This window comes from Bombina bombina, chromosome 12 (genome assembly GCF_027579735.1).
Source record: "Bombina bombina isolate aBomBom1 chromosome 12, aBomBom1.pri, whole genome shotgun sequence".
In the NCBI taxonomy this organism is placed as follows: Eukaryota; Metazoa; Chordata; class Amphibia; order Anura; family Bombinatoridae; genus Bombina; species Bombina bombina.
The window spans coordinates 38,004,533-38,076,621 of NC_069510.1; the positions used below are offsets into that span (position 1 = coordinate 38,004,533).

At 39.2% G+C, this 72,089-nt stretch overlaps 2 protein-coding genes across 2 annotated transcripts; both read right to left on the reverse strand.

Annotated features, from left to right (window-relative positions):
- Nucleotides 1-14,440: 14,440 nt before the first annotated feature.
- Nucleotides 14,441-31,636, reverse strand: PHPT1 (phosphohistidine phosphatase 1). The gene is made up of 3 exons (XM_053696022.1): nt 31,476-31,636; nt 17,986-18,110; nt 14,441-15,000 (listed from the first exon to the last, which is right to left on the reverse strand). The coding sequence occupies exons 1-3, from the start codon at nt 31,621-31,623 to the stop codon at nt 14,908-14,910; spliced, it is 366 nt and encodes a 121-aa protein (XP_053551997.1). The 5' UTR covers nt 31,624-31,636; the 3' UTR covers nt 14,441-14,907.
- Nucleotides 31,637-63,809: 32,173 nt separating this feature from the next.
- AJM1 (apical junction component 1 homolog) lies at nt 63,810-67,088 on the reverse strand. Its single transcript, XM_053695742.1, has one exon. It carries the CDS (start codon nt 67,086-67,088, stop codon nt 63,810-63,812), a length of 3,279 nt encoding a protein of 1,092 aa, XP_053551717.1.
- Nucleotides 67,089-72,089: the final 5,001 nt, after the last annotated feature.

Consider the following 72,089-nt stretch of genomic DNA (forward strand, 5'->3'; position numbering starts at 1 on the left):
TGGGGAAAGCCCTTTCCTGTCCCGGTATGACTGTGCCCCTGAACATAAAGCAAGATGCATGAAGACATGGCTTGGAGAGTTTGGTGTGGAAGATCTCAAGTTCCCTGCACAGAGCCCTGACCTCTACTCCACTGAACACCTTTGGGTACTGCTGATCAACTGCTATTGATATTGAGAGGCTGTCATCACTACTACTAATCAGCTGCTATTGATAGTGAGATGACATCACTACTACTAATCAGCTGCTATTGATAGTGAGATGACATCACTACTACTACTAATCAGCTGCTATTGATAGATTACATCACTATTACTAATCAGCTGCTATTGATAGCGAGAGGGCTGTCACTACTCCTAACCAGCTGCTATTGATAGTGAGAGGGCTGTCACTGCTCCTAACCAGCTGTTATTGATAGTGAGAGGGCTGTCACTACTCCTAACAAGCTGCTATTGATAGTAAGATGATGTCACTACTACTGATCAGTTGCTAAAGATAGTAAGATGATGTCACTACTACTGATCAGCTGCTAACGATAGTAAGATGATGTCACTACTACTGATCAGCTGCTAACGATAGTAAGATGATGTAACTACTACTGATCAGCACCTAACCATAGTAAGATGTCACTACTACTTATCAGCTGATAGTAAGATGATGTCACTACTACTGATCAGCTGCTAACAATAGTAAGATGTCACTACTACTGATCAGCTGCTAATGATAGTAAGATGATGTCACTACTACTGACCAGCTCAAACACTAAAATTAATAAGCGCTAACACTGATATCCAATTTACCCAAATACAAATATAAAAGCGCCCCAGGAAAGAATATACATATATAAGCTAAATGTGACTAGAACATATAAATCTAAAAATAATTCCTGGTACACCATAAAATTGTTCTTTCAGAGAAATGCAAATAAACAAATAATTTGAAAAATGCAAAAACAGAATTTATGCTTACCTGATAAATTTCTTTCTCTTGTGATGTATCGAATCCACGGATTCATCCATACTTGTGGGATATTCTCCTTCCTAACAGGAAGTGGCAAAGAGAGCACCCACAGTAGAGCTGTCTATATAGCTCCTCCCTTCCTCCAGTCATTCGACCGAAGGCTAGGAAGAAAAAGGAGAAACTATAGGGTGCAGTGGTGACTGAAGTTTTTTAAAATAAAAATATACTACCTGTCGGGGGGCGGAGCCTGGCTACAGCTAAGATGGCTGTGTAACTCCGGTGCTCTGCATGACGGGACTCTATTAATGCTAACTTGGAGTAGCTAAACCTACCTAACTACTGATCATATGTGACCTGGGGCAACCCTAAAGTCTGCAGAGGCTACAGATTGAAGTTCACCTCTCTGCCGTGCACACAAGCAACAGTGTTGCCCTCTAAGAGACGGGAGGCCTCATAATCAAACACTTGCCAGCCTGCGAAACATCGGACCGACTGCAGTACAGCTGTATACCGGCTAATCAGTGCGGCACTTTCTCACAGCCATTCCGGTCCCCTCCCTGCAAGATCTGTGGCAGCCCGACTGAGGCGGACAGGTGATCGAGCATAACAAGGAGCTGCAGTGACTTAAGACAAGCGGGCTCTCAGGCATCACCGCTCAGACTACACTACAAAAGGTACTCACTTACCCCAAACCTGACCTAACGAGCGCTCACACTTGCATCTCCAGGGGCCGATATAGTGACAGCCGCTCCTCTTGCAAATACCGCATAGGGCTAACAGGGAAAAAAAAAAAAAAAGGGCGCCAAGATAGACGCCATAACTGCGGCCTGCTCTGCTCTGAACTGCAGAAGTCCCGTAACCCGCCCACAGCCATCGTTAGGATAGCCCACGGGCCCAGATAGTAACGCTACAATTCAGGAGTTCAGTGAAGCATATAAGTTACAACCTAACTGTAACAAACTTCACTCCCTAAGTACCTTAAGAGACAGTCATTAACAGATGAAGGGAGAGGGGGAAAGGAATTAAATAAAAGGGTGGCAATAATATCCATCATCCACCTCACACCTTCTTATCCCTCTTGACACACAGGGACAGTAACATAGCATAACGTCAATATAACACAAGGAGTGTAAACCAGATCTAGTCTTAAAGAGGTATAACCTGTGAGATACTTGGGGAGGCTTAACACTAACTACACACCTAACAAGCTGTTGATAAATATAAGCTTAGAACATAGACTGATCTTCATTTGTTTCAAAAGAAATTTCAGGTTATTTATATACAGCTACACCAAAACTACCCTTATAATGATGGCGGCTAGAAGAAACACAAAGTCAGAGAAAGACTTAAAACAGGGCACAACCAAATCCCATACCATGCCGTCTTTTTTTGCCACGGAGCATTCATCGCCTCCTATGACCTCTCACAATAAACATACCTCCTCGCCAATGCCAGATGGTCACACAGACGAACCCTCACCCTCACCCAACATCCCAGATAATATTCCCTCCTCGCTACTATCCCAATTTGCGACAAAACAAGAAATATCCACTATATTCAGAACCTGCCTCCGTGAAGAATTAATGGAGATGAAACAAGAATTACATAATTTAGGCTCCAGAGTGGATATGGTAGAAGCAGAAACAGAGGAAAAAACGATAAACAGAAGAAGCCGCGCTACATTACCATACAGCGTGTCTTCCTGAGGTATTGTAGAAACAAAAACAGTAATGGGAGTGGAACTCCAACTGTGTCAATGGTGGTAGTGAAGTATGAAGAAGATGATTTCACAGGAGTGCTGCTGTACAACAATGACGATGGATTCCCAGACCACCGGTAGGATCACAAGGAGCTGAAACAGAAGAAGGAAGACAGCGCACCTCCGACTCAAGGTAAACAGTTTTATTTCCACAAATGGCACACACTAGTAATGCAACTTACTAGAATAAAAGTAAAACAAGCCTTCAGTAAAAACAATTGAATTCAACGTAGGTAAAGTCCGCAGTGGTGGAATAGAGCATACAGGAAGCGCCCGACTGTTCTTCTCAGCGTGTAGTGAGACAGCGTGCAATAGCATACGTCACTAGGCGTCCTTCCAACTCCAACTACGGATCCACAGGATGACCAAAATTGCTCAACGCGTTTCGCCGGTGACAGCCCGGCTTTCTCAAGAGTACTATGTCATCCTGACTCATGCCTTAAATACTAAGAGTCTCTAATTACAATTGGTGAATAGCAATTCAGTTAAAGAAACAAACACACCTAAATGGATATGCTTGTGAGTAACGCATCGCTACAAACAAACAGATTTTAAATACATACAGGGACAATTCATGTTCATTATTCATATTGGCAAATTGATATCATATAAACTATTAGATAAAGAAAACCAAACAGTAAGCAATATCTAAAAATCACATGAACCAAAATATAATTGACAATTATAAATATATTATTATTATAACTGTTAAAAATGTTAAAAAGTATATTAAGAAGACAAAATCCATTTCTTACACGCTACAAGTATATATAAAGAAATTATAAAATTGTTAAAACATAGAAAGTGTCTAATGCATTCATAGAAAACCTATTAAATAAACATATAGTTGTAATTCATAAATCATCCAAAGTAAATTGACATTGAATATTCTAAAACCTTAATTCAAAAACCAATTACAAAACATTATCAACTGATGGGGAGCAAACTATAAAAAGGCTTGTACATCCAAGTCTATGTTTAATCCAAGGGGAGCTAGGCTTTTTAACCTGTAAATCCACTCAGTTTCTTTTCTCCTTAGAGCCAACAGTCTATTGTATGTTCCCGGGGGTACCCAATCTATGATTTGTATCTTCAGGTCCTTACTACTGCTCCCATGAACTGATGTGAAATGGACAGGTACACTGTGTTTATCAAAATTAGTTTTGATATTGTAAAGATGTTCACTGAACCTTTTAGAAGTTTTTCTCTTAGTGCATCCAATGTAAATTTGTTCACACTTGCAGGACAGGAGATAAACCGTGTATGTGGTTTTACAATTGCTCCTATGTTTTATATTAAAGGTCTCAGAGCCATTATAGTTAAAAAAAGGTATCACCCCTTCTAACAAATCGACACATGGGGCAATTTGATTTGTTACATTTGAATGTCCCTCTAGGGGCTGATAACCAATTTTGTAAACTGCCATTACAGGGGGGTTTATTAGCATTAAAAAGTTTACTTGGTGCTAAATAATTTTTTAGGTTTTTGTTCTTCTTAAATGTAATTAGCGGCCTATCCCCTATAAGATCTCCTAAAATCGGATCAGACCTAAGTATGTTCCAGTGTTTATTGAAAACCTTTCTGATAGCTGGTGCCCCTTCATTAAAACTTGTAATGAACCGTACAGTGTTAGTGTTAGTAATAATATTACTTTCTTGGGATTAGGGCCCCTAGTGGTGATAGCACCCCTATTGTGAGATTTAGTGTCATTCTTACCAAGCAATTTATTTCTATCCAAACTTAATGCCTTATTTTTAGCTTGACTAAGGATTTCTAGGTTGTAACCTTTCCTAATGAATTTCTCATCAAGAAAGGAGGAGGTGAGGGAAGATATTCAAAGATTAGAAGAAAAAACGTCAACGCACCAAGACACCATCACCGCTTTAATGGATAAGATTGACGATCTAGAGAACAGGAGCAGGAGGAAAAATCTAAGGCTCCATGGTATTCCTGAGTCCGTTCTAACGAAAGACTTTCATGAATATCTGCAATCTCTTTTTACCTCCATAAAGGAATCTGCTTACCCAGACGATATATTATGGGTAAGAGCTCACAGAGCCCTCAGACCCAAACCTCCAGAAAATGCTCCCCCCAGGGACGTTATTATCAGATTTAAAAACTTCCTTGAAAAAGAGATGTTGTTAAATCAATCTCGCAAACGCCAACCTGTTAGATTTAGAGGCAACGTAGTGCAGTTCTATCAAGACCTCTCCACAAGAACTCTACAGACAAGAAAAGAATTCTTCCCTCTCACAACCACACTCCGCAACAAAAAGATCCCATACAGATGGGGCTTCCCAGTCCATTTAATGGTAATACAGAATGACCGTCGCTACACCTGCCACTCACCTGAAGACATCCCATCTTTCTGCAAAGAATTGGGTATAGATCAACCCTCAATAGAATCTTCTGCTCTCCCCTCTGCTCAAGCATTACCTAAGAGAACAAAATCTAATTCTATGAGATGGCAGACTAAGATGCCAAGAAAAATCCCTGCACACAAGCAAGTCGGAGGCCGCAGCGAAGAAACTTCGCAGAAGTCACCCGGTCATATCGGCTCTGAGGATGACTGACATTTTGAATTGTATTGGTTGCTTCTGTGGACATACCTAAGAATCATCTGTCCCTAGGAGGACAAGAATCTAAGCCAGGTACCACTGTTTAGATATATAATAATACTTTGATCCCCCCCCTCCCCCTCACATACACCCAACACTACCATAATTCAGGACCTACCAAAAAATGTGGGGTCAGTATCCTGCTCAAGAAAACATTGCCTTTTACACTCCTGAACAAAATAGCTGACAAAGATGGTAGATTTTTAGGCTTGATAGGCCTCCTGTATGGTAGACCTATAACCCTTGTTAATATATATGCACCCAATACCACTCCAAAACCATTTTTTAACAAATTATTCAGTAGACTGCTAGACACCTCTAAGGGCCCGATTTATTTGGGAGGAGATTTTAATTTTCCAATCCAACCACAGTTGGACAGCACTAATCCCTTTACAAAACCCAATACGAAATTCCTTACATACTTTTGGAAACATCTCAAACTACACAATTTATATGATACATGGCGATACTTACACTCGGAAGTCAGAGACTATACGTTTTATTCCTACCCCAATAAGTCATACAGTCGAATTGACTATATTTTTACTAATCAACTAGGTCTGTCCCATATCACTAAATGTGAGATCACACCTACCCCATGGTCCGACCACTCTGCAGTTCAATTACACATTAATTGGCCAGAACGTACCACAAACAATGGTCACTGGATGCTGGATGACACTCTTCTAAGTAATATAGACAATATCACGAAGATAGATAAAATCATAGAGGAATATTTTCTCATCAACTCCCCTTCTACACCTAATCAGTTTGCGGTCTGGGAGGCACATAAGTGTTTCCTCAGAGGCGAACTCATCAAATTAAAATCCCAGATCAACAAGATACAAAGGCAAAAATATTTAGACCTTACCTCTAAACTTTCCCATTTGTCCCTTCAACATAAACTATTCCCAACAAACTCCTCTATTCTAGAAGAGATAGAGGTGGTACGGAAAGCCCTAGATGACTTCTTACAGATAGAGTACCTCACACTAAAAAGGAAAACAAACAGCTTGTTCCATTTTGAAGGAAACAGAGCAGGCAAATATCTGGCCAGAACCCTTAGAAAAAAGAAACTTAAGTCATATATATATGAAATTCAAACTCCAGGTAAACCTCCTCAAAAAACCACCCCAAATATTCTCAAAGAATTTCACACCTATTATTCAAATTTATATAACATACACTCCGAGACTCCCTTAGACCAACTCTCACAAGATATTTCAAAATTTCTCCAAGGATGCCAACTTCCGTCCATTGATAAAACACAATTGCAGGATCTTAACTCACCTATCACCCCACAAGAAGTCACATTTGCCATACAGGAGTTAAAATTGGGGAAAAGTCTAGGCCCCGACGGATTCTCTGCGAGGTACTATCAGACGTTCCAAAACAATATAATACCACACTTAACAAAGATATTTAATTCTATCATAGATGGAGAACAATTTCCCCCTTCGATGCTAGAGGCACATGTGGTTGTACTGCCAAAACCGGGTAGACCGGCTACAACACCTAACTTTCGGCCCATCTCATTGTTGAATTTGGATATTAAACTTTACGCGAAAATCCTGGCCACTCGCTTGAACAAAATTATCCCTGACATTATACATACGAACCAAGCAGGCTTTACCCCTCGCAGAGAAGCCCGAGACAACACCATTAAAATACTAAATATTATAGAATATGCTACAACTAAACATATCCCCTCTATAATTTTGTCACTGGATGCTGAAAAGGCGTTTGATCGTCTCAGCTGGCCTTTTCTAATACAGACCTTGAAAAAATTTGGCTTTGATGACCATTTTACCCATATGATCTTTGCACTATACAATAATCCCACGGCCAAAATAAAATTAAACGACTCCCTATCCCTCCCTTTTCATATAAATAACGGTACTAGACAAGGATGCCCGCTTTCCCCAACACTGTTTATCCTAGCAATGGAAATCCTCGCAGTATATATTAGAACCACACCCTCAATCACTGGCATCTCCATAGGACAGCAGGAATATAAGGCATCCTTATACGCGGATGACATTATCCTCACGCTCACGAACATTCCCACTTCTATCCCTCCATTGATACTTCTATTTCGAGAGTATGGGATGCTGTCCAACTTTCGTATTAACCATACAAAATCAGAATTCGTTAACTTAGGGACACCCCAAGAGGACCTATGCATATTACACTTACACAAATTCAAGCATCAACCAATAGCAATCAAATATCTAGGGATCCTGATCTCCCCCCGCTTACAAGAGTTAGTCCCTCTAAATTTTAACTCCCTGAAATCCCACGTCAGCGCCACATTACACTCCTGGGCCAACAAACCAATCTCTTGGCTGGGAAGGATAAACGCCATTAAAATGGTGATACTCCCTAAAATTTTGTATGTTCTACAGGCATTACCCATCCCTGTCCCTGACTCCACTATCTATTCCTTACAGAAACTTATCAATGCATATATCTGGAGCCATAAGCGTCCCCGGATTGCTACACAAACTTTATATCGCCCCAAGCTAGAAGGAGGGCTTGGAGTACCTAACGTGCTACTATATCGCTATGCTACCTTTCTTACCAGGATAGTGGACTGGTGTAGACATGCACAACACAAAGAGTGGGTGGGCTTAGAGCACAAACTCGCAAAGGAGGGCCAATTAGGAGGGAGATGTTGGCTCTCAACAACAAAACGCGAAAAGAATACGGAACTCCCGTCCCTAGTTAGAGAAACGCTTAATGTATGGGGAAAAATCTTAAGAGGATACAAATCTCTCTCTACACCCCACTCGCCCTTAACACCTTTTATAGGCAACCCCGAAACTCCATACCAACCCCCACCCCGCCACAGTAACAACCCAACCCTTACTCAGGTATTACCTCATTACTCACTTATACAAAACGGTAAATTAAAGCCCAAGGAAGAAATGATCGACTTAATGGGTCCTGCGATAAATAATTGGCTCACACCAATTAGCACATTACTTTGCAACACACACAGAGAGACACAATCTAATCCAACCCCTAACTCCATTTGAATCCTTATGCTATCTACCTTTTCCGACAATGGGCATTTTATCCACATCATATAAACTACTAATCACACACCGCTCACTTCATCCCCCATCTTATACCGTGAGCTGAGAGAGGGAGTTAAGCGAACAACAAGCACCCAAGACATGGAAAACAATTTATAAACATATGAGTTCATCCGTTTCCTCTATGAATATAACAGAAATGAATATGAAACTTCTCTGTAGATGGCACTACACCCCAGACAAGCTGGGAAGATTGTTCCCAGGCTCCAACACCAGCTGTTGGAGAGGATGTACAGAAAGAGGCACCTTCCTCCATATTTGGTGGTCATGCCCGATCGCACAATCATACTGGTCAGACATTAGAGAGGAAATAAAATTAGTGTTAGGAACGCCTCTTCCATTCACTCCATGGACCTTTATTTTTAACTACTTTCCACAGATATCATGCTCATTGCGCCTTAAACTCCTTACTGTAATGATTAATACGGCTAAAAAATACATTCCATACTATTGGAAACAATCTAATTTACCATCTATACAATACTGGCGCGATAGAGTTTCCACTGCCATAGACCTGGAACAATACCATTACACAAAACAACATAAAATGGAAGAATTTTTATCCATTCGTTTACTGTGGGAGGAATACCTTTATTCTCTGAAACCCATTGCAGCATCAAATACATGTAGCTAAGACCTAATGCATGTACACATACATAACATACTAAACCTTTTTATTGACATTCATAGTCACTACAAGATAGACATATTCTGGACTTGTGTTCTTTTCTTTTTCTTTCTTTTCTTTTCAGGTTTTTGTTGTTTGAATTGTTATAACTTATATTAAGAGAGGTCAAGTTGTTTGTTCAATTCTAGCTGAAAGAGTTATGACATGCTTACCGAGGAAAGCTCTTCACCTTTTAACACCGTAAAAAGAGTCATTACTTCTGGTTATATCCTGTTCTATAGTGGCGCTACTGTTTGTTTTTATGTACCATGACCGAATTGTGTTGCTACTGTGTAATGTACATTTCAACTTGACACAATAAAGGAAATTTAAAAAAAAAAAATATATATATATACTACCTGTCTTCAACAGACAGGGCGGGCCGTGGACTCGATACATCACAAGAGAAAGAAATTTATCAGGTAAGCATAAATTCTGTTTTCTCTTGTAAGATGTATCGAGTCCACGGATTCATCCATACTTGTGGGATACCAATACCAAAGCTTTAGGACACGGATGAAGGGAGGGACAAGACAGGTACCCTAAATGGAAGGCACCACTGCTTGTAAAACCTTTCTCCCAAAAATAGCCTCCGAAGAAGCAAAAGTATCGAATTTTTAAAATTTGGAAAAAGTATGAAGCGAAGACCAAGTCGCCGCCTTACAAATCTGTTCAACAGAAGCCTAATTTTTAAAAGCCCATGTGGAAGCCACTGCTCTAGTAGAATGAGCAGTAATTCTTTCAGGAGGCTGCTGGCCAGCAGTCTCATAAGCCAAACGGATGATGCTTTTCAGCCAAAAGGAAAGAGGTAGCCGTAGCCTTTTGACCTCTCCGTTTACCAGAATACACAACAAACAATGAAGATGTTTGACGGAAATCTTTAGTTGCTTGTAAGTAGAACTTTAAAACACGAACCACATCAAGATTGTGCAACAGACGTTCCTTCTTTGATGAAGGATTAGGACACAGAGAAGGAACAACAATCTCCTGATTGATATTCCTATTAGAAACAACCTTAGGAAGAAACCCATGTTTGGTATGCAAAACCACATTATCTGCATGGAAAACAAGGTAAGGTGAGTCACACTGTAAAGCAGATAACTCAGAAACTCTTCGAGCCGAAGAGATAGCTACTAAAAACAAAACTTTTGTCAGCACATTCACTTTACCCTTCCTAGCAGTTAAACCGGCAAAGAGAATAACGGGGGGGCGGGGCTAAGGGAGGAGCTATATAGACAGCTCTGCTGTGGGTGCTCTCTTTGCCACTTTCTTTTAGGAAGGAGAATATCCCACAAGTATGGATGAATCTGTGGACTCGATACATCTTACAAGAGAAAAATATTTAACATATACTTAGTCCATAATACTGGACTCTTTGACTGAGTTACTACCTCCTATTTTCATTTGGCACATTAAAATGACATTGCACACTATTGCTTGCCCTAAACGTAAGTGTTCATACTGATATCTTATCTGAGCAACTCCTGCTTATAACACTGAGTTATAGCATGTCACTTTCATTATAAATATATTGGCATTATCTCTGCTTGCACTCTTTTTAGATAGGCATTAAACAGTTAGCTATATCCTATCTACTGTATTATGTTCTAGGGTTTAATACTATCACTGTGTATTTTTACTCCAAGCAGGCATTCTAAGTTGGTTGTGACAAAAGAGTGGTGTATACTGTTATGTAACTGATTTGATTCTATTGAAAAGTTGTTTATTCAATGTGTACTCATACTATAACTGCTGCTGACTAATTGTACATAATTGTTGCTAAGGAATCAGTTTTGTGTATATGGATAAAATCCTTGCTAATGCTAAAATGACAAGTAAATCTAAAGCCACTGGAAAAACTAAGGGAGCTGCTGAGCACTCACAGGAGTCTTCTCCTCAAACACAAGACAATACTGGGATGTCTAAGGACACGCATGTTGTGGTACAGCAGCTCTCCTCCATTTTGCTCCCTAGAATGAAAAGCCTACAGAAAGGTTTAGATCATTTAACAGGGAAATGAAACAATTCTCAGTTAGATTCACTGAAATAGAAGAGTGTCAGGTCTTGGGGACACCTATACCTCACATGACACACAAATAGACACTCTAATTAAGCAAAATATAATTCTACACCAGAGATTGGAAGACCTTGAGAACAGGTCTCAACGCAATAATTTGCGCCTACTAGGGGTACTAGAAAACATTAAACCCAAAGACCTCATACATTTTGTTAAACATACTCTGCCTGCCCTGCTTAATGTAACCTCAGGGAAGTGTAGAAAGATGATGATTAATTATTATGATTAAGTTCTTACATTTTCAATTGAAAGTTGAAATACTGCGTGCTTACAGAAGAAAATGCCCAAAACTGTATGAGGGTTCTAAACTTCTCATATTTCAGGATTACTCCTCTGAATTGATGAGGAAGCGTAAGGAGATTTCCCCAATATGCTCAGAACTAAATAAAGAGGGGAAGAAGGTATATTTATTATATCCAGCTAAGTTTAAACTTCTGACACCTTCTGCCCCTAGATTTTTTCATTCACCTCAAGAAGTATCTGAATATCTGGAGAAGGCCACAAACAAATCTAACCCAGGTTCCCCTAGATCATCCCAATCTGATCCAGGTTGATATGTTAAGAGAAGAAATAAGGGAAACAAAATGTGATGATAAATTACATAATTTATCTTCTTAAAATTACAAATGTGTCATATTTAAGTGCAGTTATATTTATAGGTTGTTATGTTTTTGTTTGATGGTTTATGGTTATTTGACTATAACTAAAGACTCAAATGTATGGCTCATTATTCAATACCTTGTTGGGGCATTGGTGTTATCTACTGATACACCATATCTCGCCTACTTTAGTCTAAATATTCATTACAAAAATGCTGAGCAAAGGACTCCCCCAACCTTCCTATTGGAGTTGATATTTATTTATTTTGGTTATTATATTCTCATCTGTTTATTCATGGTTGCAAATCTAAGTCCAGGTTTATTATAAGACCTCTTTCCAGATTGTTAGGACTTGACAGATACCACCTTGAGATAAAATTTTGTCCAATACTTGCTTTTTAGTTTAAATATACTTCACAAAAACGATGTAAAAAGAACTACACCCAATATATACTTTTTCACAAGAATAAGTGGTTGTTCAGACCTGGTTTTATTTGTTTCTCTCTATCCCCTTCTCTCCTCCACAGCTAATGTGACAAGTCATGATTACTCGTATCATGTTTTTTTTAAATGACAGTGAGATTTATTTCTTGAAGACGTTTGGGGACTGACCTAGCCTTCTTACAGGAGACTTAGCTCTTCGAGATAGAACATGAAAAGTTATGCAGAGACTGGGTAGGATCAGTGGAATACATATCATATACTAATTCTAGCAAGGGCATTGCAGTGCTCTTTGGGAAAAAAGATTGAAAGTTGAGGTCTTGTCTACTCAAAGATAAAGAAGGCAGGTTCATGGTATTACAGGTCAGAATAAACCAAAAAATATACATACTTTAATATATATGCTCCAAATAAAAAATCTACAAGTTTTTGGACCAAATTTATACAGGCTCTCACACCATACATTGGTATGGACATACTACTGGGTGGAGACTTTAATTTAGCCCCCAACCCAATTTGTGATCGATTGTGTGACCCAGAGCATTCCCAGGAGGGGCAGCAACCAATAGGCAGGGGCTCTTTTGAAAAGAAGATCTTTAGCAGACTCTCAAACTCTTTACAAGTTGTAGATATATGGAGGTTGCATAACTCATAAAGTAAAGACTTCACCTGTAATTCAAGGGCAACGCCTACTCTCTCACGTATTGATCTGTTCTTAATATCTTCTAATTTGATCCCCAGAGTGAATAGGGATAAAATTCACAACATAGTGGTTTCAGACCACGCACAATTTGAACTCACAATATCTGTGGGCGCCCCCCTCACTAATAAAAATAAGCTAAAATTTCCTGGGTACTTATACACCTCAGACGTTTTCTCAAAATACTTAGTGCATGCTTGGAACGAATATTATACTCATAATTTAGGTCATAATGAAACCCCAGAATTATTTTGGAGTACGGCAAAAACTGTCCTTGCAGGCAACATTATTTCCTACGTTGCTGCGCTACGTAGGAAACTACACGCTAAACTCCAAAGATTGCAGGAAAATTTGACTTCAACATACCAAGCTTATTGTATGGAAACGTGTTCCTCCGTGAGGGACAAATATCTTGCCTGTAAGGGAGAGTTAGATGTTTTCTTACATCAAACGGTCTCACATATCCTTAAAACTAGCACAAAGTATTATTAGGGAAAGTGACAGATCAGGTAAACTGTTGGCATCTTTAGTAAACCAGAAAAATACCCGCAAACAGATGGAATACTAAAGTGGTGAATGAGTGTTGTAAATGTAGGCTGTTCAAAGCAGACTTTATGCAATACTTTCAAACATGTCCCTATATCAAACAGTTTTGTAGTAAAATTATAGTTACTGGATTAATAAAACTTTTTCTCTCAAGGCCAATATAGGACTTGAACAAATGTTTTTTGGACTGGAACAGCCTCCTAGCCTTAGGTCGTTGCTGACTACAATTGTATTGATAGCAAGAAAGTGCATTCTTGGATTGTGGAAACTTTCCATTTCTAAATTGAAAAATAATTTATACAGTTACTTATAGAACAGCTAGATGCCAAAATGGACACGACCAAAAGACTAAAACATTTTCTATATAAATGGCAAGTATATATAAAGACTGAGTCTGGACCTGCAAAAACAAATTCTTACACCTTTTGCTCACACAGAGATTATGCTGCTGGCGTCGCTGCGGGTTGAATGGGAGTTTCTCTACCAGACAGGGGAGACAGCAGTGGTGTGGTGGTTTTAATTTTTTTTTTTCCTTTCCTGGAAATTGGTCCTTATGGATGGTTTAAAATAAGGGTATAACAAATGCAACATGATAGTGTTAAAAGCTCTTGTTTTTTGTTCTTAAAGTTGTAAATTTATTGTATTTCAAATGATAAAATAGGAGGCCAATCATCACAGGATGAGGAAACTCTGTTTATAATGTTATTCAACTGTTCAAAGAACAATGTCACAACTAAGACGACGAGTCAACTACAAAAGGATTACTAGAGAAGCAACAATTGATCTACTCCTATATCAGATTCAACACATTGTGGACACTCAATTGTAGTTTCTGATGCAAATCATAAGATGTAGAATCGTGGATGACTTCTGTTGTTACTGAATTGATTGGATGTTTGTCTCCAATAAAGAAAAATAAAAAATATGAAATCTGTAGTGTATACATAATCCACCTGAACATAAGTGACCAACAAACATTCTGTTACTATTTATTTTTATTTTTTTATACATACATACAAAGCAGAGATGGTGAAAACTATCAATAGCCACTCCAGACATTACTAGCTATTGCAGAGCAGAGAGTAAAACCTATCAATGGGTAGGAGGGAGGCACTACAGCAAATCTGTAGGCATATAGCTGCCGTGGAATAACATATCCCCAAACAATATTCTTTATGGGGAAATAACATATCCCAAAAAAATGTAGAGGCATAAAAAGAAAAAATGTACTGTAAATAAAATAATGCACAACCAACTGCACGAAGACGTGGTTTGGATTTTCTTCCTTCTGCAAAACTAGAGGCTGGTCATAATGTCATCTACAATACAGGGCTCTTAAGTGCTTTATAAGGTACAAGGCACATTACGTTTACATGAGTGGCACATGCAACGTCTTTTATTGGGACTTGGATACCCTGTGCTGTTCAGTTTATATTTGGTTTAGTTAATACCCCTCGTCTGACCAGGTGACTTCGTAGTCTGGATACTTGGCTTTGATTTTCTCCATAGATACGGCATGCCTCGCCCGACCAAAACCCTACAAATTAATGACACGAGAACAGAGAGAGCATTACTTAAAAAAAAAAAAGAAAAGAAAAATAAATAAACCTTAAGTCTCAACTCTAAACTGCATATCCTGGTTTATGTTTTGTCTTCTTTGTAACAACATCAGCTCTATTCACTTTTCTGAGAGGCACCCGAGTATTTAATCAAAAGAAACTGACCAAATCCAGGATGAAACTGAATTTGAAAAGAAATGCTTACTTTAATCGCCTGCTGGTGAAAATAATAAGAACAATTTCTTGCGGAAATTAATTTATAGTAGCCTTCATGAAATGAGCACAGATCATTAGAAAATGTTTCAGTCTGGCCCCTCGAAGGAAGTTGACTTTCTAAATTTGATTTTAGAAGAGGTCTCTTACCTTGTCTTTGAATTAAAAAAAACTTCCAAAATGAGATCTAAACTGCCTTTATTTGTAAGTAGTCTAAAAAAATAATAATCAAGAGACACAAATTTCTGATTATAGGATTTTATGTAATAATAGTCTAATAGTGCAGCAATTGCCAAAACCCTAGCGCACGAGGGTCGCATATCAACTTTTTAGAAGCCTTGAGGGCTGTGTCCAAATAATGATCAGTGGCACATGGCCTGATTTAGGTAAGGATGCAAGGTACCCTCTCTGTCTGCTGTTCTTCCCTCTAGAGGGCGCTTAAGTTGTGGTCATCCCAGAGCAGACATTTTTAGTTCTGCTTTTCCCTGGGGCCACAAAAACTAGTGTTAAGGGACGCCAGTTGGCCATCCCTGTTAGAGTATTAAACATTATCAACGCTTCATTGTGGACACTACAATCATCAGGATTTATGTGCTGCATAAGCTACCCAGTGCCTAAGATACAGAGCTGTCCTCTGCCGTTGTCATCAATTGAGCAGTAAGACAAAGAACTTCTGCAAAAACATAAAGAACCGTTTCAAGCTAAATAGAACACCACAGGTGAAGCATACACTCTGTTTGACATCAGTCTTGTTTTGCACTTTAGTGTCATAGGTACAATTGTTTTATAAGATCATTGTTGCTATAAAATAATAAAAAAAAGCCTTCCATGTTTAATTCACCAGATAATATACAGTCTTGCCCAAAAATATGAAAATTCTGATATAAACATATATTGGTTATGTAAAATAAATCATGCCAATTTGAAGTTGGAAATATATTTTATAATTTATATTTTGTGCCATTAGGACGTTCCATGCCGTCCTAAGAGCGCCAGGCTTTAACGCCGTTAGGAACGTCCTACCATATACGGCGTCCTGCAGCTAGGAATGGCATGGGGGAGTGCTGTAATCATGTGATAGTGAGTTTTTATTTTTACTAATACTTACTAATTTTCTTGCTTAAAGTGAAAGTCAATCCTAGCGTTTCTGAAACGCTAGGATTGACCATTGTAACAAATAAAGGGGACACTCATTCATTTAGTATAACATACTTCATGCAGAAAGCTCCTTTGTTTGTTTCAAGCGTTCGCCGCACTGAGCTGCTCAGGCAGTCCACGGCAGAACGCTGTTTTGCTAAGAGGTGACGTTTTCAGCTCCAAGCCAATAGCCATGGGGGAAATCTGGCTTATCTCCCTGTGGCGCCGGATTTCCAGCACACTATTTGCCAAGAGGTGGAAACATCACCTCTTAGCAAAATAGCGTTCTGCCGTGGGCTGCATGAGCAGCTCAGTGCGGCGAACGCTCAGTATTTTATACTTCATGAATAAAAGTCACCTTTATTTGTAAGAAAAGTAGTATTTAACCCTCTAACAACCACAACGTACCCTGTACATTGCTGGTCATTAAGGGATTGTCTGATTTTAAAAGCACAGGCTCTCTCAGAATAGAACAAGGAGGGGACTGTTAGATCACTATAGGTTAATAGACAAAAACAAATAATTTTTCAGTTTGGAAATACTTAATAACTACTTTAAGAGAATCTGAAAGGATTATGGATCTTCACTGATGAAATGTAACTTAGATGATAATTGAAAGATAAGTGTGGAAGAAATCTTGTTTGTGTGTTAATAAGGAACATACGAATACTCTCTTATCCTTTATTCTCTCTTTTGGACTGTGTACTTTATCTTTTCTTACTTGTTCAGCCCTGTATAAAAAAATTATACACATTTTGCCACATTACCAAGTGATTAAATAAAAACATTTATTGCAGTAGGTCTAATATACTTCAATCTGGAGCTTTATAAAGTGTTTCATTTTTATTTATTTATTTAGGAGTGAGCATTAAAGATAGTAACAAGTCTATAGATAGAGATATTTTGTTGGGGGGGGGGACTAAAGATTGGGAGTATTTATGCTGTAGCAAGTGTGGTACGTAACTCAATACTTCTTCTAGAGGTTAATCTCATCATCTCGCAAGAGACAAACCTCAGACCACTTTTGTTACGGAATAACGAGATAGGGAATCCATGTTGGTTGTGGGTGAAAGTTATAAATTTTGTTTTACCTAAGATAAAAGTGCCAGATGTCCAATTTTGTTTTGGAAATAGAAAAAGTAACCGATTTCACTTATACAAGGACACCAATTTAAAAGAAACCTACTACCACCACCACAACACTAGTTTAAACAAATGCCAGGTCATGAGAATGTTATTTGTTGAGAGAATAGATTAGGTTTGTCCTCAGAGAAACACTAGGGGGCTATATCTGATCTATCAAAAGTAGACGTCTGGTTTACTTTTTGCACATAGGATTCCACCAATGGTGTTGGGGGGGGGGGGGGGAGTCCTCCCTTTATACTCAAGTATCAGTAGGTGGATGCTTTTTCTTGTCAGCCTCCATTTTTAAAAGGAGGTGCACTGTACTTGCCCAACAAGCAACTATATACTGCTGCACATGATGCCACTGATTTGTTCATAGCATTTTATTTTATTCTTCCGAGAAAATGGTCTGTCGATACTCATGGATATCACAAACATTGCAGATTTTGTGTCATTGAAATGCAAAATTAAAAACACTTGCTTCTTACCAAGGAGTATCCATAGATGTGAATTTTCTTGTCCTTACTGGAGTGGCGAATTCTACCGCCGCCCAGACATTCACAGTCGTATTCATTCTTCTCTATATCAGATGACGCTTTATCATAGATGTCGGCTGAAAAAGACAGTAAAATAGAGTTAGCAACTGACCTTCCTGAGAAGGACATACTATAACTACTCAGGAAAATGCATCTAGGTTAGCACGGTGATTCACATGCGCTCTAAAAATCTCAGAAGCAAAAGAGAACATAACATACACCACTCTACATAGAGCTGCACAGTTTAATTAATAAGTTCACCACTCCTCTGCAATACCCTTAATGGATAAAAGACTATATACCTGATTATAGCACAAATACTAATGGAGCTATATGGCAACAGCAATAAAATAGAAAATGTCTTGCAAAATAAAGATTAGAATGTTACCAATTCAATCCAGAATTTTATCACAGTGTCAACTTGTCCATGTCCAACACTGATCAAGAACATCACTGTTCTCCCTAGGATCTTTTTAGTGGGTGCACCACCTGGCTAATGTTACTGACCACCCGGGTAAAATGTCAGCCAATATTAAGCTAAAATGAGCTAATATTAAAAATGTTAACATTTGTATTGCAAAAATGATCATTAAATGCATTTAAGTTAAATTATGTAATTATTTTGTGCTTTGGATAGCAGAAAATGATATATTAAATATTACATTGCCCCCACTCTGCTACTTCATAATGCCACCCGGCTGGCAACATTCTGTGAAGAACACTGAACACGTATTCTTGTGCAAGCTCATGGCATATAAGGATTTTTGTAAACTACTGTGGGTATAAAGAAGGCATTGCTTTAGGCTTATCTTAAAATCTGGGATTAAATTGGTCTAATTGTGCTTATCACAGCAATGTGAAACCAGTTTCCTCCAATCACGGCGTGGCCTCACAGGATGGGCGCTCTGGGGTGCACGCCATGATTGGAGGAAGCTGGTTTTGTCATTGCTGAGGTAAGTACAGAGGAGCTTCGAGAGGAGGATCGCGGTCTGGGTTTGCTAAAGAAAAATGTAAGTATTTTTTTTTTTATTTAAAACGCAATATAAAATTTCATGAATGAAAGTGCCCCTGTATTTAATAGTATTTTTAAATAGCGGGCACTAATTCATGAAACATTACATTCACTTTAGTTGAAATAAATCTTTATTGAGGGCAACAATCATTGAAAGACAGTACATCAAGGGATTGATAAGATTTGACATCTATAATGCACAAAATTACAAGTTATAGAAGCTTACATTCCTTTAGGTGCCCCCCGTCCTGTACCACACCGGTACTCGTGGGATAGACCTTGTGACTGACAATATCTAGCATATCTCTGTATATACGCTTTGCCCTTTTTATACATTCTTATAAAGTAATAATAACAGATTCCCCATAACATAAAAAAAGAACAAAAAAGGAGAAAAAAAAAAAAGGGTACAAGAGAGAAAGAAAAACATAAAACAAAAAAAAGTGGTGAGCAACTTTTTGCTCTGATCAGTTTTTTGTCTAGACTCTAATAGGTCCTGTAAAGAGATAACATCTAAGAGTTGAGTCTAGTCTGCCGAAGGTGTGGTCCCGATCTCCCGCCTTATTTTTAATTAAGAGTTCCCTTGTTTGCCGTATATATAATATAGTTTAGTGTTGCATAATACATATAGTCTTATTCTTTCTCATTCATTATCCAGTAAAACCATACTTTGGTGAACTGTTCCCTGTCACCTTGTATAGAGGCCGATATTTCTGACAGTGTATAAATGCTCTCTCTTACCCAATATCTCCTGCCACTCAGGGGCCCCTACTTTCCAGTGCCTGGCTATACAGACTCTGGTTGCTGTACATAAAGTCTTAATAAATGTATTTATGACCTTATTATATTGTGTAAATCTATAGTTCAGGAGTGCATGCGCCGGGGTCAAACTGATATGCTCTTGGAGTAACCTATTTATAAGTTCCTGGAGTTTTTCCCATATAATTTTAATTTGAGGGCATGTCCACCGCATGTGGAGGTATGTACCCCTTTCCTGACATCCTCTATAGCAGTGGTTTGACCCATTCTGAGAGAAGTGGCATGTTTTCTCAGGTGTGAGATACCATCTAAAAGCCGTCTTTATACAATGTTCTCGCAGGTCGGCGTTAATCAAACCCCTACTAGTATCAAACATCACCTGCTCCCATTGTTCCCTTGACAGATTCAGTCCAGTATCATGCCCCCACTTTGCCAACAGCGCCGAAATGCTGTAGGGCTATATATAGTTTTGATATCAGCTGTCTGTCTGTCTAGAGCAGTGCAAATCCGCTCCAAGGGGGTCATTGCCTGAGCTGTCCAAGGGTAGCAGTAGCCCTGCACCGCTGAGGAGAGCTGTAGGTATAGGAACCAATGTAATTTCAATGGCTGCATTTTGTCTTGCAGTTGAGAATACGTCTGTATATGCCTGCCCTCTAGAAAATCTGCCACCCTGTAGTCCTTTATTGAGCCACTTCCCCACCTGTATACGAACCTCAGGTGGAAGTAAAGCTCCCACCGGCTTAATGCCGGTGTTTGCCGGCATCAGTTTCAGAGTGCCTGTGAGAGATCTCCAAATCTTGATAGTGTCAGTCATGGCCAGTGATCTAAAGCTTCGGTCATCTAGTGAATGCCCCACTTCCCATAAAGCATCAGCGGGGCAGTCATACCCCCCCAAACCTGCCTCTATCTGGGTCCAAAGGATCTTAGGATTGTTTTGGGTTTAGTAAAGAGGTCTGGGCGAGTCTGGCCACGTGGAAGTAATCTAATAAGTTCGGCATGCCCACCCCCCCCAATTGTCTGTGTCTAGACAACGTACGGTAGGCTATTCTCGCTTTTCTATCATGTCTTAGGAAGCTGTTAAGGGACGATTGCAATTTAAGCAATTCTGGCTTAGGTATCATCATGGGTAAAGTTCTAAAGAGATACAGAATCCTGGGTAGGATGTTCATTTTAATAGCAGAGAGTCTCCCATACCAGGAAAAGTTATAAGTTCTCCATTTCTTGAGGTCTTTGTCTATGGTCTTGTAGAGTGGGGCATAATTTAAGTCATGTAAGGTATGGTATGATTCCGCAATTTTGATGCCTAGGTAGGTAATCGATTTTTTGGCCCATGTGAACTCAAAGTTGGCCTCTATTAGTTTTTTTGTATGTGCTGGGAGAGATAATGGTAGCGCTTCGCTTTTCTCTAAGTTGATCTTGTAACCTGACACCAGTGAGAAGTCATGGAGCGTCTGATAAAGGTTAGGTAGAGATATCAAGGGTCTGGTTATAGTTAATAGTACGTCATCTGCAAAAAGCGATATTTTGTATTCCAAATCCCCCACCCTCACCTCAGAGATGTCAGGATTTTGTCTTATAGCTGCCGCTAGTGGCTCTATGCACAGGGCAAAGAGCAATGGGGACAGGGGACACCCCTGCCTCGTGCCACTAAGGATCTCAATGGGTCTGGATTGAAAACCCGCCGCTCTAATGACTGCCGTTGGGGTAGAGTAGATTCCCTTTATCGCCTTCATAAATGCCCCACTAAATCCCACCTCCGTCAAGATCGTGGTCATGTAGGTCCAGTCTAACCTGTCGAACGCCTTCTCCGCATCCAGCGAGAGGAGCAGAGAAGGCGTCCCTGTAGTCTTTAAGTAGTCCACTAGTGTAATGGTCCTCCTAACATTATCAGGGGCCTCCCTTTCTGAAATAAAACCCACTTGGTCTGGGTGGACTAAAAGTGGAGCTATTTTCCTGAGCCTATTTGCTAATATTTTCGTGAGGATTTTAACATCCTGATTTATCAGGGATATCGGTCTATAACTTTGACACTTCTCTGGGTTTTTACCTGGCTTAGGAATTACTACTATCTTGGCCCTTAGAAGATCCGTCGGTATTTCTCTACCTTCCATGACATCGTTGCAGAATTTCTGTAGATGTGTGACTAAATCTGACTTGAAAATTTTGTAATATTCTGCCGGGTAGCCGTCTGGCGCCGGCGCCTTGCCTAGTTTCAGGTCTTTAATTGCTAGGAGGATTTCCCCTGTCGAGATGTCAGCATTCAGGTCATCATTATCTTGTGTGGAGAGTTTAGTAAGTTTGGCCCTGTCCAGTAGTCGTCTTAGAGTCTCTCTAGTCTGTGGCGTGTGTTTCACCTTTTTCCCATCATAGAGGGAGGAATAATAGTCAGCAAAAGTGTCGGCTATCTCCTGTGGATGGGATGTACGCTCCCCATCAGGTTTTTGCAGTACTGGAATTGCGAAGTTCCTAACCCTCTCTCTCAATTTGTGCGCCAAGTAGCTATCCGGCTTGTTTGAGTAGAGGTAGTAGTGGGCTTTTAATGTCTGTATTGCCCTGACTGAGTGGGAGTCTAGTATTTTGGTCAAGTCCTTTCTCTTAGCTTGAAGGGTCTTAAATACAGTAGAGGAAAGTGTTTGCTGGTGTCTTTTCTCCAGTCCCTCAATCTCTGCCTGGAGTTTCTGTTTAATCTCTAGTGTTTTCTTAATGGCTCGTCTTTGCTTTGATAAGTAGTCCCCTAATGAATGGTTTGTGGGCTGCCCAGGTATGGATAGGGTTAGACGTAGAGCCCTCATTCACCGACCAATATTCACCTAATGCCTTAGACATAGCCGTGTGAGTATGTTGGTGTTTAACTGTTATCGGGTCAAAGGTCCACGACCTCTGTCTGCTTATATTTAAGCTACCCGTCAGTTCAATCTGTACCAGTGAGTGGTCAGACCACACACAGGAATGTATGGATGATGTGACTATATTTGGCAATAAGGTCTGGCTGAGAAAGATGTAGTCTAATCTCGAGTATTTTTTGTGGGCGTGGGAGTAGAATGTATAGTCCGTCGTCCTACCGTATTTAGCTTCCCATGAGTCGAGGATATTATGTGTGGCTAGGGAGACACTAATGGATTTCGCTATATTATTGTGCCTCTGTTGTTTATTAGTCACTTTGAGTCCTGGCCCTGTTTTGTGTGGGGTCAAAGATATATTAAAGTCTCCAGCTAAAATAATCCTGGACTGTGACCATTGTGTTAGGAGATGCGATATGTGTCTAAAAAAAAAAAAGAGTCTTGCTTCTCATTAGGGGCATAGACATTACAGATAGTAACCGGGGTATTCTGTATAGTCCCCCTGACAATAAGATACCTGCCTTCCGGGTCCATTATAGTTTCCTCTGTGAGGAATTGAAGTGAATGATGAATTAAAATAGATACCCCCCTCTTTTTTGTATCAGTAGTCGAATGGTAGTGTATGGGAAATTGTTTGGACCAGTACCTAGCAATCACCGTTTTGGTGAAATGGGTTTCTTGTAGCATTATAACCTCGGCTTTTGTTCTAGTATATTGGGTGAGGGCAGTTCTACGTTTAACTTCCGAGTTCAGACCTCTCACATTGTGTGAGATTATTCTAATTTTTTGGGTCATTACTTGAGACTTTCCCTCCCTGTGTCTAGAGCGGGACCACCCTCCTTCCTATCTAAATATCTTGTACCACATAAAAAAGAACAAAACAAAAACATTTTAAAACCATACTTAGTATGATAGAGTAACATTTTAACTGCTGTAATACGAAAGTATCGAGTGTCTGGGCCTAGCGCCCATGCACCCCATTCAAACATAGTGCAATAACAACTTACCAAATAGGCATAACAAACGTACAATAGATATCAAACAAATAACCTATATTTCTTTGTGTGTAAATAATAGATAGGCAGCCTGAAATATTTAAGGTTCCATCTACTTGTATATAGCTGGCCTCCTAATTTGGGCAACCTTTTTGTCTTCCATAACAAAAGTCTAGATCATGTTTTCCCCCCCTCCCTCTAAACCCGTGTGTCCATAATGTCTTTGGGGTCTAGTGTTCATGGTTTAGGGCTTTCTCTGGCACCATGGCCACTGCAATCGGCCTCTGCTGCCCATGTGTCTAATCCCATGTCTCTCACTGTACAGAGGGGGGGAAACAGCTGGGTCCGGCCTAAGGCCCAAATCTCAACAAAAGTCCCACCTGTGGAAAGAAGGGTCAATACAGTACTTATCTGTGTAGGATCACGTCCTGGTATCCGAAGAGCTTCTGTCCTTCAAGTTTTGTGCTTCTTCTTAGTGACCTGTGTCCAATTTCGAGTTCTGGAGTGGGTGTTTGTTGTATTCGGTTTCCCTTCCTCCCCTCGATGTGATTCTGGGGACAGTCGGGGGGGGATCAAGGCCCAGATGTTGACATATTTCAGGGATATCCTTTGGATCCCTGATTGTAAAGGTCACCCCATTCTGAATGATGTTAAGGGCGAAAGGGAATCCCCATCGATAGGCGATCTGGTTTTTCCTTAATAGCTGTGTAAGTGGTCGCAGAGCACCCCTCCTCTGCAGTGTCTTCAGACATAAGTCCTGGAAGAACTGGACCACCGAGCCCTGGAATTTGAAGGTCGGGTTCTTTCTTGAGGCGGCCAAGATTGCTTCTTTTTCTCTGAAGCGAAACATTCGGACAATCACATCCCTTGGAGGGGCATCCCCCTTGGGCTTTGCTCTCAGAGCCCTATGGGCCCTTTCCATCTGGAATAAATGATCTTCGGATTGCCCTGTTATGGCCTGAAAGAGCTGAGTCAGATATCTGTCCAAATCACCAGGAGACACAGACTCGGGGATCCCTTTCAGTCGGATGTTGCATCTGCGACTCCGGTTTTCCAGATCCTCCATCCGCTCTTGGATTGTATCTAGCTCTAATTGTTGTGAGGCTACCTGCTGAGATAGTGTAGAGACCTCGTCGAGTGTAGAGTTTTCATTGTCTTCTAATGTTGCTACCCTGTTGCCCAAGTCTTGGACCTCTTGTTTGATGTCAGCTAGACTGCTGGTGACTGACTGTTGCATAGTGTCCATCTTTTCCAAGAGCTTCTCAAAGTTGGACGATATGTCTTGCTTGGATACCAGGTGTTTAATGTCTGCTTTGGTGACAGGTGTCAAATCTTCCATATTGGAGGTACTATTGGAGTCCGAATCTGCTTCTTCCTCCGGGTCTCTGATTGGAGTCTCTATTTGCCTGTCTCCTTTAGCTGGTTTAAAGAAAAGGTTTGCAGAAGTTATTTTACTTCCTGTAGCAGACTTGGGCGGTTTTCTTTGAGACATGTTAGAGGCAGATAGAGATGTTGTCTCAGCCAAGATGGGGTTATTCCCTAGGTAATAGCAGGAGAGGTCCACAATCAGTATTGGCGGTATTCTAGGGTAAGCTAGGAGAGAGCCTATCTCCTTCCCAGAAAGGGTTAAAGTCTCAATCTATTTTCTGACTTCCAGCTCTGTTTCTAATGGCAGCTGAGGGGTGATTGGTAGTGTATCCAAGGGGATAAAAAAATCTTTCAGATGTCTGTGCCCCTCTATATTGTAACATTTAGTTGCCAGCTTCCATTTGGCCCACAGCCCTAGGCAAATGCATCCCTGCAGGGACTGTAGCTCATGAACTCACTGTTCTACCTCCCAATATGAGGGACAGTCCTGCCCAGGCCAGGTGAATGTTATCTGTGTAGTAGGCTTTGGACCCCTGCTGTGGGTCTTATACAGTGAATGGCTGCTACATGTCCCCCTGAGCCCTAGCCCTGGTCTCCATGTATGTATATTTAGCCGGATCGGCCAGGTATTGCATGTCCTTTAACCCACAGGGCTGCTTGCGGTAACCGGGAGTTCAGGGCCTCTTCCCCATTGTGATCTCTCATTTATTATGGCGCCCGTTATCCTCTCTCCTGTACCCCGCCCTTCAGTGTGAACTCACCCGGTCCGGAATACAGTTTACAGCATGAGCACTGTCATGGAAGGTTGCTTCAGAGGTCCGGTGTGCCGGTCTAGCAATCAGGTCTTCCTCGTGGCTGTTAAAGATGGCGGCTGGTCTCCTACCCGGCTCTGCTCCGGGAGCGCATAACATCCAAAGCTGCCGCTTGAGTTTATAGTCCGTAGCCGGATCCAGTGTGGGGAACCCAGCGTTCACTCCCCTCACTCATCTACCACTCTGATGGGTAATAGTGATCTGTTTAGGTCATTTAAACACACTCTATGCACGGAGCTGTTTGCCTATGCGTCCTACATGGCGCTCCCTCAGGCTCCGCCCCCATTACATTCACTTTAAAGGGACATTGAACCCAATTTTTTTCTGTCATGATTCAGATAGAGCAGCAATTTTAAGCAACTTTCTAATTTACTCCTATTATCAATTATTATCTCTTGCTATCTTTATTTGAAAAAGAAGGTATCTAAGCTAAGGAGCCAGCCATTTTTTGGTTCAGCATACTGGACAGCAATTGTTTATTGGTGGGTGCATTTAGCCACCAATCAGCAAGCACAACCCAGGTTGTGAACCAAAAATGGGCCGGCATCAAAACTTACATTCTTGCTTTTCAAATAAAGATAGCAAGAGAATGGAAAAAAAAAAATGGACAATAGGAGTGAATTAGAAACTTGTTTAAAATTGCATGCTCTATCTGAACTTATGAAAGAAAAAATGTGGGTTCAGTGTCCCTTTAAGGTAAAATAGAAAGTTCTTTAAAATTGCATGTTCTATCTTTAAAGTGATGGTAAATCCTAGCGTTTTTGAAATGCTAGGATTTACCAGTGCTACAAATATTTATTTGCCTGCAGTATATGCCGTGCTGAGCACTTCAGGCTGTCCGCAGCAAAATGCTATTTTATCAACGAGGTGATGTAAGCCAATAGCGTGCTAGCCATACAGCATAATGCCAACTGGGCTGCACAGCTATTGGTTACGAGGTGGAAACGTCACCTCATTGAAAAAAATAGCCTTCTGCTGCGGGAGGCCTGAGGCACTTAGTGCGGCATAAGCTATAGGCAAATAAAGGAACCTTTCAGCATGAAGTATTTTAAAGTCCCCTTTACTTGTAGCACTGGTAAATCCTAGCGTTTCAAAAATGCTATGATTTACCATCACTTTAAAAAGGGACACTGTAGTCAAAAACAGCATGGTGATATTACAATAGTTTACCTCTAAATTCAATGTTTATCATGTATTAAATATTTAGCGTTTTTTTAAATATATCTATTTGAAAATTTAAATTTTTCCAAACCCACTGAGTTGTTCGCCATTACCGATTTCCAATCCGGGGTGACAACTCCAGTTGGAAGATGGCTACTCCTAGACGCAATGCACATGCGCGAGTTAGCGCAACATCATCGGATACGTCACCGTCCTATGGGGACGGTTATTTTTATTCTGGTGTCTGTCACGTCGGCTTCTGTGCCGCAATGTGCGCATGCGTGACTAAGCAAATCCTATTGCGCATGCGTTGAATAATGCAAATGTATTTTAATTTCATGCAAATACTCGCCATCCGATTGGCAAGTATGTTATACCTTAGACGGCCCACATTTGAGGGCTGGATGACGTGATGTCATGGGGATAACAAAACTTTATTTTACTGCTAAAGGGAGCTTCGTTTCTTCAAATAAAAAGGTACATTACATTTGTGTGATAATTGCAATGTTAAATGTATAGTCCGTTTTGCATAGGAAAAACAAAAGTTAGTAACCCTTTAAGTACTGGAAAGACCATGTTGGAAATATTCCCATATATGTAGATTTCTTTATTAAAATATAAATAAAAGTAAAAAACAGATAGTATTCTCTCTATATGGATTAAACAATTAAACATAAATCCCTCATTTAGACACCGTGTATATTATATATCAGTTGATGTAACAGCTATTTCTCTACACCAGTGTTTCTCAACCGCGGTCCTCAAGTACCCATAACAGGTCAGGTTTTCATTTTAGCTGAAACAGTGCATAGGTGCAGTAATCAGCTGATCAGTAACCATGGTTACTAACCTACTCACACACAAGCTGATTATTTCACCTGTGCACTGGTTCAGCTGTAATGAAAACCTGGCCTGTTATGGGTACTTGAGGAGCGTGGTTGCGAAAACACCGCTCTAAACCACTGGTTTTAAAACCTGTCCTCAGTCCTCCCCAACAGGCCAGGTTTTCCGTATTACCTTGGTTGAGAGCAGGTAAAATAACCATGGTTATTAATCATCTGATTATTTCACCTGTGCTCCAGAACAGATATCCTTAAAATGTGGCCCGTTAGGGAGTCCTTAGGGCAGGTTTGAAAACCAGTGCTCTACACCTTACTCCATCAGACTGTGTGCAACCTTGTACAGCTTCAGACACTTTGAAAACCCTATTCAGAGTCTTACCATTTCTCCTCTGTTTTTCATTCCACCCAAAATAAATCTTGAATTGCTTTGACTCACTGTTGCAACTACAGTCCATGTGAGAAGTTACCCCAAACCGTAAAGGGACACTGAACCCAAATTGTTTCTTTCGTGATTCAGATAGAGCATGCAATTTTAAGCAACTTTCTAATTTACTCCTATTATCAATTATTCTTCGTTCTCTTGCTATCTTTATTTGAAAAAGAAGGAATCTAATAAGCTTTTTTTAGGTTTAGAACTCTGGACAGCACTTTTTTTATTGGTGGATCAATTTATCCACCAATCAGCAAGAACAACCCAGGTTGTTCACCAAAAATGGGCCGGCATCTAAACTTACATTCTTGCATTCCAAATAAAAATACCAAGAGAATGAAGAAAATTTGATAATAGGAGTAAATTAGAAAGTTGCTTAAAATGTCATGCTCTATCTGAATCCCATAAGAAAAAAATTTGGGTTCAGTGTCCCTTTAAAGTGAAGGTAAACTTTCATGAATCAGTGCCCTGTTTTTCAAAATGCTATTAAAAACAGGGGCACTTTCATTCATGAAAGTTTACATTGCACTGTATTTCACGAATGACAAAACCGGCTTCCTCCAATCATGGCTTAGCCCCCCCCACCCCACCCAGAGTGTCCATCTCGTGAGGCTATGCTGTGATTGGAGGAAGCCGGTTTCGTCATTGCTGTCTAAGTACAGTAGGAAGAAGTGACCGGGGGGGGGGGGGGGAAATCGCTGATCTGGCTTTGCAGAAGATAAAAGTTTTTGTTGTTTTTTTAAATCCAGTGCAATGTAAACTTTCATCAATGAAAGTGCCCCTGTTTTTAATAGTATTTTTTAAAACAGGACACTAATTCAAGAAAATTTACATTCACTTTAAGTCTCTGCCCGCTCAACCTGTAGACTAAGTTCTTCGGAGCAGAGCCCTCCTCCTGCTGTACCAGACTTGTTTAGTTTGTTATGTTTATGTACCTTATCACAAATCCTTGTCATTGTATACCCCTATAACTGTACCCAGAACTACAGAAGTTTGCAGCGCTACACAAATAAAAAACAATTCTCATTGTAGCAACTTATGTTTTATATTTAGTGCAACTATAATGGGGAGGCTTTCTCTGTGATTGATATCTTGGTATAACCTAACTATTAACACAAAAATAATTATCTTCTCCATATGAGCTGGGTTGCTTTAAGCAGTTACACACTCGGCCCACACCAGCCATTACAATAAGTATTATAGAAGTGAAGATTAGACTTCTATCTAAGTAGGTTAAAGGAGAGAAAGTAAAGTCAAAAATAAACATTTTGTTATTCAGATAGAGTATATAATTGTGATTTTTGTTATCCCTGTTTAAAGGGACAGTCAACACCAGAATTTTTGCTGTTTAAAAAGAAAGATAATCCCTTTATTACCAATTCCCCAGTTTTGCATAACCAACACAGTTATAGAAATACACTTTTTACCTCTGGGATTACTTTGTATCTAAGGCCCTGCAGACTGCCCCCTTATTTCAGTTCTTTTGACAGACATGCATTTTAGCCAATCAGTGCTGGCTCCAGGGTAACTTCACGTGCATGAGCTCAATGTTATATATATGAAACACATGAACTAATGCCCTCTAGTGGTCAAAATGCATTCAGATTAGAGGCAGTCTTCAAGGTCTAAGAAATTATCATATGAACCGCCTATAATTAGCTTTTAACTAAGGATACAAAAAGAACAAAGCACAATTGGTGATAAAAGTAAATTGGAAAGTTGTTTAAAATTACATTCCCTATTTAAATCATGAAAGGTTTTTTTGGACTTGACTGTCCCTTTAAATGTTAATTTTACAGCCTGAATATTAAAAAGTACATGAAATCATTTCATTCATGGTTCAGCTAGAGCATGCAATTTTAAACAGCTTTCCAATTTTTTTTAAACCAAATTAAATTAATTTGTTTGGTGTCCTTTATTGAAAGAGCAGTAATGCACTAACTGGGAGCTAGCTGAAAACTGGGTGAGCCAAATACTAGAGGCATATATGTGCAGCCACCAATCAGCAGCTAGCTCCCAGTAGTGCATTGCTACGCCTGAGCCTACCTAGGGGTCCTTTGCAACAAAGGATAACAAGAGAACAAAGCAAATTAGATAGTATTAAAATGGAAAGGTGCTTAAATTTTAACAGTAGCATTTTTGTTGTTGTTACATTTACAAATAGTATAATGATCTCTAGCTTCGGCTGACCCCGTCCTGATTGATCTTGACCACTCCAAAATAGAGAGGTATATCCCTTGCCCCATATGTCTGTATTTTGCCCATGCATGAAGAACCCTCTGTATTGTGCACAGTGTTCTGCTCTATTGCAGCTTCAGAGTGCAATGCAAGCAAATCACGGTACAGCTAAGCGTACAATATGCTCCACACCATCCGCTCTCACAGTGGGTCTTAGAAATGGCTGGGCCCTAGACCAAGTCAATTGATTGAGAGGTCAAGAGATCTATAAAGAAAAATTGTTTTTGTCATCTAATGTAATATGTTCTCATTCATTACAGCATTATTAAATGGATACTCCGTAATAAAAAAAGGTTAAATACATAGTTGGAGACATACCAAAGCCCAAATGCATTGCCACTACTAACGAGAACACGGCCTGTGAGATATTCACAAGAAGCATACGCATGTATCCATCAATCACCAACTGTGTCCAGCACAGGAATTATGTGCTTAAAGTGACAGTAAACACTTGGAGATCGTAAGATCAAATTTATAAATATGCGCAGCAAAACAACGTTGAGATATACTTTCATTGTTTATTTTGTCCCCTTTTTCTGAATGCTGGTTTCTCCAGTCCTGAAAACTGAAAGAGCACGTGGTAGGATTTAGAAGCCTAACCTTGCCACATATCTCCCTAGGTTATCTTATCTTCCATCTACAGACTCAAATGCATCAAATAGAGTAGGGGAAGTGGAGTTTGACCACTGAAAAGCAATTACAGTCAGCAATGTGTAAATCTTTTCTAATAACACACTGCAGATTTTTTTCAGGGTGATTAACAGGTTGCACAAGCAGCAGGGGAGTCCTTGTGCAACAGTACGTGCTGGCAAGATTGACATACATATATATACATATATATATATATATATATATACACACACACACGTGTGTTTGTTTGTTTTTAACTTATGTGTCAGTTTTCTCTGCCTTTATGAAATACTGTTTGTGTGCAGGAGAGGCTGAGACATTGCTGCCTTTTATTGATAAACACCCAGGTCCTCACCGTGATACTCTGCCCAGCTGTAGCCCCGCACAATATCTTTATACTCGTCCGAGCCCTCCTTCACGTGCACGCGAATAAGCACATACTTGAACACGCCGTCTGGGTCTATATCAACCTCAGGTATATGCACCAAACCTGCAGCCGCCATCTTGTTTCGAGATTCTCACCCCCTCATGTGCAAAATGAACCAATAGGTGCCGAGTAAGCCAAAAATTACGCCCAATCAAAGGATACGTAATTGGGGGAACTGTCCAATCAAACGTCTCGCTAACCAGGGCGAAGCTTAAAATGCGGGTCACGCTGAGAACATTGTCAGAAAATATGACAGCAGCACCAGTTATAAACAACAGATTATAACCAATTCACTGGCACTGTTCTTCTCAATAGTAATAATTGAATAGCTATATTATAATGATATTATTATTAACCCACAGCTTATGATTCTTCCAATCATATTCTAGTCTTTACTGCTAGGCACCTGTACACGTAAATAGCGTTATAAATAGGTTTTTATTCCAATGTTTAATTTAAAAATGTATTTAAACTTTCAAAAAAAAGTGTTAAAAAATTAGCTAAAACTCCCAAACATTACCTTCATAAATCAACATTGTAAACTACATTGCTAATTATTTTTATTAATATTTTTTTTTTTTACAATATTTGCCATAAAACTCCAATTAGCTATGTTTTTTGTGACTAACTGCAGTGCCAATCAGACCCTTTCCATAGTACTAGTTTTGGCTATCCTGTGTATTTAGGTTTTGTGCTGCCCTAGGCACTCAAAATTCTGTGCCGTCCCCTCACACCCAAGTTTTAGGCCTTTTATGGCCATAATATTTTTGGTGAGGGTACAATATGACTTTTTTATGGTATTTCTAAAGTAAATGTTTATGTTTAAGTGTGCGTATGTGTGTGTGGTGTGAACGTGTGTAGTGCAGTGTGCATGTATGTGTATCTGTCGCCCTAGGCAAGTGCCTTGTTTGCCTAGGCCAAACAACACCACTGCAAGTTAGTGGCTAGAAACGTTAAAACATTTTTAATTATGCTATATTTACTGCCCCAAAGTTATTCAGCCACCGACTTTATAAGGACCACCAAAACAAAAAAATAGGGGTGCTCTGATCAGCTGCACTGGGGACACTGATAGGAAGAGTTCCAGGCTTTGCAATAAGCCCTGCTAGATAGTCTGTTATCATAATGAGAGGCAAACAGAATACTCCTATGACTATCATGTTGTAGAAAAGATTATCCATTAGCCTTATAAGGAACCATACTATAACCAAAAGAGAGAGAGAGCAAAAAACCAATGGAAATTTCACTGGGGAGAGTGGCGTTATCAGGGAGCAGGAGGTGCACTTTAAAAATGAAATCCTGCATAAAATGCAAATCAGTTTATTCTGCTTTCAGCATAAAATATTTTACAATCACCTTTATTTTCATTAGAGTATTAAGTGTTATTTTGCACTTGTCGTCTCTCTCAGTTTGTGAAATAAAACTGTGATATCTGCAGGGGCAAAATGTTTAGGGAATACACCAGAACTTTCAGTTATGCCAAAATAACACCCCTATTTAGCCCACTAAAACATTTTACAATCAGAAAAATAGAGGAAGCTGTTTTACAATTGCAATACAAATTTTATTTTTTTTATGTGACACACAATGAAACAAGCAATGTTGTTACAAATCTAAATGCAATTTAAAGGGATAGTGAAGTAAAATCAAACTTAAATGGTTTAGATAGAATATGCCATTTTAAATAAGTTTCCAATTTACTTTTATTGTCAAATTTGCTTTGTTCTTTTGGTATCCATTGTTAAAGAGTAAAACTAGTCAGGCTCAAAACAGCTCAGAAGTGTGCAAGTGTCATTAGCACTCTAGCACAGCAGTGTTTGCAACTATGTATAACACTAAAATAAACAATGTTGCAAATCAATGCTGCCGTAGAGTACTAAAAACATGTGAAGGCTCCTGAGCTCCTATGAGTCTACCTATTTTTACTCTTCAACAAAGAATACCAAGAGAAAAAAAGCAAATTTGATAACAGAAGTATAATTGAAAGTTGTTTAAAATGGCATATTCTAGCTAAACCATGGAAGTTTATTTTTTACTTTACTGTCCCTTTAACAATACAATATTTTACTACACGTTTTTATTTTAAAAACTCATTTATTCATTTCATACCATTTTTAATTCACTATTTTTGTGAGCCCGATTGTAATGTATCCATCTCCTTTACACACTTGAAGGGATAATAAAGACAGAATTAAACTTTCATGATTCAGATAGTTGATGATTTGTGGCTCCCAGTAGTGCATTGCTGCTTCTTTAACAAAAGATAACAAGAGAATGAAGCACATTTGATATATGTTTAACCTCTGCTTCAAAGGGCACTCCTGCTGTGTCCAGCTTGGGGGGGGGATGTACTGGTCTTGCAGATCCATAGCAGGATTTTATTTATGTGCACAACTCAGGGGCATATTTTGGCCTGGACAAGTTAGGTCTGTGCCTAGGGCAGTAGCAAATTTTGAGAAGTCATTCTCCAAAGTTCTTATTTATTCATTTTATTACAAATCAACAAATTCCTTGTTGTCAAGGGGAAGGGGTGTGTAACCCGTCCATGCTTCCCTGGCAAATAGGTGCAAAAACTATTGCTGGGGCGGGGGGGGGGGGTAAGGGGCAGCAGATTTCACAGTGTCTAGGGTTGAACTGTCATAGCTCCATTGTTAGAGGTTAAATGGTTATGTCACGGATACCAGGCTGCAAGGGTTAAACCTCCACCCCTTACTACTTAATCCCCTCCTGTTTCTCAGCGGAGTTGGGCTTTTGAGAGCAACTGCAATCTCCCAGACATTTGATTTGACTTGTTTTGTGTTTGTTACATCCTCATGAGGTGATCTCTGACCGGGAAAAACCCTTCTCAGCTGCCCGAGCTCCTGGAAATGCCGGCGACCGCTCCGCACCAGATACCCAGTCCCCTTTACTCCAGGTCGCTCCAGCGGCCACTTGCCCCAGAGCTCCGCTCTTGTAGGGATTGATAACCCCTAGGAAGGACCAGAGGTGGTGTGATTGCTGGAAGGGAGCTCCCTTGGGAACCCGGGGGTTTTGGATACCCCCACCTCCATATCTTTCTCAGGCTGTAACTCCGGTCCCCAGTAACGGATCATGCTGCTTTTTGGACTGTGGCATTTGGGGACCGAGAGCTTTCCAAGGACAGTGCCGCCGCTACCCCGAGATCACCTCAAAACTGCCACCTCTTCATCAATGGGACTGTGGCTTCTATGGAGAGCGCCTGCCTGTCTGGAGGGGCGGGAATGGCGGGAGATTTGGGGATCTGATAAGGCTTGCTATCTATGTATAAAAGGAGTGTGTTTTTACAATAAAGTGTTCCTTTTGTATTTCACCTGAATGCTAGTCTGTCTAGTTATTTGGGTGGGCTCTGCTATAATCACTTTCTCCACTGCATAGCGGCATGTTCCAGATATAGGAAAGATTATTTGGCAGAGCTACTCAGTCGGGGTAGCCAGAGTCCGTCACAGGTTATGGATCTCAGTAGTGAAAAAACAAAACTCTTTATCAAACAAGACCACATAATTTTTGCAGTATAATGCCGCTTTAATCATTACTTATTTGCAAAATATCTTTGTGGAGAACATCAATTTTTCTGTCTGCTTTGTTCTGACATAATAATATTCTTGTAATTATCCTTAGTCCTTATTAAACTACCATAATTCAGCTAGAGAATGCAATGCATCCAATTTACTCATCAAATTTGCTTTTTAATTTTGGTATCCTTTGTTGAAAAGCGTATCTAGGTAGGTCCAGAAGCAGCAGTACTCTACACAGTGGCGTCACTAGGGGGGGGCGGGCCGCACCCGGGTGACACCCTCCAGGGGGTGACACCAAAAAAAAAAAATTTTTTTTTTTTTTTAATTTTTTTTAATTTTATTGAAATTCAAAGAGGGGCTGGCATTTGTGAACATTGGTGGGACTGGGGAAGTTGTAGACACACAATTTTTTGCCCCTTGAGCCAGTGCTGCAATTTCAACAAATAGTTTTCCCGGCTGCTTTTGCTTGTTTGTACTTTGCTTCTCCCTGCCCAATTTCACTATGAATGTTGTGGGTGTGCCGTGGGGCTTGCAAAGTTGCGCTGCTAGCCTAAACCTGCCTGCCTATCTGTGCTCACTGCTCAGTGACATGTGGAGCAGTGGAGTCACTCACTGCTGTGCTGTCTCTCTAAACGGGAACTGGGAAATCATGAGGGGTTGCCTGGCACCTGACCGCATGACTGTTTGACACTGTCTTTAAAGTGAAGGAGCCACGTATGATGCCCACCAGACCATTACGGTTACAGTACACTAAGTGGGCAGAGTGCAGAGGTGATTGGCCATAAGAAGCGGTAGGCACGCGGCCCGGGGTTGTGTACTGACAGGCTTGGAACAGAGTCAGAGAGCAGAATTTTCATAGTTTGCGCCTAAACCTTTTCTTTAGTGATTTATTTTTAGAGTGCACTGTTTATCTTTCATTTGATGCTCTGCTGAGCCAGGGAGCAGCTCTAGGCATGAGCTTTATAATTAATGCAGTGCAGTTTACATATTTTGTAAGTGTGTGTCTGAGTTTTTGTGTGTCAGTGACGCCACTGACTCTACATGGGAGCTAGTTGATGATTGGTGGCTACCCATACATTGACTGACCAGTATTCAGCTAGCTCCCATTAGTGCATTGCTGCTCCTAGATTTACAATTCAACAAAGGATATCAAGACAATTAAACAAATTTGAATTAGTAGTAAATTGGAAAATTGCTTAAAATTGCTTGCTCTATCTAGATGATGAAGGTTTCATTTATACTTTACTGTCCCTTTAAGGCATGCATATTGCAAACTGCATTAAATAGTATGTACTGGCTGTGCAATACCACCATTACTATTTTATATCCCTAGAAGACTTTGCCAGCCACTTCAATAACAAAATCGACTCCATCAGAAATTAAATCAGCTCTCAACATAATTCCACCCCCCCCCCCCCCTCAAATGCTCTCACTCAACCACAACCCACATAACCTTAAACTTAGCTCATTCTCCCCTGTCACTGAGGAAGAAGTCTCGGCACTTATACTGAACTTTCACCTCACTACCTGTCTCCTTGACCCTATCCCCTCACAGCTGCTCCCCTCTCTCTCTGCTACCCTCACCCCTATACTAACACACACTTTTAACCTCTCCCTCAGCACCGGTATATTTCCCTCATCACTGAAACATGCACTGGTCACACCTATCCTCAAAAAACCTTCCCTTGATCCTACCTCCCCATCCAACTACCGCCCTATTTCCCTCCTCCCTCTTACCTCAAAGCTTCTAGAAAAATTTGTATATGCACGCCTATCCCATTTCCTTACGTTAAACTCCCTTCTTGACCCACTGCAATCTGGATTTCATCCCCATCACTCCACAGAGACAGCAATTGTTAAGGTTACCAACGACCTACTTACAGCAAAACCAAAAGGCCACTTTTCTCTGCTTATCCTTCTTGATCTGTCCGCTACTTTTGACCACCCTCTTTTGCTCCAAACCCTCCAATCCTTCAGCATCTGTGACAAAGTCCTTTCGGGGCTCTCGTCTTACCTGTCAAACCATACCTTTAGTGTAGCTTTCTCTGGGGCCTCCTCTGCCCCGTCACCACTTTCTGTTGGAGTACCGCAAGGCTCTGTCCTCGGTCCCCTTCTCTTCTCAATCTACACGTCAACACTAGGTTCCCTAATAAAGTCCCACGATTTCCAATATCATTTGTATGCCGACGACACCTAAATCTTCTTCTCTGTACCAGACCTATCTCCTTCCTTGCTAACCCGTGTCACTAACTGTCTTTCTCACATCTCTTCTTGGATGCCCTATCACTACCTCAAGCTAAATCTCTCCAAAACTGAGCTCCTCATTTCCCCCCCTTCTTCCAAAATCTCCACCCCCAATCTCTCTATAACTGTCGACAACTCCATCATTACCCCTACCCCGCATGCCCAATGTCTCGGGTCACATTTGACTCAGATCTTTCTTTCACTCCTCACATTCAGTCCTTGGCTAAAGACACAACTAAGATTTTAATCCACTCTCTCATTCTTTCCCGCCTCGATAACTGCAACTCTGTCCTCTCTGGTCTCCCCACCTACCGCCTATCTCCTTTACAATCCATAATGAATGCCTCTGCTAGACTCATCTTCCTTACACGTCGCTCTTCATCTGCTGCACCTCTCTGCCAATCCCTTCACTGGCTTCCTCTTGCCTCTAGGATCAAACACAAAATTCTCACTCTGACATACAAAGCCCTCAACTGCACTGCTCCCCCCTATATCTCAGACCATCTCTCCAGATACTCTCCCTCCCGTCCCCTTCGCTCTGCTCATGACCTCCTACTCTCCTCCTCTCTGGTTACCTCATCACACTCCCGTTTACAGGACTTCTCCAGACTGGCTTCCATCTTGTGGAACTCTCTGCCTCGCTCCACAAGACTCTCCCCTAGTTTTGAAAGCTTCAAGTGCTCCCTAAAGACTCTACTGTTCAGGGATGCATGCAACCTACACTAACCTTTCCTAATGACAGTTCTGCTCCTCCATTGCTATCCCCTGAACCCCCTTAGCGTGTAAGCCTAAGAGTCCAGCTGTTTGTAGATCACCTTCTTAAGAGCTGACTACAACAGTGCAACTCTTGGCAGGGCCCTCTACCCACTTGATCCCTATAATTGTTTTGTTGTACTCCCCCTTTGTTTATAGCGCTGCAGAATCTGTTGGCGCTCTACAAATAACCGATAATAATAATAATAATAGAATCTTACCTTTAAAGGGACACTGTACCCAAAAATTTTCTTTCGTGATTCAGATTGAGCATGACATTTTAAGCAACTTTCTAATTTACTCCTATTATCAAATTTTCTTCATTCTCTTGGTATCTTTATTTAAAATGCAAGAATGTAAGTTTAGATGCCGGCCCATTTTTGGTGAACAACCTGGGTTGTCCTTGCTGATTGGTGGATAAATTCATCCACCAATAAAAAAGTGCTGTCCAGAGTACTAAAACCAAAAAAAAGCTTAGATGCCTTCTTTTTCAAATAATGATAGCAAGAGTACGGAAAAAAATTGATAATAGGTGTAAATTAGAAAGTTGCTTAAAACTGCATGCTCTTTCTGAATTACAAAAGAAAAAAATTGGGTTCAGTGTCCCTTTAATGGAACGATCCATATTGCTCCCCAGTCGTCCAGAATTTTTGGTCAACGTAAATCTCTCCAAAGAGAAGTTCAAGACCTGCACGCATTGCACACTTACCTGTTCCAGCAGATTCACTAAAGCTCTCTCTTGTCTCTCCGTACTTTAGTGAATCAGCTACATAAAAGAATACAGGAACCAGTGAGGCTGGAGAGCAACTTAGTGAATTTTGTCCTTTGTTGCTTCTGATTACAAATTTAACAATTTTGATGAGATCTTATTTAACTGGAAAGGATGGTGAACTAGAACAGAGTACACCTGTTCTACACATTACCCATAGAGTTTTGATTCTGCAGGTAGGTAACCTTTGTTCCTGAGAGTCTTCTAAAGCAGGGGTCAGCAGCCTTGGGCATGCAGATGTTTTGAAACTACATTTCCCATGATGCTCAGACAGCCTAAAATGCATCATGTGAAATGTAGTTCCAAAACAAGGTTGCTGAGCCCTGTATAAAGCACTTATATGGTTTTAACTAAACTTTCCATTGACTCTTGATTATTCCAGAGCCCAGCAAAGTGCACTTAACTTCATGTCTGCTTGATGTGGTGCACACAGGTAACCTCTTTCTCCCTTTAGATCACTGTAAACAGTAAAATTGATTTTCATTAAAGGGGACACTCTAGTCAAAATTAAACTTTAATGATTCAGATAGAGCAGCAATTTTAAACAACTTTCCAATTTACTTCCACTAACAAAATGTTGCACAGTCTTTTTATATTTACACTTTTTGAGTCACCAGCTCCTACTGAGCATGTGCAAGAAGTCACAGAATATACGTATATGCATTTGTGATTGGCTGATGGCTGTCACGTGGTACAGGTGAGTGGAAATAGTCTGAACTTTAAATGAGTAGTAGATTTTGTTTCTGATTAAATGTCAAAGTTATGTCTAAGTGCTATTGCATTGTCTTTTAATCATGCATTTATTGATTATGCAAATCTACTGTATTTACGGGTCTTTTAATGTGTTTCCAGTGACTTGGTATACCAGTCTGTAAAGTATAAAATGGTTAAAAATTATTTGCTTTATTTTTGTATATGAACTAGCTACTTTGTTCTTTGAAACCACAACTCATTAAAATGATTTGAGCTTGCAAACATATACAAACATATCTGGTTTAAATAATCTAAGAATTATCAGGACATAAAAGTCAAAAGCAAACTTTCATGGTTTAGATAGAGCATGTCATTTAAAGACACATTAACATTGACCTCTATTTTCAAATGTACTTTGTTCTCTTGGTATCATTTCTTGAAAAGCATATGCAGCAATGGGAGTGAGATGCTGATTGGTGGCCAAACACATTTGTCTCTTGTCAGTGGCTCATCAAATGTGTTCAGCTAGCTCTTAGTAGTAAATAGCTGCTCTGGAGCTGACTTTATATATGTGTTTAACGCCTTTGCAAGAGTCAAAAACATAGCTATAAGCAAACAATAGTTTATTAATAAAATGTTCTAACATTATTATTATTACTATTGTTTTCACTTTTTTTAAACTTTCATAATTCCTATTAAACATATAATTTTCCTTTAACAAACTTTTTAGTTTACTTCTGTTATCAAATTTACTTGACTCATTTTCTTGGTACCCTTTGTTGAAAAGCATACTTAGGTAGGCTCAAGAGCAGCAATGCACTCTGGGAGCTAGCTGCTGATTGGCTATTACAAACATAACTAACCAGATGTGTTCAGTTTTTGTTCCCATACTGCATTTCTGCTCTGGTGTTGCATCAGTTAAAAGAAAGTTGTATGGCATGTTATTATTGCACTTTTCCTTGCATTTAACCCTAAAACACATTGTTAAAGTCAGCTCCAGAACTGAACTAAACAGTCTACTACAGAATTTGTATTGAGATAGATTTTGCATAACCAACACACTTATATTAATACACTTTTTACCTCTGTGATTACCTTGTATCTAAGCCTCTGCAGACTGCCCCTTATCTCAGTTCTTTTGACAGACTTGCATTTAGCCAATAATTTTTTTCTGACACAGTGGCAGATGTCTACTTGATATATATATAGATGATTCCAAAAGGACAAGGAGGAAAACCCGGAGCCAAAAAGCTTGAATGCAAGTGATTTATTCAGCAATGTAGCTTAGGTATCAGGTAGACAGTCCAAAAACTACTGACGCGTTTCGCGCATGCGCTTCATCAGAGGCTTTGATGACGCACATGTGTGTATGTGCGAAATGCTTGAATGCTGAATAAATCACTTGCATTCAAGCTTTTTGGCTCCGGTTTTTGCTCCTTGTCCTTTTGGAATGATCTATACATGTAGCGGATGAGAATACCGCTTTCCTGCTTACTGAAGCCTCAAGTCCTGCTCACAGCTGATTGGTGCACCCCACTATTGATTTTTGCCTACCCCATGATCCGGCACGTATCGTAGGCACGCACGCTCTGACATCAGAACAGGTGGAGAGCCCACCGAGAAGATGTGTTTGCACATCGTGGACATTCCCTGCTGACGAGACTGGAGGACTTCATCGCTTGACTAGAATCGCCAACAGAAGTTGTCCACAGCATATTAAATGACACATACCAGGCGGACATAGAGGGGAATAACGGCTGACACACACGCTACTGTAGCGTATCAACAGCACCTGCATCCAGCTGGAGAGATAAGATAAATACTTACACTGCCTGTATTCGAACTCTGCCTCACTATTTGTGACTCTTGGCTTTTGCATATTATATGCCAGACATCTACTGGTCTGAACCTGTCGTATAAGGACCATCCTTATACTGGGAACTGTAAACAACCAATAGTATATACCTAGGTCACATTTCCTTTGGTCCTATTGGAGGGGCAGCATACAAGTGCTGGAGTATTATATACCTAAGTCCCCATTGATTATAGATTTTCCTTTGGTCCTATTGGAGGCACAGCACACGAATACATATTGGAACTTTTCTTATCTTAGTCTAATTGCTATTTGTATTTTTTATTGTTATAATATATATACTGTATATATACCTATATGTATATATATATATATATATTTCTACAACAAAATTAATGAGGATCATAGTACTGGCAGTGCAGGAAGTAAAAAGTACAGAGAATGCAGACAAGGACACGGAAGACATTAAAAGTTCACAGCGGGATCATAAAAGTGAACTGCAGCTCTGCTGTTTAAACTATAACCACGCTGCTTTAGTTTTGCTGCTAATGAATGCATTTTTACTTTATTATTTCCTGCTGGGCAATGCACCTGAATTATATATCCTTATGCTGCGCTGGAATCCCCTATATAGGGGTAACCCCTTCTAAAGGACTAGCCTAGATTACAAGTGGCGCGGTATAAATATTTTTTACATTAGTGAAAACTCAGCTTGGATTTTCATTTTTGCGCTTTTTGGGTTGCATTCTTATTACAACTTCCAAAAAAAAAACCGTAGTTTGCGCTAGTGTTAACCAGAATGGTGCGAAAAGACAAACTCAATTTTCCGTGTGCGTATTCCCCCATAAAGATCAATGGAGAAAAAAAAAGTGGGGGAAAAAACCTAACACTCAAGATCGCGCAAATGCCATCGCATTTTTTGCATTTCCCGTAGAAGTCAAGGGAGATTTTTATTTTAAAAAACTACAAACACCTATCGCGCAAAAAACATAGCATATTCGCATTAGCAAATAGATATTATTTACATTAAATACATAGGTAAAATCTTTATTAAATATGAATATTGCATAAATATGTTTTATCATGTTTTCGTCTACTTAATGGCAAAGGGCTCTAATGCACTTATATATATATATATGTGTCTATATGTGTGTACATATAAACGGTTTTATGTGTGTATATATGACTGTAAATACATATAAACACACAAATATGAGTGTAACTGTACATTGTAATGTATTTTTGATGTGTTTTGTCCAACTCTTTAGTTAACCTCAGCTCTGAGATTGCGGTAAGGGTTGAAGCGTAAAGGGCGATTGCGCTTGCACCATCGCGATGTCGCTTCACTTGTAATATCAGCTAAATAAAAATGTCTCGCAAAAACACAACTACACTAGCGCAAAACCATACTTCTTTATTTCCTTTCAATACTTGAACAGAGTTTTGCTCAATGCTATACTTACTAGCTTTTGATATTGTGTGATTTATTAACACATTTAAACTGATTGCTTCACACTTTGAGATCTCCTACTCCTTTATATATTGGTTTGTTTAAACAAAATGCCCTGAATACATTTGTGCTGGATAGGGTCTACTTTTTGTTTTGTTTTTTTCTCTTTTTTTGTTACTATTTCCTCTTTCAGATTGTGGGGATTTTGACACCATGCCAAGCTTCTGTCTTGTCAATAAAGATGGAAATCCTGCAGTAAATGATTTAGCCCCCTGAATGTTTTCTTTTTTTTTGCCCACTAGGTGTCACTCTTTCACTTGCAGAAACATTACAACTAAAAGGGATTTAATTGCCAGGCATTTTGTCATTGCAGAAATGCTTGTTTGTGTGTACCTGTTGTTAAGTCACACATAAGGGTTATACACCATAAAACACTCCATAATGGGTCCCTGTATGACCATGGGAACCATAAGGTATTTAATAGGGGCAGCACAAAGGCAGAATATGGTTGGCTTTTTAAATATAACTAAGCCCACTCTACTTGTATATATCTCTTTTGTCTTTAGGATTATTTAAAGGTACAATAATAGTCAAAAAATAACATGCTCTATTCCGTTATCGACCCTACACTAACCCCTTAAACACATAGTAGAAATACTGCTCGGAACACACAGAGCAGTGCTGGTCACAAATTAAAAAAACGCTTCTGATCCAATCAGCATTGCTAGTCGCAGGATTCAGGTGGGGAACTAGTGCTGCTGATTGGATCAGTGGCATTTTCCCTTGGGACCAGCAGTGCTCTGTGAGTCCAGAGCGATATTTCTGCTGTGTTTTTAACCACATTACAGAACATGACTGGTGATTGGCAGCTGTGTAAGTTTGTCTAGTGAGTCAGTTAGGTACATATGTAGGATCGCTAGCTAAGTGCTGCTCAGAAGTGGCAGTGCACTGCGGCTCCTGAGCAGACTTTAGTAATGTTTTCAACCCCTTTGTGGGTGTGAAATGTAAAATTTAATTGTAGTTTTCTTGAGCTTAAAGGGACATTGTACACTAGATTTTTCTTTGCATAAATGTTTTGTAGTTGATCCATTTATATAGCTCATCTGGAGTGTTTTGTAATAATGAATAGTTTTGCTTATGTTTTAATAACATGCTGATTTTCAGACTCTAACCCAGCCCCAAAGTATCAGATGTAGACTGAAGTCTACATATTCCTGCTTGCTCTTGTTTGTGTATTGGGTCTTTTCATATGCAGGGAAGGGGGAGGGTCTGCCCTTCCTGCTTTCTCAGCCCCTTTTACTGGGTGCCCCAGCCTAACCTCATCAACAGTGCTAAACTGTGAGCTTCTAAGTAAGTTTTTAAAAGGTTTTATACTGGATTTTTAGATCAGTATCTGTGCATATTCTTCTCTATAGTCATTCACAAACTAAACCAAAAAGGAGAAAAGGTGCTTCCTTGTGCGTATGAATCTTTATAAGGTATACAGGCAAACATCACAAGATTTAAAGTACTCACAAATGGGGCAGCAATCTCAGTGCCACAGTTCACTGATCCAATGTTACAGGATATTCTCCACTCCTTCCGATCGATATTAGCTTGATGTCAAATATCCCACACTAGTAGGTAGCCTTAGTGGGTGAATTGATTGGCACTTGAAGTGATAGGTAGTTACAAATGTAAATGTATTATACAAATAAAAAATTCACTGCAATGTGCAAAACACGCTACACATTTGTCAGCCTTCTGGCCGTTTCATCAGAGCATGTTTACCTATCACTAGGGTTGCCACCCGTCCCTTAAAATACAGAACACTTATAAGTTATACATGCTGCAGGGTGTGCAGGGAGGAATATGAATAGTGCTGTCCAGAAACACAATACATGTTCCTCCCTGCACACCCTGCAGCATGTGTAACTTATAAGTGTCCAGGAAACCATGGCTGAGGTGGCAACCCTACCTATCACTCCTGTGCCTAATTATACATATCTTTGACCAATCCAAACAAAAAAATAAAACAACATAATCAAATCACTAATCATCCTGTTATGACGTCAACATAAACAATCTGTGCATATTCTTCTTTATAGCAGTGTATTACATGCAGTTATATGGAAATTGGTGTATTTTTGTCCCTTTAATCAACCTATTTTTTTTATTTTTGTGTTTGAAGAGTCTACTTTCACCCCTGTGGGAGTCGTCCCTGTCAGCCAATGAGAATGTACACTGCACTATTCAACATTCATTCCCTTATGTTTTCTATTTAACCCTTTGATGACAGGGTTAATTTGTCTACATCGGATCGCGAGATTGCAATGATGGGATCGAGTCAGGGGGGCGTCCCTGTGACGCCAGGCACACCCTCCAGACCATGATCACATCATGGAAGCATTGTTGGCTTTGGGACAGCCAACGGTTATGACGTTCTATTTCATCCTAACAGCACTAAAGCCCAGTGTAATTATGACGCAATAGAACGGCATAACGGCGTTAAAAGGTTAAAATGTTTCGTGGGAGGAAAAACAAACACTTTAGCACATATGCTGGTCAGTCATATGCAATATAGGTTATAAAAAGTAAATCTTTTTTGACAGTCATTTTAACATGAAGAAGTTGTTGTAAATGTGCCATTTAATTCATGTAAATATGCATATTGTTACGTGCACGCATTATATGTTTCAAATCATGTAATAAAACTCAATAAAGACAATTTTACATTCAAATGTATACTTTATTGTAATCCAATAAAACTATTATTCCCAAATTATAATGATTTTAGATTCAAGGATTTTCTACAACATGATCTTAAGAAAATACAGTGCTTAAGTTTAACGCTTGCAAGAAAATGAAACTAAACACAGTTTTATCATCAATTTAAACCCCATAAGTGCAAAAGAGCAATAGCACATTACTAGTCAATGTGTTCCAGCCCTCACTATTAGCCAAGGAGTAAAAGGGGACATGAAACCCAAAATGTTTCTTTCATCATTCAGACAGAGCATGAGATTTTAAACAGCTTTCCAATTTACTTGTATTATCTAATTTGCTTAGTTCTCTTGGTATCATTTGATGAAAAACATACCTAGGTAGGCTCAGGAGGTAGGATCTAGCTGCCGATTGGTGGCTGTGCATATATGTCCCTTGTCATTGGCTTACTGTGTTCAGCTAGCTCCCAGTAGCTCCTTCAATAAAGGATTTCACAAGAATGGAGGAAAATTGATAATAGAAATAAATTTGATATGCTCTATCTTAATAATGAAAGATTTTATTTTGTTTCCTGTCCTTTTAAATCCACTATCTGGGAAGGGGCAGTTTCTCTGGCTAAAATATCATTACTCTCTATAGTCTGTAACAATCTTCCATGCAAATATGAGTGCTATATTTTACCTTTAAGTATGAGTGATACTAAAATAAGGACACAACTGAACTAGAGCAATGCTTCATTAAGAACACAATTATATCAACTTTCATTTAAAGGGACATTAAATTCAAAATGTCAGTCCCCATTAGATGTTTACTTATACATAATAAAAAAATAATAATAAATAATGTACCTAAATGGTTTATTTTGTAAACACTACCTGTAATTCATCTCTGAAAACTAAGTGGCTGAATTAGATTGTACACAATTCTACACAGTGATTGCTTAATTATTGCACATGCTCACTTCTACCTTTCTCTCATTGGCCAAGCAATACAAAGCTAAACAAAAGGACAGTTTTTTGAAAAATGTATTTTGTTTTTAGATCTCTTGCAACAATGTAGTTAATCATTAGTGATTTGTGTACTGACTTTAAAATCCCTTTATCCAGTAGTGCAACAAATAATGGTCCCTAAAAAGCATATTCCCGATTAAAGAGACATTAAACCCACATTTTTTCTTTCATGATTCAAATACAGCATGTGATTTTAAACATCTTTCTAATCTACTTTTATAAAATAATTTGGTTTATTCTCTTGATATCATTTGTTGAAAAGGTTACATAAGAGCATCTGATTGGTGGCTGCACATTTAAGACTCATGTTATTGGCGCACCAAATGCATTCAGCTAGCTCCCAGTAGTAAAGTAAATTAGATAATATAAGTAAATTAAAAAGCGTTTTGTTTTGTATTCTCTATCAGTTTCATGAAAGCAAAATTTTGGGTTTCTCATCAGAAAAAAAGGCTAAACCAACACAGACAGGTAATAATTTAAGATAAAATACAGAATGAATAAGAAATGAATAATATGCAGTTCATCTATTTGTGAGTACGCTGAATCATGCTGCATTTGCCATTATTAATACCTTGCATAGGATGAGATAGCGGATTTGAACAATCACTGTAGTCGTTAGCTCTACCTATGTTAATCTTTATGGATGTGGCAGAATTTAACCATTTCATGACAGGGTCAATTGACAAATTGAAATCCTGTGATCGCGAGATTTCAGTTATGGGATCGGGTCAGGGGGGCGACCCTATGACCCTAGGCACGCCCTCCAGACCGTGATCACATCCAGGAAGTGCCATTGGCTTCAGGATAGCCAAATGGCTAGGACATTCCATTCCGTCCTAACGGCGCTAAAACTCAGCGCGGTTAGGACGGAATAGAACGCCATAATGGCATTAAAATGTAAAAAAAAAGAATGGGAGATTAACTTGCTCATGTATCATAGACAATTACACTAGTTTATTATGCACTAATGTTGAGGAACTAAACATTATAAAGTACAGATTGATGACTATACTTTCTATGTTAAAGCAGAATGATTGCAATTATTTATTATTATATTTTTTAATTACATGTTCTGTAAGCAGAATCTTTATTGGGTTAAAAAAATAAAAAAGTCAAACCCCATAATGGTATTGTAATATAAAGTGCTTTATAAAAACACATTACTTTAGTTTGTCACCTTCAATATTGGCACAAGTTGCCGGTCTCAGAAATAAAATAGGGTATAGGAGCCTCTTTTTACTGTTACTATTATTTCATTATCATTTATTTGTATAACACTTAATATTATAAAGGGCATATGCTGAGGTATTGACTTTTATATCTCTATTTCTCACTGGCTGGTATAGGCAACTCCCACACAGCTGCCCTGATAGAAAGGCGCACACCTTCACTTTGACACAAAAAGCAGCTTTAAAAAAGAAAAGCGCAGTAAAAACAATATTAAAAAAAACTTTAATGCATTTACACTCAAGAAAAAAACATCAGTAGAATGTCCCTTTAAGAATTATGGTCTTTTTATTGCATCAGGTTGCAACCAAATTGCAATTCTGGCGGGGGGGGGGGGTATTTGGCCCTTAAATGGGTAAAGCGTTATTGTTTTGATGCTCTACCATAAAATGTAAGCGCTAAACTTTTGCTGCTAACAAATTGACAAAATACCACTGGGGTTAAATTTTTATTTGATGGATTTGTCATAAGAAAGAGAACGCCTCTGTCTAAGGGTTCTTCTTTGGATTCCAGTTCCCATTTCTTAAATTTGGCTGCCTTCTACAATAAATCAAAAGTTGCATATTCTGATTTATAGTCTGTTCTTTTCCTTATTGTGCTCAAAAGCAAAAAATTATTTACCTAACCGCTAGGGTAAAGAATGGGCATTGCGGCAGTCTGTGCAAAAATAGTTTAGCATGTTGTTATCTGTGAAAGTAATTTATCAGTGAGATCATGTTTTTTGAGATCAAACTTTTTTTATACCAAATTTATTACCTGTCTTTCCCTTTAGCAGTGAAAGGGTTATTCTTCATAAATCACTTTTAGTATATTCCATATACTAAATATATATATATATATATATATATATATATATATATATATATACTCATATGCAAATGAGACTTTATCCTGGCAAAAATAAGCAACAATTTCATGGTTTATATTTACTTGTGCTGCTATTTATTAATTAAGTTATTAATTCACTCTTCAGGTAACTAATGGCATTGAGCTTAAAATCACTTCTCTTTTTTAAAGATAAAATATCTTTTCCTTTAGCCTAAATGTTTGACCTCATCATATTTAATTTACTTTGTTATGCAAATGTATCCTGCCGACATCTTATAGAACCACTGAAAATATTTAAAGGTAAAAATATAATTTTGCAGATTTAAAAGTAAAACTACATTAAAGTTTAACTACAATATTTTCTGTATCTCATTGCACACTTGTAGGTATAGTTTGCACATTTCTTCTTTTTTAACACTGTACATATGCTCAAGGTTAAAAATCTACAGTGTGCTTTCATGGATGGTGTAAAAATTTAACGTTTTTTAAAAAAAAAGAACAGTTTAATATTTAATAGATAGCACCTTAAAAGGACATTCTAGTAGAAATATGAAGTTATCTTGTCCCAAGAGATATATATATATATTTTCCCCCCACTTATTTCAACCCCCCAAACAACCATTGGAGCGGTTGATTGGTACATACGCACAGTACCTGTCTATAAGGTGCACTAATCATCCTCTCAGTATGATCCACAGTCGGAACTCTTGCAAAAGAACCCAATCTCAGAATACAATATAGATTATTTTTATATATAAATAAATATTGTAAACGTTTTAAATTATTATGCAATATTGTCACTTATATTTAAGTGATTGAATATATTAAGGTTTAAATAATATGATATGATGAGGTCATATCAATTTAAAAATATGAACTATGTAATTTGCATTTTGTAATGATAAAAAATATGTTTATTTCAGCTCCTCTCTATCAAGAACTATCTTGTGATGATAATTACTGATATTTAACACTCCTGTCCTTCTCAAACTCCAGGCATTGTTTTAAAACTCTGACAGATCTCTTTACCAAACTGGGCACTACTGAACGACTTGGTACAGCATTAATTAAATTAAAAGGGGTGGAGCCACTTCAGAAGTTCCAAAATGCATCTTGCACATAAATGGGTGCCTTCAAAAATTTCACCACAAATGAAATGATGTATCATTATTAGCAGCAATATATTTTTAACATATTTTAATTTTTAATTAGATATACATGTCAAAATAAAATTTAGCCATGATTGACATATTGATTTAAAAATATCAGATGCAAAATTTTGTAAAGTGTAAATGCTATTAAATATTAGATCCCTGTTTTCCTATGTCTAAATTGTACAGATATGGCTGAAATATTTTAAAGTATTGGTACCCTTGCATTTTAATCACACAATGCACCATTTGCCCGGAAAAGTGTTGAAATAAAAATGTTTTTTGTCATCCATATATTGTGTAATTGTGCACAATGTATGAAGCAAATTCTTGCTTATTCTATATAGACATTCTAAAATGACCTGGACAGTACTATTGAAACCCCTTTAGAAGTTACAATAAAGAATTGTAAAGCAGTCTGTTCTCTTTTAACGACATCACAACCTGATGAAACAGCATTTATTTGCTGAGAAACGCGTTGTTGTTTGTTTTTTAAATACATTTTACTATTTTACTACATACCCCTTGCTCTTTTATCAACCCCCAGTGGGCTTCGTTCCATTTATGTTGCCTGATATTTTGCGTGTTGAGATACAGATTGTGCTGTTATATCTGTATGGAGTAGGAGGTATCTGGTGACATCACACGCCATTCCTGAGACGATACACGGCATTCTTTCACGGAGGAGAGACGACCGCTGCTTTGAGTTTCTGCTCTTATAGTGTCCCTGCACGGGACAGAACTGATTGCTCCAACCGGGTTTCTGCACTGATAAGGTTGGGTGATCTGGATCGCTCAGACATTCCACTACAAGTGGCACTCTTTTACAGGTGAGTGGAACTGTATCTAACTTATTTATGCAAGTTTTACTTTGACGTTATTACCCGATGAGGCGCCCCTCTTTTGTCTCTTATTGTCTCCCAGCTTTTCGGATCACCAGGATCGTTACAGGAGAGCTGCACTAGGATTGTTCTATAAAGGACATTATTATATTCAATTTTTTGGTGTATTTTGATACATTTTACAGTTGTTTCTACTACAGGTGTCATTTTGGTGCCCCTTTTTGATTGATACTTTTATCAATCATATATATCTCTTTTAATTAGTATCACAGGTGTCTTCAATCTTATAATCACTGGTTCAGCCAGTTTAAATGGAGAAATGTACTCACTCTGCTGATATGTGTATCACAATAAACATGGAAAACCAAAGAGTTGTCTAAGGAGCTTAGAAAGAAGGTAGCCAAGCACGGTCAACGTAAAGGCCTCAAGACCATCTCTAAAGAGCTTGATGTTCCTGTGAGTACTGTTGCCAATATTATTAAGAAGTTTAAGGCACATGGGACTATGGCCAACATCCCTGGATGTGACCACAAGAAGAAAACAGACCCAAGAATGATGAGAAAAAATTTCAAATGGTGGAGAAAGTACCAAGGACAACTTCAAAACCAATCCAAGCCAAAATTGAAGCTCATGGTCCAAGAGTTTCAAACTGTCTGAATAAAAATGGGCCCCAATGGTAGAAGACCTAGGAAGACACCACTAAGACATAAACATAAAAAAGCCAGACTGGTGTTTGCCAATATGCACAAGCCGCAGTGCTTCTAAGAGAATGTCCTTTGGACAGACAAAACAAAAGTAGAGCTTTTTGGAAAATCACAAAATCTCCATGTTTACAGGTGGAAAAAAAAGAAGATTTAAAAGAAAAGAACATTATCCCTACCGTGAAAAAACATGGAGGAGACACAGTGATGCTTTGGGTTTGCATTACTGTCTCTGGCACTGGGTGCCTAGAATCTTTGCAGGACACAATGAAATCAGAAGACTATCAAGGCATTCTGGAGTGAAACGTACTGCCCAGTGTCAGAAGCTGTGTCTCAGCAGGATAATGACCCGAAACTTTAAAAAGTACCAAAGAATGGATGAGAAGAAAACATCTTACCGTTCCCAGGTGGCCTTCTTTAAGTTCATTGAACATCTGTGGAAAGAGCTGAAACTCACAGTTGGTAAAAGGCTCCCATCAAACCTGAGAGAACTGGAGCAGTTTTCTCAAGCAGAATGCACCGAAATCCCAGTCAAAAAGCGTAGAAATCTTATTCAGAGCTACAGAAAGCGCTTGATTGTCTCCAAAATCTATGCTACGAAATATAAGGTTAATAGTAACAATATTTTTTTACGTCATTCTCATTTATTTTACTGTTTTAAGGAATATGTGAAGTCATAAATCAAAAGTGAAGTTTCTGTTCTATAACATTTGAAATAAAGAATGGTGCATTTTCCTAAAAAACAGTGAAAGGATACCAATATTTTCGGCCACATCTGTAATATCACTGTGTTCTTTTTTATGTTGTAATATAACGTGTGTAATTATGTCTAGTAAAAACCATTTTCAATATATTTTTATTATTTAAAGGGATACTGAACCCATGATTCAGATAGAGCAGACAATTTTAAGCAACTTTTTAATTTACTCCTATTATCAAATTTTCTTCATTCTCTTGGTATCTTTATTTGAAAAATCAGGAATGTAAGCTTAAAAAGCCGGCCTATATTTAGCTACCAATCAGCAAGCGCTACCCAGGTGCCCACTGCAGACTTCCCAAGGTTAACCCTAATACATATCTAACCCTAACTGGTCTCAGCAGAGTTGATAATATAAAAAAATGTAAAACAACGCACGTTTTGCTAACAAAATAAAAGTGGCTGGCTATGTTTCCATTAAAGTGAATGTAAATTTTGATGAACCAGTGCCTGGTTTTTATTAATCCTATTAAAAAGAGGGGCACTTTCATTCATCAAACTTTACATTTCACTGGTTTTGTTAAAATACTTACCTTTTCTTCAGGAAAGCCGCTCCAGCGCTTCCCCGGCCCGTCGCCAGCCTCTTCCTACGTCAAAAATTACGATCCTGGCCTTTCTCTAATCATGGCGTTGCTTTAGGCAATGATTCCCCCGGGGGGGAAGCTGTGATTGGAGAATGCTGGAATCGTCATTGATGATGTATTAAGAGGCTTGCGATGGGCTGGAGAAGCGTTGGAGCGGCTTTCATGAAGAAAACATAAGTATTTTAACAAAACCAGTGAAATGTAAAGTCTGATGAATGAAAGTGCCCCTATTTTTAATAGGGTTTTTAAAAAACAGGCACTCATTCCGCAAACTTTACATTCACTTTAACAAATAAAAATTGGATCCTCCAATTAAATCAAGTGATTGGCTAGCTTAGCCACTGAAAAAACAATTGCTGCTAACATGTTAATATATTCAGAAAGTTTCAATACGTGGCTGATATGCTAATTTATTGCAACACTGCAAAAGCGTTTTGTCATTACAAGGTGTTTATGCATCTTTAAAATTCAAAACCAATTTACCCAACATCACAATTTTCATCACACAAAACTGTTGCATCTGACAATTTTTAAAAACTACATTTTTGATGACAACGTTTTGACCTCTTGTGAGAATATTTAAATAGAGCTAAACAATGCTGGGTATTGTATTCAACAAACATTTTTAAAAATCCATAAATGGTAAAAATGTTATCATTTACAAATAAGTTGACATTCTGAAACATACACTTTATAATATGGTATAGAATTCTATAACATTAAGTACAGTACAGAATTGAAGCAATGGTAAATATATAGGGGCCAAATGATCAAGCTCCGAATGGAGTTTCATGACCCTGTTTCTGCGCAAGCTTTCAGTCGCCGGAAACAGCAGTTAGGAAGCAGCGGTCTTAAGACCACTGCTCCATAATTTGTCCACTGTCTCTGAGGCTGGGGTCTGCAATCCGCCCGATCCTATACGATCGGGCTGATTGACACCCCCTGCTAGCGGCCAATGAAGCGAACCTGCAGGGGGGGAGGGCATTGCACAAGCAGTTCTGGTGAACTGCTTGTGCAATGATAAATGCTGAGCGGATCATGTCGGACAGACCAATGATAAATCGGCCCCACAGTCACCTAGTGCAAAACCCTGGTCAACATTATATACACTTTTCTAATGAAAATAATTGCTATAAACCAGTTGAAATATTTTAACATTGTTGATGTGCAATTAAATGCAAATATCTTAACGTTATTGTTAGAAAGTTTTTTTGTAAGGATGTTTAATTATTGCCACACTACCTTTTAAAAGGACACTAAACCCAAATTTGTTTGTTTATGATTCCGATAGAGTAGGCAATTTTAAGCAACTTTCTAATTTACTCCTATTATCATTTTTTCTTGGTTCTCTTGGTGTCTTTATCTAAAAAAACAGTTATGTAAAACGTAGGAGCCGGCCCATTTAGGGTTCAGCACCCTGGATAGCGCTTGCTTATTGGTGGCTACATTTAGCCTCCTACGCTTCAATGCATTAGGAGTGAGGGGCAGTCAAGGGGGTCAAGCCACTTTTACTTGTGTTAGTGCCGGCTAAAGAGGTCAAATTATTTATGTGTATGTTACTGGCAACCAAGGGATACAAATTACGACTCAAATATAAAAAAAAGCATGGTGGGATCAAGAATGGGGAATAAGTAGGTGACTGGACACAGGTGGTATCTGGGGTCACACAATGTCCCCCCACACGCTCAACCTTAGGCCTATGTTTGATCCCACCATATATATTTTTCACAACTGAGCAGCTATTGTATCCCCTTGGTTGCCAGTAACACACATGCACATTAGTGATTTGATCCCTTGACTGCCAGGAACACATACACACATAGCAACGGTTTAACACCCCACATAGCTGACTCAAACACAAATATTTAAAAAAACACAATATATGCTTACCTGATAAATTTATTTCTCTTGTGGTGTATCCAGTCCACGGATCATCCATTACTTGTGGGATATTCTCATTCCCAACAGGAAGTTGCAAGAGGACACCCACAGCAGAGCTGTAATATAGCTCCTCCCCTAACTGTCATAGCCAGTCATTCGACTGAAAACAAGCCGAGAAAGGAGGAACCATAGGGTGTAGTGGTTACTGTAGTTTAAATTTAAAAATTACCTGCCTTAAAATGACAGGGCGGGCCGTGGACTGGATACACCACAAGAGAAATAAATTTATCAGGTAAGCATAAATTGTGTTTTCTCTTGTAAGGTGTATCCAGTCCACGGATCATCCATTACTTGTGGGATACCAATAACAAAGCTAAAGTACACGGATGAAGGGAGGGACAAGGCAGGAACTTAAATGGAAGGAACCACTGCCTGTAAAACCTTTCTCCCAAATATAGCCTCCGAAGAAGCAAAAGTATCAAATTTGTAAAGCGAAGACCAAGTCGCCGCCTTGCAAATCTGTTCAACAGAAGCCTCATTTTTAAAGGCCCAAGTGGAAGCCACAGCTCTAGTGGAATGAGCTGTAATCCTTTCAGGAGGCTGCTGTCCAGCAGTCTCATAGGCTAAGCGGATTAAGCTTCTTAGCCAAAAGAAAAAGAGGTTGCCAAAGCCTTTTGACCTCTCCTCTGTCCAGAGTAGACAACAAACAAAGCAGATGTTTGACGAAAATCTTTAGTAGCTTGTAAGTAAAACTTTAAAGCACAGACCACGTCCAGATTGTGTAACACAAGGATGGAACCACAATCTCTTGATTGACATTCTTGTTAGATACCACCTTAGTTAAGAACCCAGGTTTGGTACGCAGGACTACCTTATCCGTATGAAAAATCAGATAAGGAGAATCACATTGTAAGGCAGATAGCTCAGAGACTCTACTAGCCGAGGAAATAGCTACCAAAAAAAAAAAAAAAAAGAACTTTCCAAGATAAAAGTTTGATATCTATGGAATGAAGAGGTTCAAACAGAACTCCTTGAAGAACCTTAAGAACCAAGTTTAAGCTCCATGGTGGAGCAACAGGTTTAAACACAGGCTTGATTCAAACTAAAGCCTGACAAAATGCCTGAACGTCTGGAACATCTGCCAGACGCTAGTGCAAAAGAATAGACAGAGCAAAAATCTGTCCCTTTAAGAAACTAGCTGACAATCCTTTTTCCAAACCTTCTTGGAGAAAAGATAAAATCCTAGGAATCCTGACCTTACTCCATGAGTAACCCTTGGATTCACACCAATAAAGATATCTACGCCATACCTTATGGTAAATTTTCCTGGTGACAGGCTTTCGTGCCTATATTAAGGTATCAATAACTGACTCGGAGAAGCCACGCTTTGATAAAATCAAGCATTCAATCTCCAGGCAGTCAGCCTCAGAGAAATTAGATTTGGATGGTTGAAAGGACCCTGAAGTAGAAGGTCCTGTCTCAGAGGCAGAGACCATGGTGGAAAGGATGACATGTCCACTAGATCTGCATACCAGGTCCTGCGTGGCCACGCAGGTGCTATCAGAATCACCGATGCTCTCTCCTGCTTGATCTTGGCAATCAGTCGAGGGAGCAGAGGAAACGGTGGAAACACATAAGCCAGGTTGAAAGACGAGGGCGCTGCTAGAGTATCTATCAGTGTCGCCTTGGGATCCCTGGACCTGGATCCGTAACACGGAAGCTTGGCGTTCTGGCGAGACGCCATGAGATCCAGTTCTGGTTTGCCCCAACGGAGAATCAGTTGTGCAAATACCTCCGGATGGAGTTCCCACTCTCCCGGATGAAAAGTCTGACGACTTAGAAAATCCGCCTCCCAGTGCTCTACACCTGGGATATGGATAGCTGATAGGTGGCAAGAGTGAATCTCTTCACTTCTTGTTCCCCCTCGATGGTTGATGTAAACTACAGTCGTGATGTTGACCGACTGAAATCTGATGTACCTCAGAGTTGCTAACTGAGGCCAAACCTGAAGAGCCTTGAATATCGCTCTTAGTTCCAGAATATTTATTGGAAGGAGAGACTCCTCCTGAGGCCACGATCCCTGAGCCTTCAGGGAGTTCCAGACTGCACCCCAACCTAGAAGGCTGGCTTTTGTTGTTACAATAGTCCAATCTGGCCTGCGAAGGTCATACCTTTGGACAGATGGACCCGAGATAGCCACCAGGGAAGAGGATCCCTGGTCTCTTGGTCCAGATTCAGTTGAGGGGCCAAATCTGTGTAATCCCCGCTCCACTGACTGAGCCTGCATAGTTGCAGCGGTCTGAGATGTAAGCGTGCAAACGGCACTATGTCCATTGCCGCTACCATTAAGCCGATTACTTCCATACACTGAGCCACCAAAGGGCGCGGAATGGAATGAAGAACCCGACAGGAATTTAGAAGCTTTGATAACCTGGACTCCGTCAAGGTAAATTTTCATTTCTACAAAATCTATCAGAGTCCCTAGAAAGGAAACTCTTGTGAGTGGGGATAGAGAACACTTTTCCTCGTTCACTTTCCACCCATGCGACCTCAGAAATGCCAGTACTACGTCCGTATGAGACTTGGCAATTTGGACGTTTGACGCCTGTATCAGGATGTCGTCTAAATAAGGGGCTACTGCTATGCCCCGCGGCCTTAGGACCGCCAAAAGCGACCCTAGAACCTTTGTAAAGATTCTTGGGGCTGTAGCTAATCCAAAGGGAAGAGCTACAACTGGTAATGCCTGTCTTGAAAGGCAAACCTGAGAAACCGATGATGATCTTTGTGTATCGGAATGTGAAGATAAGCATCCTTTAGATCCACTGTAGTCATATATTGACCCTCCTGGATCAGTGGTAGGATGGTACGAATAGTTTCCATCTTGAACGACGGAACTTTGAGGAATTTGTTTAAGATCTTTAGATCCAAAATCGGTCTGAAGGTTCCCTCTTTTTTGGGAACCACAAACAGATTTGAGTAAAAACCCTGTTCCTGTTCCTCCTTTGGAACTGGATGGATCACTCCCATAACTAGGAGGTCTCGTACACAGTGTAAGAATGCCTCACTCTTTATCTGGTTTGCAGATAATTGTGAAAGGTGAAATCTCCCTTTTGGGGGGGAAGCTTTGAAGTCCAGAAGATATCCCTGGGATATAATTTCCAACGCCCAGGGATCCTGAACATCTCTTGCCCACGCCTGGGCGAAGAGTGAAAGTCTGCCCCCTACTAGATCCGTTACCGGATAGGGGGTCGTTCCTTCATGCTGTCTTAGAGGCAGCAGCAGGCTTTTTGACCTGCTTACCTTTTTTCCAGGTCTGGTTTGGTCTCCAGACCGTCTTGGATTGAGCAAAAGTTCCCTCTTGTTTATTATTAGAGGAAGTTGATGCCGCACCTGCCTTGAAGTTTCGAAAGGCACGAAAATTAGACTGTTTGGCCCTAGATTTGGACCTGTCCTGAGGAAGGGCACAACCTTTTCCTCCCGTGATATCAGCAATAATCTCCTTCAAACCAGGCCCGAATAGGGTCTGCCCCTTGAAGGGAATGTTAAGTATCTTAGATTTTAAAGTCACGTCAGCTGACCATGATTTAAGCCATAGCGCTCTGCGCGCCTGTATAGCAAAACCAGAATTCTTAGCCGTTAGTTTATTCAAATGAACAATGGCATCAGAAATAAAATAATTAGCTAGCTTAAGTGCTCTAAGTTTGCCAAGTATGTCATCCAATGGAGTCTCTACCTGTAAAGCCTCTTCCAGAGACTCAAACCAGTACGTTGCAGCAGCAGTGACAGGGACAATGCATGCAATGGGCTGTAGGATAAAACCTTGTTGAATAAATATTTTCTTAAGGTAACCTAATTTTTTATCCATTGGCTCTAAAAAAGCACAACTGTCCTCGACAGGGATAGTAGTACGCTTTGCTAGAGTAGAAACTGCTCCCTCCACCTTAGGGACTGTCTGCCATAAGTCCCGTGTGGTGGCGTCTATTGGAAAACATTTTTCTAAAAATAGGAGGGGAAGAGAACGGCACACCTGGTCTATCCCATTCCTTATTAATAATTTCTGTAAACCTTTTAGGTATTGGAAAAACATCAGTACACACCGGCACTGCAAAGCATTTATCCAGTCTACAAAATTTCTCTGGCACTGCAATGGTATCACAGTCATTCAGAGCAGCTAAAACCTCCCTAAGTAACACGCGGAGGTGTTCAAGCTTAAATTTAAATGTAGAAATATTAGAATCAGGTATCTTTCCTGAGTCATTAACATCACCCACTGACGGAAGCTCTCCTTCCTCAGCTTCTGCATATTGTGAGGCAGTATCAGACATGGTTCTTAAAGCGTCAGTATGCTCTGCATTTTGTCTCACCCCAGAGCTATCTCGCAAACCTCTAAGTTCAGGTAGTCTGGCTAATACCGCTGACAGTGTATTATCCATGACTGCCGCCATGTCTTGTAAAGTAAACGCTATGGGCGCCCTAGATGTACTTGGCGCCATTTGAGCGGGAGTCCCTTGGGCGGGAGTCAAAGGGTCTGACACGTGGGGAGAGTTAGTCGGCATAACTTTCCCCTCGTCAGATTCCTCTGGTGATAATTTTTTTAAAAACAGAATATGATCTTTATTGCATAAAATGAAATCAGTACATTTGGTACACATTCTAAGAGGGGGTTCCACCATGGCTTTTAAACATAATGAACAAGGAGTTTCTTCCTATGTCAGACATGTTTATACAGACTAGCAATGAGACTAGCAAGCTTGGAAAACACTTTAAATCAAGTAAACAAGCAAATATAAAAAACGGTACTGTGCCTTTAAGAGAAACAAATTTTGTCAGAATTTGAAAAACAGTGAAAAAATGCAGTAAATCAAACGAAATTTTTACAGTGTATGTAATAGGCTAGCAGAGCATTGCATCCACTTGCAAATGGATAATTAACTCCTTAGTTCAAAAAACGGATAAAAAAAACGGATCAAAAAACCGAAATAGACGTTTTTTTTGTTTTTTTTTGTTTTTTTAACAGTCACAACCAACTGCCACAGCAAGCTGTGGTCCTACCTTCCCCAATAAACGACTTTGGAAAGCCTTTGAGCCCTTTAGAGATGTCCTATAGCATACAGGGGACTCCTGAGGGAAGCTGGATGTCACAGTTTGTAATTTTAACTGCACCAACTGTAACTTTTATACTATAACAGTGGAAAGCCTCAGTAAAACTGTTTCTAGTCAAAATTTAAGCCAGCCATGTGGAAAAAACTAGGCCCCAATAAAGTTTTATCACCAATGCATATATAAAAACGATTAAACATGCCAGCAAACGTTTATATTGCAATATCATAAGGGTATTACCCCTGGGAGTAAGCATGATACCAGTCGTTATTAAATCACTGTATTCAGGCTTAACTTACATTAATCCGGTATCAGCAGCATTTTCTAGTGTTTTCCATCTCTAGAAAAAATTATAACTGCACATACCTGATAGCAGAATAAACTGCACGCCATTCTCTCGCTGAAGTTACCTTATCTGTGTAATCCCCTCAGACATATGTGAGAATAGCAATGGATCTTAGTTACAACCTGCTAAGATCATAGAAACCTCAGGCAGATTCTTCTTCTATTTACTGCCTGAGATAAAATAGCACAACTCCGGTACTATTTAAAAATAACAAACTTTTGATTGAAGAAAATAAACTAACTATATTTAACCACTCTCTCCTACAACATCCTAGCTTGTTGAGAGTTGCAAGAGAATGACTGGCTATGACAGTTAGGGGAGGAGCTATTTTACAGCTCTGCTGTGGGTGTCCTCTTGCAAATTCCTGTTGGGAATGAGAATATCCCACAAGTAATGGATGATCCGTGGACTGGATACACCTTACAAGAGAAATACCTTTTTGGCCACATTTGTATGGAGGCATAGGAGACCCTTTACATTTAGCTGACTCTTAGGTTAGTTTAAAAATACTGGACATTTAAGTGTCCAGTAATTTCATATACATTTTACTGGACAGCCTGATAAAATACTGGACACCTGGTAACCCTAGTGACATTGTGTGGCTTTCTACCTAGCATTGTTCGCAGTCACCAATAGATTGGTAGTAGTACAGCTCGAAACTCTGTCTATGGAAGCAGTGTTTGCCACAATGGAGTTGATTCAAATCTTTCTGATTTACAATATTAGAAAAACTGGATCGTCCATTTTTCTTTTTTTTTTTTTTTAATCAAAGTGATCACAATATTCAAACACAGCCAAGTTAGATAACTGCCACAAGATTTAATCTCAAGTTCCCCACAGCTGTCAATAGCCAAACACTGGAATCAATACTACAAATCTAAAATGGAAGATTCTCAAGTTTTTTTTTTACCTTATATCACATTCCTATTGCCTCCACAGCCAATCAAAACATGACAAACCCGCAACATGGCTCCTATCAGTGAGCGCTTCCTTTTATAGTGAATTAAATGGACATGAAACCCAAAACTTTTCTTTCATGATTCAGATAAAGAATACAATTTAAAAAAAAGTTTCCAACTGACTTCTAGTATCAAATTTGCAAAGTTCTCACGTTATTCTTTGTTGAAGAGATGCCTAGGTAGGTAGCAGGAAATACTGCTGCCATCTAGTGCTCTTGCTAATGTATAGCATTGTTGTTAAACTGTTGCCATATATGCAGCCATGTGCACACTCCTGAGCATGTGTGTGTGTATTGCAGTTGAAAAGAGTGACGTCTTTTTTTTTATTAAAATAACTTTTTAATGTCATTTACTGATAGCTTTACATTGGTACTGATATCTTATTGATTTCACAACTGGCGATATACTTAACCAAGAAGCTTATTATAGCTGCAAGGGAGCAGTATGTGGGGAGGTTCTTAAAATCTCTCAATCTCAGCTCCCTTAGCAGCTACAAGACCCCTCATTTTACCTGTACCGTTATAGAGCAGTATCACACTACAGATCTTTTAAAAATAAAGTAAAAAAGAAATATAATAATGGCATATTGTGAATCTGCTGGACCTGCTGAAAAAAACTATATATAACTTGTGTGGGTCACTCACTAAAATTTGACTAACAATAGGGTTTAAATGTAGGTAGCAAAAAAAGCTCAAAATTGGCTCAGAACTGGGGTGAAAAAAAGACTTAGCAGTGAAAGGGTTAACATTGCATGCTCTGTCTGAATCATGACATGCTAATTTTGACTCCATATCCCTTTTTTATTTTAATTTATTTTGTGTTTATTGAATTATACTATTAATAAGCAACTCGAAAGAAACTGAAAATATTATTTATTAGTAATATCAATAATTGTAGATATAGATATAATTTCTATCCATTTATATTCACAATGATTTGCCTATTATTTGCTAAATCTGCTATTCAAGATTTAAAAATATTTGAACATTGTTACTAAGATCTAGGCCTGTGCATTCGCCAGCTTCGTTAGCTTCCGAACACGGAAGAAGGCAGGGCGCCCCTTTCGTGGCGTTCGGCTCTTTTCAGAGCCAGATTTCTTCTTGTGAAAGCGGAACACACTAAAATCTGTGCAAATCCAGATCTTAGTTTTATTTGCACAAGAAGAAATCCGGCTTTGAAAAAAGCTAAAATGTTGCGAGCACATTCGGCAGGTAACAAAGCTGGCGAATGCACAGGCTTACTAAGAACTGTCAGGATTATAATTATAATATAATAATAATAATATTACTGAGAATTATAAATTCACTTTTTTCTATTGATCTGATAAACTATTTCTGTCAACTTAGAATTTATATGATATTATATGTTATTCTTTTGAGCAGATTCCATGAAAGCGAGAGGGAACTCCTTAAATGTTACAGAGATCCAGATGATGCAATAGGAATTAGAGAGACTTTTTTTTTTTTCTGGAGAATTATTTTAAATCCTATTAACTGTAGCCAACTTAGGCCTCGCTTCCATTGAGTCGTAATTCAGTTTGCGTGCACTCGCAAACCGATAAATATGCTGTCGGAAGCAATATCGTTTATTGACTGTTTCCAATGGCGCGTTATACCTCGATATCGGCAGCCGGACTTCGGCTGCCGAAAAGATCTTTGCATCCCATAGAAAGTAATAGAAGCCGTTAATCGATAAATTATACCAGGTTTCCAATGAAAGCGCTAACCGTTAATACATTGTCGGAGGCTGTCGATACATTGAGATATATTACCCCCAGCTCAACTAGGTGTAAAAGAGGAAAATTGTGCTTTTTGAGACCTATTTTCTATTGAAATTATAAAACTTGCAAATAATGCAAGTGTTTTAATGTAGAAATAAATTGTTATAAGTAATATTTATTGTTGTCTCATGTATAGAAATAGTTGAACTTATATTCTAATAGAAATATCAGTATATATTTAAATATAATAATATATGCAAGAACATATCTACAGAATGCAAACTAGACCTATGCCTAGGGCAGCAATAAATATTACTTATATTTATGAAGTGTTAAATATAATTATATTAGAAAATAGTATTTGATTATTAAAAATATGGATAAGTGTTTTTTTATTTTTCTTGAGAGGCGATCACAGGTAAGAAGCACGGACGTTAAACGTAAATTCTATAGCGTAAGGTCGGGTTACCTTAGCAACTAATTGATTTTCAAGAAATCCGACGTCAGATGGAAGCGTTAACACAACGGTAATTTACAGCTACACGAAAAGAGCGACTGCGCGCAACACGCTAATCTTTTCAATGGAAACCTGGTACTAAAATGCAGCCGTAAATTACTTTTAGCTGTCGGCCGCTTCGGTAGCTTACGGCTCCATTTTTAACGACTCAATGGAAGCGAGGCCTTACTGATTTCAGCAACATTTTTTACTGGATAATGAAATGATCTTATTTGACAAATTAAATCAATTTAAAGGACAAAAAAAATAACCATATAGGCAAGTTATATTTTATTAGAAACACATTATTGGTGCACAATCAAAATATGACCTGCCAGTGTCCCTATGCTATAATGACAATGCCATTAATTTAAGATACCTTTTGGTAGCTTGTTAAAAATAATGCAACTAAAATCTGACGTTCTGTGCCTCTGATAAGAAGAATTGTCTTTTGAAGCCATAACTGTGCTTTCTTAATCTATTGATATGATATAATCATCTCATTTGCTATGCACACACACACTAATATCTTTCTCTCTATCTCACATGCGTTTCATTGACTGATTATGTTGAGAGAGCTCCAAGCATTTGTGATAAATTAATTACAGCATCCCTTCTGAGACAGAAAATATATAAACAACCAAACAAGAAAATGATTAAATAGTCAGGGGTTGAATGTGTTTGGATGAAAATGCATTATTGTCACATGATATCATCCAGTAGGTTGGGACTTGCTACCCAATCTAGAGTCCTGGGCTCTGAAGCTGCCATAATCATGCACATGAACTGCTTACCAGTCCTTTTGTCAATAGGATAAATTGTAGTGGGGGTAAACCTTTTGTTGTTCTCTACAAACTCACATAACTGCTGGTAAATTTTAGGATACTCATGGCGTAGGAAGACCCCCCTGATCCTCAGCTCCCTCTGAATATGGATAAAACAGACCTCCCTGGCTTTTCTTCCCTCCTCGCCATCTTTTTCCAGGTCAGCAGTGCCTGGGGGTGGGGTCAAAATAAGGGTCTCCATGTCCTTCTCTTTTTTTGTTATCTTTCTTTCGGGACTGGAAGAGGCTAAGGCTATTTTGGCATACTTGCGGATTGTGGGGATGTGGTGGGCTCTAGATGAAAGCCTATCAGGACCTCCCTGGCCCACTGCCACAGTTACATTCAATATGAAACATTCCTCAGGGTCGTATTGGCTGCCAGCTCCCTGTAACTCCTTGGCATGCTCTCCAAGATTGTCTGAGTAGCTCTCAAGCTCTCTCAAAGACAGATATGTGGGGGACATCATCAGGCCTTCCAGGCCTAGATGCAAGAAATTGTCTGCAGAGCCTGGGTTAGGAAAACCTAAGAAGAGCACTCCCCTTCCCCGGGACAGATAACCCACTTTAGCAATGCGAGAAAAGGCTTTGTGAACCTCTGTGCTCTCTCTGCAAAATTTAAGCACATGGCGGCAGACACTGCCCATACGGCCATAGATACAGTTCTCTTTGTGAATGTCCCAATCCTCACGGCGGCAATTACGAGAGCAGTAATAGGTGTAGCAGCTGTGACATGACTTAAAATAGAGACAGGCATTGAACATGGTCTCTGTGCGTCTGCACTTGGCATTTGAGCAGGTCAATAGATCATCTTCATCAGCACTCAGATCTGATGAGCAATCCTCCAGGGGTTTATAGGGGCTGGTTACTGGCATCTCAGGGAAACAGCCTCTCCTTTGACCTCTTTGGGAATCAGAAAAGGTTGGCGTTGGCTGCTCCTTCAGGGGTCGATTCTGTAGGAGATGTGCTGTTGGCCCATGAGGTTCCATTTTCCGAGGGATCCCTATCATGTCTTCTTTAATCAGCTTTCTTAATTGGTCAGCCAATGCATCAGCCTCACTGGGACGGCGACTTGATGGTGGTTTATAGTCTATCACTAAGTCTGCAATCAGCTCATCAAGCTGCTCCAGACTACGGTGTCTAGAAGATCTACTTGGAATCTTATCTTTGGTAGGGTAGGAAACATGAGTTGGGTATGCTGGTGGGGAAGTTCCTGAATCTATTACATCCCAGCTGGCTGAGCGCCTCTCACCCCTTCTTACACCATTTGCTCTTAAGTCATTGTCTGTAATGGTAATTTCTGGGGTAACAAACCATGAGCGCCCCATTGTATACCTCCCAGTTCCAGTGTCTGTGTGTATCTTTTCCACAATAGAGTTTTCTGAGAGTGAAAGAGCGGCATAGCGCTTAGGAGAGCAAGAAAGATTAACCACCACAGGCTGGCGCCTGTCATCAGGAGATAAGGCACGTTGTTCACGGCAAAGTAGGTTCTCATAGCTGCGGCCACGTGATAGCAGGTCTTCTTTGCGCCCACTGGGGTTCAGAATATTATCCCAAGACCTAGAGTAGTTCCTAGCATCTGTCCCTAGTCTCTGTTGGTTCATGCTGTATGAGGCATGCCAAGATGAAAGCATTGCCTCCCTCCCAGAAGGCTGATTTGGGAAGGGTGACATAGGATAAGGTATTGATGTCTGATCTGGAAAATAAAAGTCATTGAACTGCAGAGATTGTGTGCTTCTGGGATAAGGGTAGGTTCTGGAGAGAGCTTCCCGTTCTGAGTATTTTGCAATATCCTCAGCATAGTACAGTTTGGAAGAAGTGCTCTGTAAGGGATAAGATCTTGGATCTTCCCCATAGACAGTTTTGGAAGGGACAGTACGGGGAGGGTAGAAACGTGGATCCTCTCCATAAAACGTCCTAATTGGGGCTTCTTGAATAGGGTAAGGTCTTGGCTCCTCAATGTAAAATGTTCTTGCTGGGGCACTAGGGGGCTCTTCTGGATAATAGTTGTGTGTAGGAATCCCATGATCAGAATATGGATGAGGATAAGCAACACAGCTCCTACTCTGAATAGGGATGTTTTGGCTGTAGTTGGCATCCTCCTCTGTGTAAAAGAATGAAGTGGGAATGCTAGGACTGCCATACTGACTGTATTCCCGGTTTGAATGTGGTGTGAAATCCCTTGGTGAAGCAACGTTTTGGTATGGGATTCCACGAAAATCGGGTGTATAGGCTTCAGGTCCTGGGTTACAGGGGAAGTGTGCAATTCTATGATCTCCACTATGAGTTTCACTGGGTGTAGGTGTCCGAGACACAGATATTAGCCTTCCAGTTGGCACAGCTAGACTTCTTGGAGTCCCAGGTTGCCTTGTGCAGTATGGTGCTTCCCCCCAGGGTTGGCAGGTCTTGGTACTGTGAGCTGCATGTTGCAGAACTGCATCATCTGGTTTAATATCCATCCTGCATCGAACATGAGGACTAGAGATTGTTTTCATACCATGACTTTCCTCCATGCAATTGTTGCTGATACAAAGGGGAGAAATACGACTTGAGCTATTGCGCTGAGGTTGCAGTTTTATGGGATGCACCTCATTCATTAATACTTTTGTGGGTGCGTAGCTAGGCTCTCTTTTGGGAGAGGATACAGCTTTCGGAGGTTCTCGTGAGACCCTTTGAGTCTCTCTACCTCTTCTAGCAGTTGGAGGAGGTGATTGAGAAGAAGAAGCCATTTGTATAGGGACTGAGGTGAAAGTGGTTTTGACTCTTGGAGCACTTTTTGATCTAGGTCTTCTTCGTGGTTCTTTGGCTGGTTCCCTTGAGGTGTCCACCCCTTGTGACATGTATCTTGTGTCTGTTCTGATAGAGGCCCGCCTTCCCACAGGCTGTGAAGATGGTTCAGGAGTACCTGCACGCTTGTGTGACCCTCTCTGAGACGATTCCATGGTTTCCGTATTGGACAAGTGCTCATCTAAGGATTCAAGAAAGTCGAAGCTGCGGCAGTGCCTCTTATTGAATGGTTGCTGGTGAAGCTCTGTAGGGTTGGACATGAAGCTGTCACATTGTGCAGTTGGTTGAAGGCTTTGAGAATCAGTGTTCAGGGTCAACTTAATGTCTTGAAAAACTGTTGACACTAATATGTCAGGCGGGTCGGTTCGTGTCATCTTAAAGAGGCGTGACTGTGTTGCTTGTCTTCAGTTCATCTTAAGGTGACATTCTCTGCACATGAAACACAAGTTAGTTGGTTAGGAAGAGAAAACATTATTACATAATTAATAAATTCATTTTTACATTCTACTTAATATGATTTTCTTGTTTTCTTCCAACCATAAATTCATTAAATCATACAAATCTCTTATGTGTGCAAAATGATAATCTTTGCTGTATATATGTTAAAGGCAGTTTTAGGATAAAATCACACCTGCGTTACTGTACTAACAGGCTATAACTGTTGTGTGTGTATTAATGTCTGTCATGGAGAAAAGTTACTGCACTGTGTGTATTATTGTCATTGTACTGTATATATGTGTGTGTTGAGATATATATATATATATATATATATATATATATACATGGCTGTGAGAATTATACATTGTGATGCAATGTTTTTCCTACACATTAAAAAATGTTGCAATGCCCAAAACTGCATTAAAAATTAAATATCCATATTTCTCTAAACATTGCACAATCATGAGAGTGTTGTGAACATTTATAGGCCTTCTAGCAGCATATAGCGAAGAGCTTCAACTGAAGACACATCTGGTTGCTAAGGTTACTGCTAGCTATGCCTGAAAGCACCATTGTAAGGGAGGGGGGTAATAGTTATGTCACCTCCAGCAGAAATCACTGAAGCATCACTGTCATTTAAAGAGATAGAAGCTGGAGATTTTAAAATGGGAGGGGGGAGAGAAGCTATATATATATATCAGGATGGGAAAAGTATATTGGGAAAACGAACACAAATGGTGGAAAGATCAAATTTAAAAATGTGGTTTCCTTATACAGTTTGGATGGCTTAATGCATAATAATAAAAAATAGCACAAGAAGCTTAACAGATAGAATAAAACAAGAAGAAAAAAATTCAAATATAAGAGACATTAATTAAACGTCGGGTGACATACATGACTGATCGGTTAATTAATCACTAAACAAATGCTAGATAGAATGATGCATTAAAAAAAAGATTTGCCTGAGAATAATATGTATATGGATTTATTGAAGCTTCATTAGCTGTTTAAATATTGAAAAAATAAGTGTAAAGGTTTAATTTCTATAAAACAATGGGAGCTGCCATGTTGTAACTTAGGTTACCTTCTCTGCTATGACCAATTAGAGACAGTTATAAATAGGTCACTAAAGTGTGCAGCCAATGGTTGTGTGCAATATAACAGTGTTCTGCACTTCCATTTCTAACAGGAACTTAAAGGGACATTAAACCCAATCATTTTCTTTCATAATTCAGATAGAGACTACAGTTTTAAACAACATTCAATTTGCTTCATTCTTTAGATATCCTTTGTTAAGAAACAGCAAATCACATGGGTGAGCCAGTCACACGAGGCATCTTTGTGCAGTCATCAATCAGCAGCTACTGAGCCTAGCTAGATATGCTTTTCGGCAAAGGTTATCAAGAGAATGAAGCAGATTAGATAATAGACGTAAATTAAAAAGTTGTTTAAAATTACATGGTCTTTCTAAATCATGAAAGAAAAAAATTGGGTTTCATGTCCCTTTAAAAGCTCACAATTTCAGAATGGAATTAGAGGAAAAGGGGGCAAAAATAATAATAATAATGAACATATATTGCAGAGGTATATATTATATATATATACACACACACAGTTTATCATTTTATATTACCATCTCAAGGTGTTTAATGTTCCTTTAAGGGTTATACTTTGTTTCAAAGTGAGATGGGTATATTTGTTAAATAGCATAATACACTTTCTCACTTCAATACACTCCAAATGTTTTATTTCTTATTTTATTACAAATGAATGAGCCCTGGTCATCAACTGGATACTCATGACCCCTACCACATGTATATTTGGCAGATATGAGCCAGAATTGTTGGGTAGGAAGCAGATTTCCATTGGAGCACATAAACCACTGTATATACTGGTTGCACATACCGCTGTACTAATGATCGGTAAGTGAGACAACTCTTGCAGCTGTATTGGTGGACAAGCCTCTATAAGCATGACAAAAAAACTGTTTTATTCAGCACAGGAAACAAACTGTAATATGTTTAGGAAAGTCAACACAAAAAAATACTCTTTAAAAGAACATTGTGGACAGAAAACTTTTCCATCAGGAAAGAGAAGGATTTATAAATGTAAATATATAGTTCTGCATGTAAAAAAGTAAAAATTTGTTATTTAACGTGAATCAACAGGAAGTGAATTCTTCATACATAGACGCCTAGTGCTTATTGGGCAATTCCAATACTTGTATTCATAAAGTATGAGAAGAAAGAAATAGGTTTATTCGGCATAGACACAATTATTTTTTTTTGTTTTGTTTAATAGAGCCAAAAAACAAACCTGTAACTATGTCCGTTAAAGGGATATAAAAGTGCAACAAAAGAAAATGCTCTTATATATTTATAACTATGTGTTTAATCCTTCAAACCCTCCAGAACCGCAATGCACAACTGGGAGCTAGCTGAACAGATTTGGTGAGCCAATGACAAAACAAAATGTATCTCACCAATCACCGGGTATCATTACAGCTGCTGTGGATATGCGCATGAAACCCAATTTTTTTTCTTACATGATTTGGGCTGACCATACAATTTTAAACAACTTTCCAATGTACTTCTGTTACCAAATTAGCTTCATTCTCTTGGTATCCTTTTTTGAAATAGCATCAATGCACTATTGGGAATTAGCTGAACAATTTTGATGAGTCAATAATACCTGTTATCAGTGCCGTGAGTGGATTAAGTTCGAGGTTGTGTGCTATACAAGTATCCAATTATTTAGAAGCATATGTGCAGCCACCAATCAGCAGCTAGCTCACAGTAGTGCATTTCTGCTCCTTCAACAAAGGATACAAAGAGAAGGAAGCAAATTAGATAATAGAAGTAAAGCTGTTTAAAATGGTATGTTCTGTCTGAATCATGAAATCATTTGAGATGTGTTAAATTAGCTGGGTACAAGCAACCCGCTAAATAGCAGGATTTACAAAAGCAATTCTCCTAAAATTGCGCCTATAAATCCGCATACGACTGAATCCCCTGATTTATTAAAGCAAAGTGCTCCTAAAATTGGGCAAGTTCGACAATACATTCCTCTCACTTCATTCGCTAAGGCGCACCAGTGCGGTTAAAAAAGGGTTAAAGTTGCTAATTTAAGTCGCATTTCCTAGAGTCCGTCTTAGTATTACGCCCAGTTACCAATTTATCATTTTTTTGCACCTTTGGAGAACGCAAAGTTCTCCTACAAATACGCACATTATAGTTCTCCATAGGTACTGAGGAGAACAGCATTAGAAATCATTATGTCTGAGCTTGTGTCATGTTCACATCTATTTCTAAAGTAGTACTTTCTGATTCTAGCAGGTCTATTATCTTTGGCTATATACATATGCCAAATATAGAATGTCAAATTGCCCCACAAAGATCGTAAGTGGTAATAACAATTTAAATGTGTTACAGTTATAGGGTCATTAATTATTATAACAAAGTTAATGTATATATATATATATATATATATATATATATATATATATATATATATATATATAAAAACAAAAAGGGTATATATATATATATATATATATATATATGTATCCAAATACTAGATCTTGCCCTCAGTAAGGTAACCGCCTGGGTGCAGCTTTGTAATAATACACCAGCCAAAAAAAAGTTGCACTCTCAGGGCTTTCACAAAAACGGAGTTACTTTATTTGTAACGTTTTCGGAGGTCTCGCCTCCTTCATCAGCATAAATCCAAAATACAATTAACACATTTAAATAGTGATACACACACACTACACTTCAAACCATACCCCCTTGTTTGGCGCCAAACACTCGATGCTGGAACGCAATCTGCGTTCCACCGGTATTGCAAGCAGGAAGCAATTGCGTTCCAGCATCGAGTGTTTGGCGCCAAACAAGGGGGTATGGTTTGAAGTGTAGTGTGTGTGTATCACTATTTAAATGTGTTAATTGTATTTTGGATTTATGCTGATGAAGGAGGCGAGACCTCCGAAAACGTTACAAATAAAGTAACTCAGTTTTTGTGAAAGCGTGGTAATACACCAAAATTAATATGCAAATTTGCCCTTTGTAATTAATAGATTACTTGTAAGAGGGTAAGAAATACAAACTAAAAAAAAATAAAGGTTTGAAATAATAAATCATGAGAACTTTTTTTTTTGCTTGGAAAAAAATCATCATAATCTGCCCCAGCTCGCCTTCCAAACAGCACAAATTAATATTTGCAATTTGATTGATAAAATTTGTGCACACCAGTGAGCCTCTCCATGGGAAAGCTGCAGAGAACTCGGAGGAGAATACAAAAGGAGAATATAAGAAAAATAGAGTTGATTGTAAGATGCTATATGCAGAAAGTATCTTAATGTGATTTATTGGCTGTAGGATTTAATTTTTAAAGTATGCCCCCTGCTCACTGCTAACCTTTCTCCACGGAACAGTGTTCCTTTCCAGCAAGCTCCATTACATTAAATAGGAGACACTGCGCCACTCGCAGGGACTGCCCCTTTTTTTTACGATAATTCCACCAGGGCAGCCCATGCAAGCGTCGGCGAGAAAAACCATGTCTGATCTGGCGAAGTTTAGATCATCAGGCTCTTCAGGAGAACAATGGAAAATGACAATTTTAGTATTTCTCTGTCCAAACCCTCACTAGGAGAGTGATTTATCTATAAACCATCTACTTTACATAGCTTTTTTTAATAACTATTACTTAAAGGGATACACAACTCTTTCATGATTCAGATATACCATGCAATTTTGAGCAACTTTCTAATTTACTCCTATTATCAAATTTTCTTCATTCTCTTGCTATCTTTATTTAAAAAGCATGAATGTACATCTTAGGAGGCAGCCCATTTTAGGTTCAGCACCGTAAATAGCGTTTTCTTATTGGTGGCTGCATATATATATATATATATATATATATATATATATATATATATA

Excerpts from the sequence above, each read along its gene's own strand:
- PHPT1 (XM_053696022.1), bottom strand. The coding sequence starts at position 31,623 with ATGGCGGCTGCAGGTTTGGTGCATATACCTGAGGTTGATATAGACCCA. Across the intron at positions 18,111-31,475 it reads CAGCTGGGCAGAGTATCACG|CCGACATCTATGATAAAGCG; the intron begins GTGAGGACCTGG and ends TGTCTTTTTCAG. Across the intron at positions 15,001-17,985 it reads ACATCTATGGATACTCCTTG|GGTTTTGGTCGGGCGAGGCA; the intron begins GTAAGAAGCAAG and ends ATTAATTTGTAG.
- AJM1 (XM_053695742.1), bottom strand. The coding sequence starts at position 67,088 with ATGACACGAACCGACCCGCCTGACATATTAGTGTCAACAGTTTTTCAA.